Raw genomic sequence first — 72089 nt, forward strand, 5'->3', positions numbered from 1 at the left:
TTCAAACAAATCTTCCACTGTTAAATGAACAACAGAAGTATGTATTTGAAACTCTTATGAAAGTAACAAATGATGAAACTGGAGGGATTTATTTCTTAGATGCACCTGGTGGTACAGGAAAAACTTTTTTTATTTCATTAATATTAGCAACAATTCGCTCACAAAATAAAATTGCACTTGCACTCGCTTCGTCGGGAATCGCAGCAACTTTGCTTGAAGGTGGTCGAACAGCCCATTCAGCACTAAAATTGCCATTAAATATGCAAAGCAATGAAACTCCAACCTGCAACGTTTCGAAGAACTCTGCAATGGCAAAGGTTTTGCAGCAATGTAAATTGATTGTTTGGGATGAATGCACGATGGCACATAAAAAATCTTTGGAGGCTTTAGACAGAACCTTAAAAGATCTACGTAGCAATAATAACCGATTTGGTGGTGCAATGATTTTATTAGCAGGAGATTTTCGTCAAACATTGCCAGTGATTCCACGATCAACGCCAGCTGATGAACTCAATGCATGTCTAAAGTCCTCCAATTTGTGGAAACATGTTAAAGTACTTCATTTAAGCAAGAATATGCGTGTCGAGTTGCAAAATGACCAATCTGGAAACATATTCTCTAAACAACTCATTGACATTGGTAATGGCAAATTTCCTATAGACATGTTGACGGCTTGCTTTTGCTATGACTATAAACAAGTCCCAGGGGCAATCATTAAGTGTTTGTGGTATTAATCTAGAAAACCCATGTTTCTCACATGGTCAATTGTATGTTGCCTGTTCCCGTGTTGGAAAACCATCAGATTTGTTTATCTATGCGCCAGGTAATCAAACAAAAAACATCGTATACCACAAAGCAATATAATGATAATAATAATAATAATTATGATTCACATGATTAACAATAAAGCGATTACTTACTTTTCAATCCTTATATATGTTTTATTTAATTATTTTTTATTCACAACGCCCTATCACCAGGGTGATGGTTCTGTTCAGGAGAATTTTTTAAAATACGTAGGCACAAAAACTGCCACATTACAAATCTTTTTGACAGGACGAAGTCTGTCGGGTCAGCTAGTCTTATATATAAAAATGAATCGCAAAATATGTTCCTAAGCGCATAACTCAACAACGCCTGGACCAATTTGGCCAAATCTTTTTTTAAAATGTTCGTTGAAGTTCAGGGATGGTTTTTACGGCGAGAAAAATTAGAATTATTGCTGGAAAAACCCTAAAAATAGCCATTTTTGTTTGAATTTGTTTCGTGTATCAGTTGACAATTCATCTGTCATCTGTCAAAAGTCATCTGTAACAGACAACTTTTTTTTTTTTAAATTTGATATGACTTGAACTCAAATCCTTTTAATCCGTACGAATTGTTTTATTTATTTAAAATTTTTTATTTGTTTAAAATTTAATTCAAATTTTAAATAAATAAAACAATTCGTACGGCTTAAAAGGATTTGAGTTGAAGTCATACCAAATTTAAAAAAAAAAAGTTGTCTGTTACAGATGACTTTTGACAGATGACAGATGAATTGTCAAGTGATACACGAAACAAATTCGTATATCGTGTTTTGTGCAGAGTGTTTAGTTAGTTAGTGTTTGTTTAGTTCGTGATTAGTGAAAAAATAATTTATATTTGATATGCCTCCTATAAGACGAAGCAATTTAGGTAGAAGAACCAGAAATGCTATAAACCAAGCTAATTACCGATCTAATCGTACTGCACAAGAACGTGACGACGGAAATGAACGTGAAAGAATTCGGATATCACAAACGCGTGAAGCGCGAGCGCGAAATTCAACTAATAATCGCGCAAGTTTGAATCCAGCTGCTTTCAGTTACGATGTGTCAATTGACTACAGTAACTACCAATGTGTTGTTATTGGTTCTATGAACTTGGTTTGCTCACACTGTAAGGCATTAAAATACAAAAACGAAGCCAATGGATTGTGTTGCGCAAATGGTAAAGTGAAATTGATACAATTGGATCCACCACCAGAACCATTGTACTCATTGGTTTCAGGAATAGGAACAGATTCTATACACTTTTTGACACATATTCAACAATATAACAATTGCTTTCAAATGACTTCATTTGGGGCAACAAATGCAGTTCGGGAAAATTTTATGCCAACTTTCAAGGTATGTATTATAGCAGTTACTCATAATTATTTTAGCGAACAAAATTTTCTGTCACCAAAGTTAAGATGTGTTACTAATCTTCAATTTCTTAATCATTACGAAATATATCACTTAGTCATCATATTATATGGTGATTCAGTTTCAGTGACACTTTTATTATATTTTATATTTGATAGATATTAGTTAAAACTAAATATATACTTTTTAAGATCAAATATTATTTAAGTTTGATCATTGACAATCCATTAATTTATACCACACCATAATATTTTTTTTATTTACAGATACAAGGGCAAATATATCACAGAGCAGGTTCACTGTTACCAGTGTCAGATAGCGACAACAAATTCCTGCAAATTTATTTGAGAGTGTATTTTACAGCACAGAACGCAGTACAAAGAGCTGCTCAGCCACCATCTACTACATTAACCAGTTTTTTTGAGACATGCCAAAACGATGATTTCGCACAAACATTGCTATATTCTGAAATGCCAGAATATTATACCTGGAATCAATCCTCAAGGAGATTTATACGACGGAAACAAGGAAAACCAGTTCCAGGATATACAGATGTATATTCCACCGATGCGATTGGCCGGATTTATTCAGTACATCCAAGCAATGATGAATGTTTTTATTTACGACTGCTATTAGTCAATGTACGTGGCCCAACATCATTCCAACAGTTACGAACTGTTGATGGTGAATTGTGTGGATCCTACAGAGAAGCCTGTCAACGTTTGCAATTGCTTGAAAATGACGCTCATTGGGATCAAACTCTCAATGATGCTGTAATATCATCACACACTCATCAAATACGAACATTGTTTTCTATAATCATATCTACATGCTTCCCATCAAACCCAATTGATTTGTGGATGAAGTACAAATATTATATGTGTGATGATATTTTGTATCAAATACGGAATAGAATGGGAAATCCAAATATACAAATCAGTGAAGAAATTTACAATGAAGCATTGATTTCAATTGAGGACATGTGCTTGATAATGTCAAACAAACTATTAATTCAATTAGGCCTGACCGCGCCCAATCGTCCAATGCATGACGCTTTTAACCAAGAGTTGCATCGAGAAAGACTGTATGATCTCAACGCTTTGAAAGAATAAATTCAAACAAATCTTCCACTGTTAAATGAACAACAGAAGTATGTATTTGAAACTCTTATGAAAGTAACAAATGATGAAACTGGAGGGATTTATTTCTTAGATGCACCTGGTGGTACAGGAAAAACTTTTTTTATTTCATTAATATTAGCAACAATTCGCTCACAAAATAAAATTGCACTTGCACTCGCTTCGTCGGGAATCGCAGCAACTTTGCTTGAAGGTGGTCGAACAGCCCATTCAGCACTAAAATTGCCATTAAATATGCAAAGCAATGAAACTCCAACCTGCAACGTTTCGAAGAACTCTGCAATGGCAAAGGTTTTGCAGCAATGTAAATTGATTGTTTGGGATGAATGCACGATGGCACATAAAAAATCTTTGGAGGCTTTAGACAGAACCTTAAAAGATCTACGTAGCAATAATAACCGATTTGGTGGTGCAATGATTTTATTAGCAGGAGATTTTCGTCAAACATTGCCAGTGATTCCACGATCAACGCCAGCTGATGAACTCAATGCATGTCTAAAGTCCTCCAATTTGTGGAAACATGTTAAAGTACTTCATTTAAGCAAGAATATGCGTGTCGAGTTGCAAAATGACCAATCTGGAAACATATTCTCTAAACAACTCATTGACATTGGTAATGGCAAATTTCCTATAGACATGTTGACGGCTTGCTTTTGCTATGACTATAAACAAGTCCCAGGGGCAATCATTAAGTGTTTGTGGTATTAATCTAGAAAACCCATGTTTCTCACATGGTCAATTGTATGTTGCCTGTTCCCGTGTTGGAAAACCATCAGATTTGTTTATCTATGCGCCAGGTAATCAAACAAAAAACATCGTATACCACAAAGCAATATAATGATAATAATAATAATAATTATGATTCACATGATTAACAATAAAGCGATTACTTACTTTTCAATCCTTATATATGTTTTATTTAATTATTTTTTATTCACAACGCCCTATCACCAGGGTGATGGTTCTGTTCAGGAGAATTTTTTAAAATACGTAGGCACAAAAACTGCCACATTACAAATCTTTTTGACAGGACGAAATCTGTCGGGTCAGCTAGTAATTAAATAATTTAAAAAATTGTTAATATTTTTTAATATGTGAGCATATAGTACTTTAATTAATATTATATATCATATATAATTCTGATCCTAGGCTGTTTTAGTTTCTTTCTCACCAGTCAGTGAAGAACCGCAAGTTGTCCATCCCTTTTAACCCTCGTTAAATCACTAAAACGAAAACGAGATCTAAAAATCGGTTGGTACTCGAAACGTATTTCCTCCGGATACGAACTATGTCATTATCCAACCGTCTTCGACGTCTCCCGATAAGGGAACGAGACACCATCGTCATAGTCTACTTGATTTCAATGGATACTTGCAGGTCCCGCTTGAAAATAAACGTTTTTTTTTTGGGCTCGTTTTGCATGAAACCGTTTGCTTTTTTGTGAATTGAATTTTAACGGAATGTGTTCTCATTCATACTAATAACGTAATTTTCGGTCAATACTTTCCTTGTCCGTTGATTTAACTTTGTTGAAAGGGTTAAATTAATTCATATATGAGCCACTCTGAATCGTAGGCCTTTTGTAATAAACTCTTGAGGAATCAAAAATTTACTAACTTATGATTAACAATTGCTAAATTAAAAAGTATGCGCGGAAGCACTATTAATATCTGAGATCTAATTGCTCATTCGCTGAATCATGCTCATCTAGATGAAATTTCCTCAAATATATGTCTGGTGGTTTGACATTACTCGCAACTAAATGCTTTATCCATTGCCTATCATATAAAACTAGAACCTGAACAGTACAAAAATAGATAATATTGAAATACTTAACTCCTTATGTAAAATAAATGAATATAAACTGTATATTCGAATTCTTAACCTTATTTATAAATGAAAAATTAATTAATAAACCCGATGAATGGAAATCGACAATATGGAAACTAACAAACAAATATGAAAGAAAATATAAACAATAGCTTGAAATTCTAAAGAAACAAGACAATGATATTAGACATTTGAGCAGTTTCAGAGCCAAAACAAATATGGCTGATTGGATTCTACCTTTCTATCGCTTGTAAATGGCAACGCTGCAAAACGATGCGCAGATTGTCGAAGATTACCGAATGAAGGTTGATTGTTTCCCAAAGTAGCCACTATTGAATACAATGAAAGTCTAAAGTGTACGATGACGTGGAATTGAATATTGAAATCTATTCAAATTAGATTTTCATGGGAAAAAATATTAAACCATCCTTCAGCATTCACCTATTTTGTATATACGTTATCAAGATGTTTAATGTATTGCCTGCCGCAATTTGCAAATTGGTTTTAGAATCCGACAATATTTTCCTTCTCATGTAATTCTAGTTAAAAAGAGACACAATGCTGTCTGATAAGTTCGAACGTGTAACCGAAATAACCTGCCAAAGTCGTCTGATTGTTAAACGTATGAAACAATAGTGATAAGAGGTTATAAACCGGCAAACTTATTATTACTCTGATTGAAAATTGGGAAGCCAGACCGAACATAATGCTTCTCTAATCAGTTACGTTGAACAGGAACAAGATAATGGAGGTCCCTCTTGCCACTAAAACTCGTTAAAGAGGTAAATGATAGTATGGACAAGGTCACTGAAATGTTTCAAAAATTAAAAAATGTAATTATGAATTCACCAAAAAAAAAACCGTCCTCATAAGAGTCGGGTGACCAATCAAGATCAGCTTGATGTTAGCTCTATGAGAGATAATAATTAACATAATTCAATTAAATTATTTTAACGGAAAGTGTTAAAGCATCGAAGAGGTCTAATGGAACTTCTGGATATTGCTCTTAAAAGAATACAATTTTCAAAAGCCATATAATAAAATTAAGGAAGATGTATTATTTCAATTTATGTATTTAGATAAGATATGGATATTTCAGAAAGGGACCTATATACTCAATGGTCACTCACGGCAAGTTCATAATTAAAATAGTGCTATGACAACAAAAGTTAAACGTTGCTATAACAAATGATTACGTTTTATTAGTCATAGCATTTATTAATAATTTTTTGGAGATATATTGTACCCCATGCTAGAAACAGGAATGGTTAATAACACCTTCGGTTTGGATGAACTCAATCAGAATGATGATGCATGATTCAAGCCATTCTGCCAATTTCTAAGGCAGGGTGATGAGAACGGAAACAAGTGAAGGTGCGTATATAATTAACATATGATAACTGTAGGAAATGTTATTCTAGAGTGTAAAAATTTTATGTGCACAGATAAGTTTGTAATTGTTCAGAATATACATGAAAATTTGGTTAAAATGTGTCAGGAGAGAACGACTAGTAACTGTTTTGTAGATATGGCAAATGCGTTAAGGAGAATGCAGTGATTAAATCTAGTTTTATCAAGAATGATGTATACAGGTATTAACAGAACAAACGAAGGAGAAATACAGTGATATCAGAAATTTACAAGGAAACATTGTACCGAAACACACAAGAACTAAGCTTAATAGGTAAATATGCTCTCCAATGAAAGTAAAATATATTACTTGGATATACAATTGTTAAATAGGTGGATTAGGCCTCCAGGTGATACAACTACAAAATCGCCTAATTTAATGTAAATATAATCAAACATCACCCCAACCTACAAACTATTATAACTGTGTACTTAATTGTAGTTAAGTGCCTGTTCATAATATCTGCATTAGATTTAATATAACGTTAAAATAAATTATATTTGATGACATTATATTTGTTTAATTATTTTATTGAGATTGGAATTTTATTGTAAGTCAAAGCCAAACTGAACTAAAACTCAGAGTTGATACAGCAACATTGCAACGTTTCGACGTCACAACTTAGATTACGAATGTACAAAACTTCTTTGGACAGACTATGTGTAATATAGTTATAAATTGAAGCTATATAGTTATAGTTATTTAATTAAAAACAATATATGCTAAATATTATAAATAACTTTAATCATATCAAAGTCAATAAATATCAGTGAAAGAAACACCACTAGAAAGTTCCGCGTCGACCGTAACACGGTGCCAAATTAAAAAATACGATTTGATTCATCAACAACGCACATCCCACAAATAGAGGAAAGGAACAGGTGAAACTTTTAATAACTTATCCGGGCTTAATGGCAATAAAAATGGGCGCTTAATGCACGTTGCTACACCGTTTACGTATGTATATAATTACAATAACTATTGTAAACGTAGAAATAATTAATTTGGAAACAAAAGAAATGCAAATTACTCGCTTCATGGATGGAAATAAATGTTACGGACGAATTTCTAAATTGATCATTTGTATGATAATTCTTTTTAATGGTTTTTAAGTCGTTCTACCGTATTGTTATTCGTTATATCGTCATCGTTTAAAATATATGCTATATATATTGAATATTTTTTCAAATTTGTTATATTCGTACCTGTTTATTTCGCGTGCCTTGTAGTTTTTCAAATAGATTGATTAATTCAGTTTTAGAATGGCCTTTTGATACTATTTAAATTGATACCCCAAATGTGTTTTTTTAGAGACTCGTCATAACAGAGAATGGTGATAACTCTATAGCTAACTTATGCGCGTGCGTACATCCTAATTTCTGCAAAAACAAAGTTCGTCTATTAATTATCAATGCTTAAGTAATCCAAGATTTTGCTTTGAAATATAAAGTAAAGTTACTGAATCACAGCAGCTTGGAATCAACACTTCTGCTAGACATCGCGCGGAAAATCAGAAGAATGAAGCGAATCAAACCGCAGGGATTTATATAGTGTATACGTGTTGTAATACCAATGAGTATTTTTTCAGTTCCAGATAGAGATATTGAAGCGCGCTAAACAAATTGACGGACTTTTGATACTGTAAGGACGTAATAAAATTACAACATATAAAAAAACATAACAGATGAGAAACTATAAAAATAACCATAAAATAACATGATAAAAATTGAAATCAAAATCGAAAACGATATGAAAATAATAGTTAAAGTGTAGTAACAACTAACATTGATTGCAATAATGTGAATATTTCTTGCTTCACATTTTTCCTCAAAATTTACAGTCTAATAACAGTTTCTAAAACTATGCCCTTTCATTTTGACAACTTGGCGATAAAGAGCCGAAAGGTGGATGTTGGTTTGGCAGACATCCAATTATAGGTCCATTTTCGCTGCTCTTCGTGATTTCGAAACCATCAGCCACATGCTGCATAGATGTGAATACCTCCTACTGAAAAAAAAAATGACATAATTATCAAGAAAATGGAAAAATTTATTCTTTCAGAGTATTGTCCATTTGATTCTACTCATCTTGTCCACCTTTCAAGCAATTTACCGATGATAGCGTAAAAATTGTTTGTCATTTGAGTAAGCCATTCATCGAACCATTTTCTAATTTGCGGAGCGAAATTGGCGGGGTGCTGTTCTGCAATCGCATGTTCCATTGATGTGAAAAGCCGATAGCCGGACGGGGCAAGGTCTGGAGAGTAAGGCCGTTGCGATAATATATCATATCCAAGTACTTTCTACACTTCATTGAGCGGTTTTGATTTACGAGACGATGCGTTATCTTATTATCAATATTATGGATCATTATGGACTTTTATAGATCAATTCGTGGTTCAAATTGATCCTTTGGTGTCGGTAGCGGTACTATTACCTATTTAAACAAGTTTCAACAGTCCGTGAGACACCACGCCACTCTGGTCCTACCAAACTGAGAGCATTGTCTGGCGACCAAAACAATTTGGCCTTGGAGTCGATCGGCCAGCTTCGCCAGGTCATAACCATAACCATTCTTGCGAAAAATTAGCAGAATACATATTAGCACCTAATAGTATCCTTTTTTGGATGAAAATTTGTTAACTTATATTATAATTTTATATTAATATAATATTTTGAGTTTATCTTACAAAATTACAGTCCATATATAAATTATTTTACTTTAATTGGCTCTTAAAAATATGACCAATTCTCCTGGCCATATTAATGGGTTGGGAAAAAAGAAATTTCGGTTGTTTTGTATGTTATTCAAAACGAATTCATTTCAGTATATAATTCAATAATGTAAATAAATCAATCATATATGATTCATTTACTGTAGAATCTGAGGAAAAAAGTGAAGCGAGCAGTATACATATTATTGTAGTATATCTACACAAAACCGTAAAGAAGATCCACAAATGGACCAGAGACTGGAAGATACAGCTTATGAGCTCCAAATCTGTCCATGTTAATTTTGCGTTGCGGCGAACTGACAAAAACCTAAATATATTATGACAGAATGCACCAATAGTGATCACGTATCCATCTCTATTATGTCCTGATAAAACCGTTTCCACTCCTTCCCTGCTGGTACTATGGATAAGAAATACAATTGAGAGATTTGAACTTTCCTATAATATAAATATAAGTTTATAGACAGAGGTTTCCAAATAGTATAAAAACTTAGTCGAAGCATCTTTATGTTATATCCAAGCCTGATTTTTTATTCTATTCATCGATGCTTCGAAGTTTGAATCGAACACCAATCAATCAATTGAAATCTTGATAAATGCGAACATTTCCTACCCAAATATTTAGAATCCAACTTTATATGTAGTTGTGGTGGAAAAATCTTTTTGGGGTCTACTAAATTTTTATGGAATATTTCATGTACAAGGGTTAGTTAAGTTTATTAAAACATTGTTAATTGCAATCCAATAAGCAATGCTCTTATTATTGTGGTTTATCTACACAATGCGGTCAACAACATCCACAAATAGACCAGAGACTGGAAGATACAGATTATTAGCTCCAAATCTGTCCATGTTAATTTTGCGTTGCGGCGAACTGACAAAAACCTAATTATATTATGTCAGAATGCACCAATAGTGATTACCTATTATTTTGGTACACCATTATTATTACTATTGTTTCTCTATCTCTATTATGTCCTGATAAAACCATTTTCACTCCTTTCTCTGCTGGTTGTATGGATAAGAAATACAATTAAGATATTTGAACTTGCCTGTACACTAGATATAAGTTTATAGTTAGGGGTTTCCACATAGTATAAAAACTTAGTCGAAGCATCTTTACGTTATATCCATGCCTCACTTTTTATTTTATTTATAGAAGTTTGGAAGTTTGAATAGAACACCAATCAATCAATTGAAATTTTGATAAATACGAACATTTCCTACCCAAATATTTAGAATCCAACTTTATATATAGTTGTGGTGGAAAAATCTTTTTGGGGTCTACTAAATTTTTATGGAATATTTCATGTACAAGGGTTAGTTAAGTTTATTAAAACATTGTTAATTGCAATCCAATAAGCAATGCTCTTATTATTGTGGTTTATCTACACAATGCGGTCAACAAGATTCACAAATGGACCAGAGACTGGAAGATACAGCTTATTAGCTACAAATCTGTCCATGTTAATTTTGCGTTGCGGCGAACTGACAAAAACCTAAATATATTATGACAGAATGCACCAATAGCGATCACGTATTATTTTGGTACACCATTATTATTACTATTGTTTCTTCATCTCTATTATGTCCTGATAAAACCGTTTTCACTCCTTTCTCTGCTGGTTGTATGGATAAGAAATACAATTAAGATATTTGAACTTGCCTGTACACTAGATATAAGTTTATAGTTAGGGGTTTCCACATAGTATAAAAACTTAGTCGAAGCATCTTTATGTTATATCCAAGCCTCATTTTTTATTCTATTCATCGATGCTTCGAAGTTTGAATCGAACACCAATCAATCAATTGAAATTTTGATAAATGCGAACATTTCCTTTCTAAATATTTAATCCAACTTTATATGTAGTTGTGGTGGAAAAATCTTTTTGGGGTCTACTAAATTTTTATGGAAAATTTCATGTACAAGGGTTAGTTAAGTTTATTAAAACATTGTTAATTGCAATCCAACAAGCAATGCTCTTATTATTGTGGTTTATCTACACAATGCGGTCAACAAGATTCACAAATGGACCAGAGACTGGAAGATACAGCTTATTAGCTCCAAATCTGTCCATGTTAATTTTGCGTTGCGGCGAACTGACAAAAACCTAAATATATTATGACAGAATGCACCAATAGTGATCACGTATTATTTTGGTACACCATTATTATTACTATTGTTTCTCCATCTCTATTATGTCCTGATAAAACCGTTTCCACTCCTTCCCTGCTGGTACTATGGATAAGAAATACAATTGAGGGATTTGAACTTTCCTATAATATAAATAAAAGTTTATAGATAGAGGTTTCCACATAGTATAAAAACTTAGTCGAAGCATCTTTACGTTATATCCAAGCCTCATTTTTTATTCTATTCATAGAAGCTTCGAAGTTTGAATCGAACACCAATCAATCAATTGAAATCTTGATAAATGCGAACATTTCCTACCCAAATATTTAGAATCCAACTTTATATGTAGTTGTGGTGGAAAAATCTTTTTGGGGTCTACTAAATTTTTATGGAATATTTCATGTACAAGGGTTACTTAAGTTTATTAAAACATTGTTAATTGCAATCCAATAAGCAATGCTCTTATTATTGTGGTTTATCTACACAATGTGGTCAACAAGATCCACAAATAGACCAGAGACTGGAAGATACAGCTTATTAGCTCCAAATCTGTCCATGTTAATTTTGCGTTGCGGCGAACTGACAAAAACCTAAATATATTATGACAGAATGCACCAATAGTGATCACGTATTATTTTGGTACACCATTATTATTACTATTGTTTCTCCATCTCTATTATGTCCTGATAAAATTGTTTCCACTCCTTCCTCTGCTGGTTGTATGGATAAGAAATACAATTAAGATATTTGAACTTGTCTATACACTAGATATAAGTTTATAGTTAGGGGTTTCCACATAGTATAAAAACTTAGTCGAAGCATCTTTATGTTATATCCAAGCTTAATTTCTTATTCTATTCATGGATGCCATCCAACTTTATATGTAGTTGTGGTGGAAAAATCTTTTTAGAGTCTACTAAATTTTTATGGAGTATTTCATGTACAAGGGTTAGTTAAGTTTATTAAAACAATGTTAATTGCAATCTAATAAGCAATATTCTTATTATTGTGGTTTATCTACACAATGCGGTTACCAAGATCCACAAATAGACCAGAGACTGGAAAATACAGCTTAATTGCTTAAAATATGTACATTTTAATTTTGCGTTATGGCGAAATAACAAAACTCTAATTATATCACTTAACGAATGTCCGATTCCTTAATCACAATCAGCTAAATAAATACCTCGGAATATATCTCGATGTTAGTTAAATTGGAAACATCACGTTAGACAAACAGCAGATGAGAATATATATAAAGTCAAGAAGCAGTACTGGTTAATCGAAGGATACTCTCAACTTGACCTAATATTAAAGGGATTTATAAATATAAAGGATTAATTATAAAGCCAATTTCGATCTATGGGGGCAAATATGGGATTGCGCTAAAACATCAAACCAACTAGGAATCTAAAGCGCCCAAAACAAAGTTCTACGATTAATTAGCAATGCTTATCGCTACGTAAAAAACGAAGAGTTACACGATGGCCTCGAAATCAAATAGATACACGAAGTGATCCAGAATTTCACCTTAAAACATGAAATAAGGTTGCTAAATCACAACAACGTGGAAGCAATACGGTTTCTGGACAATACGAAGGAAATTAGAAGATTGAAGCGAACCGCACGACACAAACTTGTTTAGTGTATACGTTTACTTTTAATTTTAGCTTAAGTAGATTAGTTTTATTTTACTTCTCAACAGAACAATAGTAATGAATTAATTTGTAAATTAAGATTGTACTAAGCGTGTCTAAGTCCTGTCATATTAAAGTTATCTATACAATAGTCACCTTTCATCGCTTATGAATTCGATTCAAGAGAATGACTCGATATCTATGCTGTTTTGATAGAAAAAAGTGGACTTATTATCAGTAAGATTGCCAACATTATTACGTCCATCGATTCCAATAAGTTTTTGGTGAAGTTGAATCGGCATCGAACCACACACTAATCAATTCACCATGCCGCCCGACCTTCCAATAAAAGAATTGTATCAGAAAGAGGACTGATGTATGGGGTACGGCGGGTGGGCCCCTCGCCGTGATCGACACCGACTAATTCGGGAGGTGAAGGAGGCAGATTGGAAGCGGCCGCGTCCCACGGCGTCCCGTATTGTTGCCCTTGACGTTTTTATGTCATCCTCGCCGATTCCGAATGATTGAAACGGGTGGTTTCGGAATTGGTAATCGTTGGACGTATTAATAAAATATGAAATTATTGTCTATCTTGACGTGGGATCTCGATCAGGTGCAGCGTGAAAATAGGCCTCGTTCGAGTTGATTGGAAGACATTTTTCTCGAGATCTTCGGAAAGGTAAGATGTAGAACTACCGACCGACCGTTTGATTCTCCGTATTAATTTTAAATCTGTTCTTTCCTTAAAGTTAGTTTCTCAAAGTTATAATATTATTGAAATAAGTTTTATATTTATTATTAGTTATTTAGTATTAGCTGTTATAATTTTTAATGAGAATAATTCTAAGTTACACATGCAAGCTGGCTCATCGCCGAATATTTGTGAATTATTTTAATATCGTAATGGACACATTGTCCAGCAAAAAATAAATTGAAGAATTTGAACGAATGTACGAATTCATGTATGTTTGACTGCTGATCGTTTTCTTTAAAAAAAATTAAAATTTTAAATTTATTTAGAATATTTGCTGTTGTTTTTGTTGTATTTCTTTTCCTTTTTTCTGTAAAGCTTCTGGTATATATATATTCGAACTTCCTTATTATATAATCTATAATAAGTGAATACTCGGGGACTTCCATGTTTCATAAGAACGTCGTCGCGGCTTCTTCAAATAACCTCCACATCTCATTTAGCTTTGTATTCACCGCTGCATCGAAGTTGGAATTGAACGCCAATACATTCAAATATTTCAGTTTTTTTTCTGATATATGGGTAAAAATTTTTCTCAAATATTTAGGTTGAGAGTTGTTCAGTGTTTTTAGCATCATTGTTTATCTATTTGGATACTGTCTCGCTCACATGCAAAACTTTATAAATCGATTTTGCCGACGAGAAGCAAGATGTAAGAAGACAACTTTTAAATCTCCAGACGGTATCCAACCATAAGTTGTATAGTAAATTTTCTGTAGAATTATATTTACATTTTCTTGAGCTGCTTTCATACTTTTCATGTATATATATATATATATATATATATATATATATAAATTTGAACGAATGTACGAATTAATGTATGTTTGAATGTTGACCGTTTTCTTTAAAAAAATTTAAAAATTTTAAATTTATTTAGAATATTTGCTGTTGTTTTTGTTGTATTTCTTTTCCTTTTCTCTGTAAAGCTTCTGGTATATATATTCGAACTTCCTTATTATATAATCTATAATAAGTTAATACTCGGGGACTTACCATGTTTCATAATAACGTCGTCGCGGCTTCTTCAAATAACCTCCACATCTCATTTAGCTTTGTATTCACCGCTGCATCGAAGTTGGAATTGAACGCCAATACATTCAAATATTTCAGTTTTTTTTCTGATATATGGGTAAAAATTTTTCTCAAATATTTAGGTTGAGAGTTGTTCAGTGTTTTTAGCATCATTGTTTATCTATTTGGATACTGTCTCGCTCACATGCAAAACTTTATAAATCGATTTTGCCGACGAGAAGCAAGATGTAAGAAGACAACTTTTAAATCTCCAGACGGTATCCAACCATAAGTTGTATAGTAAATTTTCTGTAGAATTATATTTAGATTTTCTTGAGCTGCTTTCATATTTTTCATGTATATATATATATATATATATATATATATATATATATATATATATATATCGAAAATTCTCAAAATTCTATCTTCTACCTCTGACAGAAAATAACTTTGATGTAAGAGATAGAAGACAGAAAATACATTTTAAGTATTTTCATTGATATATTGAAGCTGTTTGTTGTAAATTTAGTGAAAATGTTAAAATATATGTTTGTCATATATAGTGTACAATCTATATTAAACGTATATCACCGCCTAATAATTTTTCTAATGTATTTTCTCAAGGGCTGTACTTCTTTGAACAATAGTTTGCCCCTTAATACTGTGAAAAATTGTGGTTTTCATCCCCTGTATTTACCTGATTTATCATTAAACTTCCGTGTGCACCCAAACTTGAAGCAATCTATTTCTTGTTTTTATGTTTTTAGAGCCGCACAGTATCTTGAAATTCTCTCTTAACTTATCCTTAAGTTTATGTAGACAAACAATATAATTATTTAACTGAAAATCACTGTTTGATTACATTGTCAAGCGGATAACTTACCTCCCTTTGGTATGCTACTGATGATTCATATTTATATTAAATGAAATTTAATCAAGTGCTATCCGTTATTATTTATGAGAATGACTAATTATGTATAACTCAATTTTGTTTAAATATTGAATAATTTCCTAGAATAAAACAATCGCAGTGATGTAGAGTGTTACATTCAGTACATTACAGAGGTCAGTGCGCTGGCTCGAGTATTATATCTCCAGTATATTTCTTACTGCTTGCCAATGTTACCATAGAGGAGGCTAAAAAATATACCTTATTAAAATTCAATTGTGTTTGAAAACATTTCCTGTTCCCCAGGGCGGATGATCTTAAATATCTTTTAGCGTGAATCTAGACCGACGTCTTTCAAGAAACACATATTTGCCAAAGCAAAACAACTTGGTTTTAAACTAAATCAAATTTATTGGTTTGTCGAACGCATACCGAAGGTATCCTTAGGTAATAAGATATTGCTGTACAAACAAATAATTGGGCTCATCATTCAGCGATTCCAAAACAGATTGTTTAAAATTTCCTTGCTAATCATTTAAATGGGACTGATGTGTGAATGTGTTATGAATGAAGATATCTGTTAAAGTAGTGAACAGAGTTGTTAATTGATGCGTAATCTCTATGCTAGCTTCATGAATCCTAACTACGTCAAGTCCTCTTCTAACATCCTGCCTTCAGCAGTTCAACAGATTTTCTAGGTTTAAAAGATGAAAGAAAAAAATGGGAAATTTTAAAAATTATGAAAATTTTGATTCGATTGAACAGAGATTTATATATATATATATATATATATATATATATATATATATATATATATATATATATATATATATGTATGTATTAAAGTCTCCTTTTACCAACTATGGGTTTATTCGGACTGGGCCTAAAGTTTGACGAGGGCTACGAACCACGGTCCTCAGTATTAAGCCTACCGATTAGCGAGTGACCAACTTCCTTTCCTTGTCGGATTTTACAATCTTGCCTAGAACATTCACAAATTTTAAATTCGAACCCGCGGCTATCGCAACAGTAGGACGACCGTCCCTTCGCCTTTACCAGTGCGCTACCAAGCCGGCTTCAACAGATATTTGACAAGCTATTTGATATCAGCGAACTTTTATTTTCTTTTATATTCGCTGTAAATCCATTAGAAGCCTCAAAGCTACAAATTAAAGTATTGGTGCAAGTTCCGAAACGATATCCAGTGCTTCATAAATCTGTGACAGGAGAAACATTATATGATGACTTGATGCTATGCTGGATCTTCATCAACATGGGCTTGAACTTCATTAAGATAACAATGATGGTGAATGCTGTAGGGTTGAAGTGTTTCGCCGTAAAAACGCTGATTGGGCGAAAAATTTTTGTAAATATAGGTACTTTAGTATGGTAACGAGGGAAAGAATTAAGACATTGGGCGGTACCGTCAAGTTTAACCCATCAAGCAAAATGCGTGCAAGAAGAATATGGAAAAAATATAACGTTATAATTTATAACATTACACTTTATTCCATATTATGAAAAGATAAAAAATAAGTATTATTTAAACGGTTGAGGCTTGTTTGAATTCGTAAAATAATTTTGAGGAGAATTTGTTGGGAATTAGCAAATTTTTCTGTCCAACTTGGAGAATTGGACTTACAACTTGGCATTATTGGAGAATATGATAAATTGGCATCGTCAACCCTGATAGTGAAGTTCATACGTTCGTCACTAAAATCTTTACTGCCATCCAATTTGATTAATGGACATTGATTTATTGAGATGATCTTCTACATGTTATGTATAGCATATAATAAATAATAATTCATAAAAAATATATACATCATAAGAAATATTTATTTATATATATTTATAAAGCAAAATTTGATTAAAAAAATTGTGATACAATATTTTACCATTAAATCAGACTAAAAAAAGATTATTTTAATCTACTTTCAATGATTAATATTTAAAAAAACAAACCGTATGACTTCAATACAACGAGAATTACAGGTTTTACTACAAAAGAACGTTAAATAAAAAATCGAACAATGCAATTTGGGGCAGTAGTGGCTGCGGCGACGGGCCGGGTCCCGGCCGCGGCACCGTTTTCACCCCCCGAACGGTTTTTCACCCCAATTTTTAGGGGGAGCAACAGCAACAGGTGAGGTATTGATATCAGTTTATTGGAAAATGGGGTGTTTTACAAGCTGATTCCGGGGTATCCGGCTTGTCAGGTCGACCGTCGATGGAGCTTTACGGCGACGAGGGAGGAGGAAAAATGAGAAAAACACCATCGCTTTCCCCGATGGAAATTGCGACGATAGGCTGGGGATTTTCGAGTCGCGACACGAAACCCACATCCATTGTTGCATTATAATTTCTGTTTGCATATACAATGTATTTTTTTAAAGTTCTTTGTTCTCATCAAATACCAATTAATATTGATAATAAAGAGGTTATTCATGTTAATTGAATTATAAATTTTTATTGATTTTTCTTTGATAATTTGATACTAATACTATGTAACATTTTTTTTTGTTCTACAACATTTAATAAAATGACTATTTTTGTGAAATTGTACCCGAACACAAAGTCTTAAACTGATTTTTTGTAACTGGTACCATTTTAAACTTATGATAAATTAAATTGCTATAAATAAATATACATATAAAAATTTTAAGCCATATTTATTTACTTATATTTTACTTTTATAAAAAATAGTAATATATATTTACAGATAAATAATGAACGGAAATAGCTCAGGTTTAAGTGGTCAATAGAAAATGTGAGTGCCGGCTTGGTGGCGCAGTGATAAAGGCGATGGGACGGTCCTCCTACTGGTGCGATAGCCGCGGGTTCGAATCCTGCTGAGGCATGGTCGTACATTTATGTTTGTGTTTGTTTATAATTTGTGAATGTTCTAGGCAAGAGTGTAAAATCCGACAAGGAAAATGATCCCAGTCACGCCAGTAACCAGGCTGGGTAAGACCGGATATCATCTGGGATGATTTCTAAAGTTGGCCACTCGCCAGTCGGTAGGCTTAATGTTGAGGACCGTGGTTCGGAGCCCAAGTTAAACTTTAGGCCCAGTCCAGATAAGCCCAGAGTTGGTAAAAGTAGACATATAAAATATATAGAGATATATAAAAAAGAAAAAGCGAGCCATATATTCTGAAAGAAAGTGACGAACTATTAACTTTTTCGAGTCGTGATACGAAACCCACATCCAATGAGATATTATAATTTCTGTATGTTCTTATCAAATACCAATTAATATCGATAATTGATACACTATTTATGAAAATTGAAGTACATATTTTTTATGGATTTTCTTTGGATATTTTGATACTAACACTGTGTAACATTTTTTTGTTCTATAACATTAAATGAAACGGCATTTTTTATTTCAAATTGTACCTGCTAAACCAAAAACATAAATGGATTTTTTGTAACGTGTATCATTTTAAAGTTATTGTAAATTAAAGTTCTATAAATAAATAAAGATAGTATGAAAATTTTAAATCATATTTATTTATTTGTTTTAATAATTTAGTTAAAAAAGTAATAGATATTTACAAATAAGCAATGAATTGAAATAGCTCAGGTTTAAGTGACCAATAAAAAAGGTGAGCCATATATTCTGAAAGAAAATGAGGAAATATTAACTTTTTCGAGTCGTGCTACGAAACCTACACCCAATGAGGTATTATAATTTCGGTTTGTTTTTATCAAATACCATTTAATATCGATAATAGACACATTATTTATGAAAATTGAAGTACACATTTTCTATGGATTTTCTTTGGATATTTTGATACTAACACTGTGTAACATTTTTTGTTCTATAACATTAAATGAAACGGCTTTTTTATTTCAAATTGTACCTGCTAAACCAAAAACTTAGATGGATTTTTTGTAACGTGTACCATTTTAAAGTTATTATAAATTAAAGTTCTATAAATAAATAAAGATAGTATGAAAATTTTAAATCATATTTATTTATTTGTTTTAATAATTTAGTTAAAAAAATAGCAATAGATATTTACAAATAAGCAATGAATTGAAATAGCTCAGGTTTAAGTGACCAATAAAAAAGGTGATCCATATATTCTGAAAGAAAATGAGGAAATATTAACTTTTTCGAGTCGTGATATGAAACCCACACCCAATGAGCTATTATAATTTCTGTTTGTTTTTATCAAATACCATCTAATATCGATAATAGATACACTATTTATGAAAATTTAAGTACACATTTTTGATGGATTTTCTTTGGATATTTTGATACTAACACTGTGTAATATTTTTTTGTTCTATAACATTAAATGAAACGGCTTTTTTATTTCAAATTGTACCTGTTAAACCAAAATACATAAATGGATTTCTTGTAACATGTACCATTTTAAAGTTATGATAAATTAAAGTTCTATACATATATAAAGAAGGTATGAAAATTTCAAATCGTATTTATTTATTTGTTTTATTACTTTTATAAAAAAAAATAGTAATATATATTTACATATAAACATTTTTATGGATTTTTTTTGATATTTTGATACATGAATACTGCATGACAAATGTTTTGTCATCTAACATTACGTAAAACGTTTTTTTGTCAAATTGAACCTGCTGAACACAAGGACTTAAACTGATTTTTTGTAACTCGTACCATTTTAATGTTATGATAAATTAAAGTATTATAAATAAATAAAGACAATATGAAATTTTTAAATCATTTTAATCTATTTACATTATTAATATCAATGAATGAAAATGAATCAAACTAGCTCAGGTTTAAGCGGCCAACAGAAGAAAGCGCCATATATTCTGAGAGAAAATGACGGAATATTAGCTTTTCCTCTTATTTTTTTAATGAATCTCTTAGAACTTCAACAATCTGCCAGTGGTCAGTACGTATTATCATATAATTTCCGTTATATGATATAACTCTCCCGACATGTAGACGATCGCTTCAGTAAGTAATCTGCTGTACAAGTTATAATCTAAATCTGATTCTAGATACTATTTTTATTAAAAAGTATATCCTAACTAATTCTAAAGATTATTCAAATTTATTCTAGAGATTATAAAATCTCACTCTAGGTGTCCATTAATCAGTTCGTATAGCAGTTTGCGTTTGAGCTTACGCACTTCACTGTCACTGCGCACATTTAACTGCTTGGCGGATACATCGGGATGCACTTACAGCCTTTCAGAGTACTTCGCACTATCACTTCGAATTACACTCGTTATGAGTTCTAAGGAGATATCGCGCTGAATCAGTTTGTTGGAGACGTAATCGACGATGACTCGCAACACTTTATTCTGGAACCTCTGGAGTATATCTAAGTTAGATTTGCTAGTAGTACCACACAGTTTAACACCATAAGTCCAAATTTGCCTAAGTATTGACTTATACAGCAAAACCTTGTTATCTAATGTTAAAGAGGATTTACGCCCTATCAACCAATATATTTGGTTTAATTTAAGCTCAAGCTGTTTGTGTTCTGTAACTATATATTTTTCCATGTCAAACGTCCATCAAACTGCATTTCCAGCTATTTAAAGATATCTGCTTGCGGACAAGTTCTTATACAAAGGGTAAAAGTCACTTGGGTAGAATTTATCTCATTTTCTTTGATACGCCACGTTTTCAACAACAATTCGGCTTTGTTAAGATGAAGTTGGAGGTTTCTTGTGGCTAAACCAGCAGTAATCTGCTAACATTTTATCATTTTATCTTCCGTGATAACAATCTTCTGTCTTTTTTATATCCTGTTGAAAACGTACACCTGGTCAGTCACCATTCCAAGATTAGGGAGAAAGATCGAAATGGAAAGGGGCCAGAAATTTACTTTTAAAGACATTCGCCACCCCATCATTTTATATTCTGATTAAAATTTAAAAAATTCATTAATCAACTTTGAGTTTTAGTTCATTTTGGCTTTGACGTATAACAAAATTCTAATCTAAATAAAATACTTAAACAAAAATACTGTTATCAAGAATAATTTATCTTAACATTATAGTAAATCTAAAAACTACAGTTAATTATACAGGTACAATAGTTTGTAGGTTAAGGTTTTGTTTTATTATATTTCCATTTTCTACACCACCTATGAGTTAGTGTTTTTTTCACGTAGTGGTATCCCCTGGAGGTTTAATCCACCTACATCTTGATGACGTGAGTTCACTGTTATCTTGAATAGAATATAGGTTAAAAGCTACATGGATCGGATCTCAAATAATGTTTCGTTTGATTCTAACATCGACCTCCCTTAGTGGAAAATCTCATACTGTCCAGAGTTAGAAATTTAACACATCCAGTGGAAATGACCCTATTTTCAGGGAACAGCAGAAAGCGATCTTCACTGTTTATTATCATGATTCTATATCAACCTATTTTTATCGCACAGCAAGAACTCCCCCGTTCATCCCCCGCAGCACACGGCTTTCGGGGGCGGCAGCTGAAATGAGCGCATTCCATATGTAATAGGGCGACATTCTTATAAGGGCCGGAACGGAATCAGGACGGTCAGTCGGTCCGAATTTATTGTAAATTGGGCCGCAAAGGGTCAGCGCGGAGACCGTTTTCCGTCGAGTCTTCTTATTTAAATTGTGAACCGAATGGCTGGCCGGTATTTTAACTGCATAGTGAAATATTCGGAAAATTAGATTCGGGAGCGTGGGGGGTGGCGGGGGCGAATAGCGCGCACCGTAAGGGCTGAGGCGCGGGGGTTAGTTAAAAGTCACCGAGCGGGAAGTTATCCAAAATCAGTTATTTGTGTAATCCAAAAATCATACTCATTCCATGACGTACAACTTGTTAGATTCAAAAAGTAATTAACATGATTTTCTCGCTTCAATAGTAATTTATTTTTAACAAATGATATTAAGTAGCGTTGGGAACTACTGACTGAAAAGGAGTATCGACTGTTTTCAATCGCTATTTTCGGTCCGACTGATCTTGTTACTATTTACTATCGACTGTTCAGATCTTTAGTTTTCAGGTTTTGTTTAAGTTATACTGTATTATCTATATTTATTATAGTATATTATTTAAAATTAGCAATTAAAATGCGTTAAAATATTTGGGGAGTATTATTCCAATCCATAGAAAAATTCCATTAATTTTTACAGACCCACAGAACATTCAAATATAAAAGTAATTTCACTTTGTTTAAAATGAAATAATTAGTTGCATGTTAATAGTATTCATTAATTATTTTTTCCTTTTCTTTTTTAAAGTTAGTACCCTAAGGAATATGTACATCCCCGTCTCGCTTGAACTACCGTTGGAAAATATAAGCACATACAAAATTAACAGTGGCTAGTTTTTTGGCTCTCGACTATTTCGACTGTTTTGCGACTATCGACTGTTTCGACTGTTTTCAGTCGATAGTTCCCAACGCCAATATTAAGAATATAACTTCATTATTTTAGATGTTCAAGCAACCGCGAAAATATATTTATGTGGTGCATAATTTTAAAGTTAGACGAAATATCTGTTAAAGCTCAGAGAGTGGCTCGAGAAAAGAATTTTTCCTCAGTTCTTTTTCTCTGGCAATATAGCTAAACGGCACCAAAAGAACAATGTGGATGTACTCATTTTAATACTCCTTCCGGCTTCAAATAGACCATACTACATCGATCTGAACAAGCAACAATCACAAGTCGCAAAATATATTCATACGCTCCTAAGGGTTAGAATATCCTATTCAAATTATAATAGTTTGTATTTTCAAACTTTCTTGACGAAGTCTTAATTCACTACAAATTACTTAGCTGATTTCGAAGTTTTCATTCAAGTTCAAGTCTTGTGTTCTTTGTCACTAATATATAGATGACTAGTGATACTAGAATATTATGTAGTAACATCACCAAAATCACGACAAGTGTCTAGTGAGATTTGACAGTGAATTTCTTTAACTTAAATATGAACGTATGAAATATAAAAGAGTAATGAAAGTAGAAATCACAGTTACAAAGCGTGCAAATTTATATATCATCAGGCAAAATGTTACTCATAATAGGCATGTGGACATGTGGTTTCAGTAAGATGGGGCCACAGCACACACAGCTCGTCCAACAATTCAATTAGTGAATGACGTTTTCCTGAAAGAGTAATTTCGCGAAGTGGCGATTTAGCATGACTAGCCAGATCTCCGGATTTAACAGCACCAGATTTTTTCTTTTTTTACTTTTTAAAATCAAAAGTTTATGGGAATAAGCCCCAAACGATTAAACATCTTGGAGTTAATATTCGTCAGGAAATTGAAGAAATTCAGCTTCAGATGTTGCAGGATGTCATAAAAATTCCTCAGAAAGAAGCCGAAAGTTGCATAGCGAATCGCGGTCACCATTTAGTCGATATACTTTTTCAATTTTAACGAAAAAAAGATGTAGAGACCAAATAAACTTTTGATGAAAACCAAACTTACTCATCTTTTTTTTTGGGCAAAGTTATACTTATATATATAAGGGTTACTATTTTATTTTATGGAAAAAAGAAACAATATAAAACTGAAACAAAATTGAATGTTGATACAAAAAGAGACTGAGGGTTTTTATCTGTTAAAAATCTAACATATGTCTTTTTAGGATATTTTAGAATCATTTATACCATATTTTTAGACTGAGACTGAGAGGGACTGTCCTTGACTATCATGACTACCAAGTGGATGATATTAAGAAGAGCTTGTAATATTCAGTATTAATATAATTAGTAAATTCTTAGTATGTTTACAAGAATTGTAATCTTCATTACCTCTTTTTTTTTATAAACCCATTTAATTTCAAATTAACACTGCTTTAGAAACAATAGCTAGAAAATATGAAGCTATGTGGATTTTCGTGAATCATCACCACCATTGCATGTTGCCCTATAATTGGTGTTCTGTCGTTTCCAGGGTAGAAGCGCGAAAACAATCCCCTCCCCACCGGAGCTATCCGAAAACCCGCAAAATTTATTTATTTGTGTTCGGGAATATGTTTTGCGCTACCGGCAAAACTTTCAATTATATATATATATTTCCTGCTGGACGTTTCAATTAGGAGATGTCGACTGTTCGCGTGAGTTTCGTGGTGCGGATATCGGCTGGTAATTTCGGAGAAAATGGCGAAAATTAGGTGTCAAAAGGTATGGTGAAGTTTCTGCAAACAATAATTGTTATGACGCAGCTCAGTTCCAATTAATCGAACAGTGGTTTGAAGAATGTTGATGGTTAAGTTTGAGATGCATAAATAAATATGTATCACCAATATTGTGTAGAACTTTTATTTGATTCCCTTAATTTAAAGGAATACGAGGGTCACTATTTATATTTCGGGAATTTGCAGCACTGTTGTCATCTGACGGTTCCACCGGAAAGTTTGACATTTTTGACGACGTACTCGACGTATTTTGTCGCATGGATGCTATCGGTTTATTTTCGGCAAAAAATGGAACTGAATCGTGAACATTTTCATGTGTTGACTTTTTACGATTTTCCACGTCGATTATCACAACAAGAGTGCATCCATAAACTTAATTTGACTTTTGGCGATAAGCTCCAATAAAAACCACCGTGTATCGCTGGTTGAATGAATTCAATCGTGATCATAGTTCACTGTACGACGAGTTTCGTGAAGGTCGTTCAAAATCGGCTGTTGTGCCAGAAAACATTGATGCTGTGTGCGAAATGATTAAGCAAGATCGTCATGTCACTTATTGTGAGATTAATATGCGATTTTACATGAACAGTTAGCTGTGCGAAAGTTATGTGCTCGTTGGATCCCACACAATTTGACAATGGCTCAAAAAAAAGGCTCGTGTCGATTATTGCAAAGAAATGCTTAAAAAATTCAATCGCGGTGCTTCGAAAGACGTTAATAAAATCGTGACACGTGAAGAATCATGGATATATTCGTATGGGCCCGAAAGTAAGCAGCAGTCGACTGTATGAATGTTCCAAGATGAACCAAACCCAACAAAAATTGTTCTCGCACGAAGCATTTCAAAGAAAATGGTGGCCTGTTTCTTCGGGAAAACTGGTCATATTGCAACAGTGCCTCTAGAGGATCGTATAATAGTAAATTCTGATTCGTACAGAACGATCTGTTTGCCAGAAGTTTTCGGTGAAATAAGGAAAACAAACAAGAGGCGCCGGATTGTTCTTCATCATGACAATGCGAGCTCTCATACAGCAGCTCAAACAAGAAACTATTTGAGCATTCAAAACATCGAATTTATGGGTCATCCGCCGTACAGCCCTGATTTGGCACTCAATGACTTCTTTTTGTTCCCATCCGTGAAGAATAAACTGCCTGGTCAACGATTTCATCGGCCGAAGGAGCTATTCAAGCGTTTAAAAATCATGTTTTGAAGATACCTCATTCGGAATGGAATAAATGCTTTGAAAATTGGTTTAAGCGTTTGCAAAAGTGTATCCATCATCGTGGCAAGTACTTTGAAAAACAATAAAAACATATTCCCAGCTTAACTATTTGTTTTTTCCTATTCCCGTATACTATAAATAGTGACCCTCGTATGCTTGCATAGTCGCTTTTTGTACCAGACATTAATCTATCTAATTATAATTATCTGAGAAGCACTTCACAGAAATAAAGAATCCAATAAATAATTTTCAAATATAAAGTATTCCGGGAAATGCAAACGTAGAGACAAGCTTCTCTATTATATTATTCTCTGTATATTTTATGTTAAATTCAGTAATTTCTCTTTCGCAAAATGTTCCCTTCATTACCGGATTACTAAATATATGTCGAGGTCTTCAGAAGCAATTGTTTATAAAGAATCATCCACATTTTTAAAAATTAATCTAATTTAAATTATCTCTATTAATTAATAAACATTGAATGTACATATATATCTAATATCTCTCTAAGACAGTGTCTTTTTGAAATTATTTATACAATACTTTTGCAGCTGATGATCATTTGATTGTAAAAATTATTTGTTATATATTTTATATATTATTATTGTATTATATTCTGCCAGATTTGCCAATATGAATTGCCTTAAGGTATATATAGTAATGAAATCATGATATATAGGCAGTAGAACAACAATAATGTAAGCCGGATTGGTTGGGGCAGTGGTAAAAGCAACAGGATGGTCCACATACTATTGCGATAGTCGCGGGATCGTATCCTACTGCAGCATGATCGTAAAGTTTTGTTTGTGATCGTCCTAGCCAAGACTGGAAAAAATTCAAATCCTAGTAAAATCCGATAAGGAAAATGATTACCGTCACCCCACTAACTAAGCTGGGTAAGACCGAGGGTCTTCTGGGATGATTTCTAAGTTGGTCACTCGCCATTCGGTAGGATTACTTCCGTGGACCTTGGTTCGGAGCCCACGATAAACTGTAGGTCCAGTCCAGATAAACCCTCGTTGGTAAAAAGGAAACCTTATAATATTAAAAAAAACAATACTACAAATCGCGCGTTTTGACGGACAACGAATGAATAGGAAGAAACGTCACAAAACTGACAAATGATGCTGCAATGAGAATACTGTGTTGCCCCTTGAAAAAAAAAATAAAATCATACCATTACTTATTTAAGACCTACTTAATCTTTTAAAAACAGCATATTTTGTTGCAACAAATATTATAAACTATAATTATACTAGCGACCCGCCCCGGCTTCGCACGGGTGCAATGCTGATACTAAATTAAATACACTACAGAAAAAATATGAACGTTGTATATAAAAACATAGCGGCCCGCTCCGACTTTGCACGGGCATAAAATATATATGCCTATGTCACTCAATGAAAACATGATTAAAATCGATCCAGTATTTTTGGTTCATTCATTACTGCCCTTGGCCTGCACGCATTAAATTTGGAGTAAAACAATTCCTCTTCCCCTATACTTACTATGAAGATTTCCTGCTATCTTTGGAATATCTAAATTCATACAATTTTTATTGCATTACACATTTTTAAACGCAAATTTTAAATTAATATCTCCGAAAATATTTGTTTAATTTACATGCTGTAAGGAACCATATTGATCTATATTAATTGCACACTGTATTTAAGGTACTTAATTCGATAAGGATTAATGCCGTATTGCTTAAAATAGCTTCGTAAATAAGCCATTTTCTCACGTAAAAAGTAAACAATAAAAATGGTTAATGTGAGTTATCCCTAAAAGATAAACATATACCATCGCGGACTTTTTTGTAGACCTTTTTATGGTGTACAATACTGTAGTACATTAATTTGATCTAACTCGTAGGGTTAGGCAGCGTTTTTGCTAATTGCTAAATAAGCCTAAAAAAATAGGTTAATTTACGATATCACGTTAGAAACCTCTAAAATTAGCAATGTTGCCTTAGTATATTATGCATGTATTATACATATAAACTTTCCTCTTGAATCACTCTATCTATTGAAAAAAACCGCATCAAAATCCGTTGCGTAGTTTTAAAGATTTAAGCGCACATAGGGATATAGGGACAGAAAAGGCGACTTTGTTTTATAATATGTAGTGATAAATACGAGTACTGTCCCTAGTAATTTGGCCACCTATTTTGTATTCTATGCAATAAAACAGTCAATGCACGTCATTTAATGTTTTGATAAATTTTTAAGTCATTTGAGAACAGAACCCAATAGTACGAACACAAACAGAATTGTATCTTTTTAACTAAGAGTTTAAAAGTTCGGTCGGAGTTTAAAAGGAAGTTTAAAACGTAATTGTAAGTATATTAAATATATTTAAAATCAGAGATATTGTCACTCAGGTTATTTGTCCGAAAATTTGGAATTATTTTTTCTTTAAACGTACCCCAAATATAATCTTGTTTACATCGAAAACAACCTTTGTTTCCTCCTCACTAATCAGCACAGCCATCAATACGGCACCGTTCAATACCACCCGAGTCCGATGGGCCCCCTCCGGCCCCATAGCCATTCATCCGTCCTCGGTGGGTGAAAAATACAAATTCATTAATTTTTCAAAAGAATCCCAATTACTTTTGATTCGCGGGAATCGCACCAAAAACAAATCAACAATATTAAATTTTTAATCAAAGTCGGCGGCGGCGGCGGCGGTGGAACGAAGCTCGACAAAAGCCGAACGAAAGAAACAAAATATTAAATATTCGCAGGGCTTAATTAATTTTTTTTCAGTGATTTGTTGGTGGACGCGGCCAGCATGAAAGGAGGCCGCCGATTTTTCCGGTAGTGGGTACGTTCGGGAAAACCAAATCGTATTTGTAAAAGTTTTTAATTGGGTAGAATGAAGGGAGGGGGTGGTGAGGTGACGTGGACCAGAAGTGCATAATGAATCTATTGATGAAACTCAATTAATATATTTAGGTCAGTGTTTCTGTGGAACTACTTACAGTTAATAAAGTCGATATAATCAACATATTTCCAGTTACTCAAGTTTCTTCCATTTTTCCATTTTTTGACTTTGCAACATCGAGTTACCATCATTGGAGCAATATCACCTTATCTATAATCAAAGCTTATTGACCAATTTCATTGTCAACAGTAATATCCAAAGTATTTGAAAAACTCCCGTTAAAAAGATTAACACCATAGATAGAAAAAATCCAATACCCGCATATCAGTATAGTTTTATGAGCAAACATTTAACAACTTACCAGGTACACAGTTTCACAAACCTTATTGAAAAAGCTTAACAGAACAATTGAAAAGTCCCCGGCTTTAGGACACATAGATGGCGCTACTAGAATTAAATCCATATGTTTTTTAGTTAGCCCTAAACGTCAAAAGATGCGTCTATAAATATGACAGCTGTCGGATCATTAGTTTGTGAATTATAACATTTTGAGTGAAGCAACTTTTGTTATTGTGAAAAAAATGGATAAAAAGGAATATCGCGTATTGCAGACACTCCAAAAATATCAATTGAACGTGTACATCAAATCACTCACGAATATTTGGTATGAGAAAGCTCTGTGTAAAGTGGGTGCCGCGCCAGCTCACGTTTGACCAAAAACAACGATGAGTAAATGATTCGGAGCAGTGTTTAAAAATGATCAAGCGTAATAGAGCCGAGATTTTGCGTCGATATGTGATAATAAATGAAACACAGCTCCATTATTTCACTCCGAAGCCCAATCGACAGACATGCGAGTGGACACTCAAACAGACGACTAGCAAGGTTATGGCGTCTGTATTTTAGGATGCGCATGGAATAATTTTTATTGACTTCCTTGCAAAAGGGAGGACTATCAATAGCGTTATTGGACCATTAGAAGGAGGAAACGGCCGAAAAACGGCCGCATTTGAAGAAAAATAAAGTGTTGCTTCACCAAGACAATGCGCCGTGTCATAAATCCATGAATTGGGCTATGAATTGCTTCCTCATCCACTGTATTCTCCAGACCTGGCAACCAGCAACTATTTTCTTCTCTCAGATCTCAAAATAATGCCCGCTGGGAAGAAATTTTCGTGGAATGAATAGGTGATCACCGAAAAGAAGGTCTATTTTGAAGCAACAGACAAATCGTACTACAAAAATGGTATTGAGAAGTTGGAGTGCTGCTACAATCAGTGTATAACACTTGAAAAGAATTCTGAAAAAAATTTGTTTTACAATGGTAGGCCGGAGGCTTTTCAATTGACCTGTTACAAAGAGAAAAAAAATGGTTTAACTATATTCTTGGACGTAACGCAAGCTTTCAATAAAGCCAGGCATAAGGGACTCATTAAAAAGCAATAATTGAACTCTTAAACCCTTATATCTCAGCCAGCATTCTTAGAGTTAAACTAGAAGAATCTTACTCAAGAACGAAAGAAACAACAGGAGGTGAACCGCAGGGCTGTGTTTTCGGTCCTATGTTTTTACCCACTCTATATAAGAAATAAAAAATATTACCATAACTACATTGGATGATGATATTTGCTATTGAAGACAATAATGGAGAAGCAACAAGCAACCCAGACATCCGTGCATACTGAATTCAACAACAACCAAATTGTTGATATACCAATAAATATGAATAATACTGTTGTCCCAAACACTAACAATGACGGTCACTATAAGTACCTTGGGATGAATTTTAACGCAATAGTTTTGCAGCAATTTTGTACATACGTTATCTAAATTTGTGACGTCAAATCGTCGCAATGTTGTCGCATCAATTTTGAGTTTTGGTTCAATTGGGCTTTGATATACAACAAAATTCTAATCTAAATAAAATAATTGCAGAAAAATTTTGTTAAATATAATTTATTTTAACATTATAGTACATCTAAAGACTGCAGTTAATTATATAGCCAGAGTAGTTTATAAGTTAAAGTTATAACCTCTTATAACTATTGAGTTCAAGAATTTTATATACGTCTGACAACCGGACGACTTTGACAGGTGTATTCTTTTACGTATTCGAACTAATCAGACAGCATTTTGTCTCTTTTAACTAGAATAAAATAGGAAGGAAAATATTGTCTGATTCTGAAACGAATGTACAAATTGCGGCAGGCAATAGATTAAACATATTGATGTACGAAAAAACTTTAAATAAACTATAAGTCGTTGCTGTACAAACAAATATTAAAACCTATATGATCCTAATTCAGTTATGTGGATCTTTTGCGAGAAGTAATATCAACATAATTTAAGTATTTCAAAATAAAATGCTGAGAATTATTGTGATATCGCAGGAATAATTACTTACAGCGAGATCTTCGGATTCAAGTTCTCTTAGACGAAATTGAGAGATTCGCAACGAGACATGAGCAAAGACTCCCTCCCACAACCCTTAGGAGCTCATTTCGGAAATCTTCAAGCCGTTTCCCCTGGTTGAATGTAACCTCTTGGTGTAGATTATTGCCCAGAACTTTAGAAGAACATGAAGAATAATCTGAAATAAATTAATTTTTCTCCAACCCGTTATTCGATGTAAAAATTATTACTATATATAGCAACAATTGTTATTTAATTTTTAATATATGTAGTATTAATTGTATATTAAACAAAATAATACCATATTACATATTTCCCAACATTATATATCTGAACTTTTTACTTTTCGAATAATTTAGATCAAAACGTAATAATATAGACTCGACTGTTGAGCGAAATTCTTTTTCATATGACTATTGGTTCATTAGACCGTATTTCCCACGGATTTGTACAGTTTAAACAGAGAAAAAAAATGGTCATGAAATGCCCATAAGCGTCAAACAAACCCACCAAAGCGGAACTTCGTATTCAACGACTTCCTTTTTAAATCAAGATCGTCTTGTGTGTATTAGTTCGCGTGGTGATTTTTTGTTGTTTAACGTATAAGAAAATGGTGAGTTTATTGACATCATTGTCGCGCTTTATATGGAAGTCACCGAATGTAAATGATTATTCTGTCACTACCTAATGGAGTAACCATTAAATATATGTATTTCGGTTCTTTTTGGTAATTAGTGAGGTTCTGATGTATTCTTGATTGTGTCATTTAAAGTATTGAGGTGCGGGTATCTATGTATTCATTCTAGATACATTTTTAGAAATAGAAATAACTTCTACAACATTTCCTTTGTAGAATCCTCTGTTCTTCTAATATATTAATAAAATTTGATGATTATTATTTATAATTTCTTAGGAAAAAGTATTTTTAACAATCTGCAAAATTGTTCAGTAGATTTCCAGCATTTTCTGGGGGATTGTTGTGATGTTGAACATTGGCTTTAGCCCCTGTAGGGCCGGTTTGGTTGATGCAGTGGTAAAGGCGACAGGACGGTCTACTTACTGTTGCGATAGTTGCGTGTTCTAATCCTGCTGGCGCATGATCGTAAATTTATGTTTGTTATTATTTAAAATTTGTGATTGCTCTAGGCAAGCGTGTAAAATCCGTCAAGGAAAATGATTCCAGTCACGCCAGTAACCAGACTGGGTAAGGACTCCTGAAGAAAACTAAATCTCAAAAAATAAAATACAATATAACCTTGAATTCACTAAAAACAAACAGTCTTTATGCGAAATAGGTTACGAATCAAGATCAGCTTGTTGTTATCAGAGATCAAATATGCGAAATGTATAAAAGCAGTAAGTAGTTTTTTCAATCGAAACATAATTTAGTACAATTATTTCAGAGAAAATTGTTTGTCTTGAAAGTGCCCATAAAAAGCTGAAAGATATGCAGCAATTTGGGGGATGTTGAACACCCCTTCATACAGTGTTGGGTAATATAGGATTTAAGTGGTGTAAAGATAATCATAGTACACTGGTGGAGAAGATCCCAACAATTGCATCAACAAAGACTGCAATTAAGGAATGGCTTAAAGCACATAAAATAAGTTTTGAAGAAACCATGTTAAAGAACTATTTCGAATTGTTTCTTGGTTTCTAAATATAAATGAAACGTTTGATTGCGTTTTTTGAAATGTACTTTTCTTTAGAAATAAGCCCGAAAAAAGATCTAAAGTAGATGAGATGGCTGAACAATATGGTCACGTAGTATTACGACTACTCCTCCCTATCACTCCCAATCATTCAATCCAATCGAGTTGATATGGGGGGTAGCAAAGACTTATTATAATAGACATACTGTTCGAGAAAGATATTCCATCAATAACTGTTTGGATATGTAGAAGGAAGCATTATCGATCATAACACCTTCGGTTTGGATGACTCTATAAGACATACAGAGGAGGTAATTGACAAACGATGGAATCGTGAACATGTCTTAGACAGATTGGAAATTAACAGTTTAGTGATCGGCTCGGAATGTGAAAATGACTCAAGGAAACTCAAGGAAACCAGGATATGTGATAATGTTGTGCATTCCTGAGTGATGAGAGTGGAAACAACTAAAGGTATGTACATAATTAATAGAATATAACCGTAGAAAATGGTATTGTAGGAGCGTGAAAGAAGAAGCGTATGAGGAGATAATGAATACCAACTGTTTTGTACATGTGGTAAATGCATTAAGCAGAATTCAGTGATTAATTTTATCAAGAATAGTGTACACATGTAGTAGCAAAAGAAATAAGAAATACAGTGATATCGAGATGACTTGACAAGTAAACACAACAGCGAAGGAAATAAGTACTAAACGTAAAAAGGTAAATATGCTCTCGAATGAAAGTAAAATGCATTACTTTGATATATAATTGTTAACTAGGTAGATTAGGCCTCCAGGGGGATGCCACTACATAAAATACGCGCCTAGATCTCTACTTCATGGGTGGTGTGGAAAAGAGTCCTATGTAAATATAACAAAACAGCTCTAACCTACGAACTATTATACCTGTGTTCTTAATTGTAGTTTTAACTCCTTCGATAATAATCATTGGATGTAGTATAATGTTAAAATAAACTATATATATTTGATAACATTTTTGTTTCATTATTTTATTTAAACTAGAATTTTGTTGTACGTCAAAGCTAAACTGAACTAAAAAACTATATCAAGGATATATTCGTTAGACTTTCTATATACATATCGTACAAGAGAGCGATCTGATGTTAATCATGCGATGCTCCCATCCACAAACCAGTTTAATAACAATTTGGAACAAAAGGAGGCAATTTCGCCGGGGGGTTTCCGCTGGAAAACCGTTTCGATTTTCCGGATTTTCCGCGACGGTTGAAAATGCTCAAAAACGTATTAAAACCAAATCGAGTTTGGGTATTCAAAGACAATTATTACTAAAGCAATTAGTTCGGAAAATATAAAGTCAGTGGCGGCTCTGATCATTCACATCATCGATGATCAAGAGGCCTTTTGTTTTTATCTTATTTACTCAGAATATTTCGGCTTATAAAGTAGTTTTAAAGGTTTTTTTATGCTCATGAAGTCTTGCTGTGCATATGGTGGGATAAACAAAGTACAAAATGCTGAAAGCAACTAAAATCGTTACTACGGATGTTAATTTAACACATTAAATGACGTATTGTTGCAAAAAAAGCACCAATAATAGCGCAAGTCATTCAACTCTTACACGACAGCGCTCGATAAATGGTGGCAAAATTTCTGATGGTTAAAATGTTGAAGCACCAACGGGAAGTATTACCGCATTTAGCACACTCACCCGACATTGCGCCTTCTGATTACTATTGGTTCGGATTGATGCAGTATGGCTTGACTAACATGGTTTCGAAATGTTGAAGTGCGAAAAAATTGATGATTATCCATGCCTCTTCTTGGCTAAGAAATTCGCTCTTTCCTTTTCAATGATCCCAGAGTGAGAAGAAAGCCACATGATAGTTTTACCGCTCCTTTCCATTAACGTATATGTTACTTAATCAATTATATTTATCAATATTAAATTTATTACTCATTGTAAGCTACTTTTTGACAAATACAAATACGTTCAGTGGTGGATAAGCTGAAAAGGATACCGGACCCAGTGCGCCTGTACATTACATCCCCCTATATCTTTTCAACCGAAAACAGTCGAAACAGTCGATAGTGAAAAAACTAGTAATTACTATTTTCTGTCAAATGCACTATCCGATTGTTTTATTCAATTCCTGATGTCAGACGAAGATATACGAACCATTTCCTGTATAAATCGTGAGAGAGGAAAGGACGGAGATAATTGTTAATTTAAAATGTGCTAATATTTTCCAATAATAATCCAAAAATAATTACTGAATGCTATTAACGTGCAATTAATAATTTCGTTATAAACGAACTAAAATTACTTTTATATTTGAATGTTCTGTGGATTTATAAAAAGAATGGACTTTTTCTATGGAATGAAATAATGTCCCACAAATGTTTTATCGTGTTTTAATATGTTTTAATTACTATTTTTAAATAATATATTATAAGAAATATAATAATAACAATAACAATACAAAGAACTTAAACAAATCCTAAACACTAAAGACGTACAATAATCGTATTTATCATAAATAAAAATTAAACATATATGTATATGTATATGTATATATATATAAATCGAAAAGTATACCGGACCCAGTGCGCCTGTACATTACATCCCTCTACATATTTTCAATGTCGATCAATTTTTTTTTGTCGACCGAAAACAATTGAAACAGTCGATAGTCGCAAAACAGTCAAAAGAGTCAATAGTCAAAAAACTAGCGACTGTTCGACTGTTTTATTCATTTCCTGATGTCAGACGAAGATGTACGAACCATTTCCTGTATAAATCGTGAGAGAGGAAAAGACGAAGATAATTATTAATTTAAAATGTGCTTATATTTTCCAATAATAATCCAAAAATAATTACTGAATGCTATTAACGTGCAATTAATAATTTCATTATAAACGAACTAAAATTACTTTTATATTTGAATGTTTTGTGGATCTATAAAAAGAATGGAATTTTTCTATGGAATGGATAAATACCCAATAAATGCTTTATCGTATTTTAATGTTCTAATTGTTATTTCCAAATAATATATTATAATAAATATAATAATAACAATAACAATACAAAAGGACTTAAACAAAACCTAAACACTAAAGACTAAAGTAATCGTATTTATCATAAATAAAAATTAAACATATAACTACTAGAGTTTTTTAAATAAAGAAAATGCTTTATTCATTGTTATTGAAAGAAAATATTTTTAACAAATATCGAGAGAGTAATCGAAATATTACCTTTTATTGCCATAAAAACAGTCAAAAGTATTTTACTATTTATTATTCACAATTTTAAACTTTCAACAAGAGTAACTAAAACTACACGACTGAAACAGTCGATAGTCGATTTAAGTCGACAGTTCCCAACACTAGTTTAAATGTATAGAATTTTGGCGAGAAACTTTGAAATCTCATAGATTGTGCGCTTGTTCGATTTTTTAAACTATGGCATCGGCAAACAATTGAAGATCATCGTTCGGCTTATAATGATTTCCAATTCCCTGAGATGCTGGCAAAAGAATCCACGCGACGCTGCTGACTGCAACGAATCCGCGGTAGTTCATCTAATAAAGACCATTAGAGCGGAAAAATCGTTTGTGTCCGCTACCACAAAGAAAATTCGGGAAAATTGTTTCAGCGCTTTTCAGCCTTCTGGAAAAATTAAACTACTTATATTCAATACGTATGCAGCAGCTTTGCCGGCCGATGCTCCAGCATATGAGCGCCTGTTTCTTTTTTTCATCGTTTTTATTTCCATATAGAAGTAGACGGGCGGGCGAAGTTTCCTTTGTTATTCACCAGCTGGCCTGAGTAATAGATCATTAGATAATAAATAAAATTTATTTTATTTGTTATATTAAGCGATATCATTGGTAGAAATGCGAAATATTAATGTAAATGTTATACAACTTAACCTAACTGTTAAATTCAATGATTTTGATATTTATCTACACAAAAGATCAGTTTTTCATTTAGTACTTTTTAATTATTTAATATATATAGATGCTAATCGCGGAATTCTCAAAGCTGAATATCAAAATTCATCATTTTTGTTATTTAACATGAGGAAACCTGCTTTTAAAGCTCATCATATACAATTTGCAATTCACAGTGATGTTATCCCATCATATCTCAATTATCTTATAGGCCTATTTCACTGCCACCTGCAATATCAAAACTATTTGAGAAACTAATATTTGAACGTGTTAAAAATTTTGTAATAATACCAGATTTCCAATTTGCTTTTCGAAATCACCATTCAAGAATCGATCAAGTGCCCAAAAAAGCACATTTTGGCATCAAATTACGGCTATACGATGAAAGAAGAAATTTTCTTATACTTAGGATTTTTTTAAAAATAGTAGAAATCCAAAATTTATTATAATTTTCTTCTTTATGGTAGGAGATTGTACACATTACATTACACCAAATATTAACTAAACTGGTATAATAAAACAGGTCAATTGAAAAGTTCCCGGCCTGACACATATATAGCGCTACTAGAATTAAATCCATATGTTTTTTGGTTAGCCCTAACCCTCAAAAGAAGCATGTATAAATTTGACAGCTTTCGGATCATTAGTTTGTGAATTATAGCATTTTCATTAAGGCATATTACCTTTGTTATTTTGAAAAAAAACATGCATAAAAAGAAATTTGGCGTTTTGATAAAATATTGGTTTTTGAGGGGAAAAAATACAGGTGAAGCAAATACGTCTAGACGTCGTAAAGTGAGCACCGAAGACGGTGAACGCAGTGGACGCCCAAAACGGGCTGTTAGCGACGAAAACATTTAAAAAATCCGCTAAATGATTTTGTATGACCGTAAGTTGAAATTGAATGAAATAGCAGACACTCTAAAGATATCAACTGAACGTGTATATCATATCATTCACAAGTATTTGGGTATGAGAAAGCTCTGTGCAAAGTGGGTGCCGCGCGAGCTCACTTTTAACCAAAACCAACGACGAGCTGATAATTAGGAGTAGCGTTTGAAGATGATCAAGCATAATAAACCCGAGTTTCGTCGATACGTGACCATGGATGAAACATGGCTCCACCATTTCACTCCGAAGTCCAATCGACAGTAATCCGAGTGGACTGCACAAGATGAATCAAAGCATAGCATGGGAAAACGCAACAGTCGGTTGGCAAGATTATGGCGTCTCTATTTTAGGATACGCATGGAATAAGTTTTACTGACTACCTTGAAAAAGGAAGGATTACCAACAGCGACTATTACATAGCGCTATTGGACGGTTTGAAGGACGAAATTGCCGAAGAGCGGTCGTATTTGAAGAAAAAGAAAGTGCAGCTTCACCAATACAATGCATCGTGTCACAAGTCCGTGAAAACGATAACAAAAATCTATGAATGCTTCGAATTGCTTCCTCATCCACCGTATCTTTCAGATCTGGCCTCCAGCGACTATTTCCTGTTCTGAGATCTCGAAAGAATGCTCGCTGGGAAGAAATTTTCGTCGAACGAAGAGGTGATCGTCGAGACTGAAGCCTATTTTGAAGCAAAGGACAAATCGTACTACAAAAATGGTGTCGGAATGTTGGAGGGTCGCTATAATCAGTGTATCACCTTTGAAGCGAATTATGCTGAGTAAAAAAACTAATTTTGCCAAGGAAATGTGTTTTAATGTGGTAGACCGGGGACTTTTCAATTGACGTGTTAACTAACGTATGGTATAAAATGTTTCGGAAAATTATGTTTAAAGTTTTTTGTTAAAAGTCGCTTCACTAAGATAGCTATATGTCGGAAATATCCTTCAATAATTTCAATCGATGATCAACATGATAAATACTTCTGATTAATGAAGTATGATATATATCATACGATCAACTGCAGAAAAAAGAAAAATTAAAAATTGTCTGGTGGTTTTATTTTATTGATGGATATAATTTCAAGAGATAGTTTACATATATAAATGTATTTAAAAAATCCAACACAGAAAGCACGTTAATTATGAGTTTTATTTCAATCCATTGACTGATTTTATTTCTGATACGAAATGAACGCGGCCCTGTCTCCGAACACAAACACGCATGATATAATACAATTGAATTTTGCTGCGGTCACTGTAGGAGCACAAGTTGGCACCGCTCATTCGTAAAAAGAGATCTGGCTCACTATTTTGAGTTTAACATTAAATTATTACGTTGTTGCCACTGTTCGTTTGTGATCAGCTAATTAAATATTAATTATATTTTTTTCATTTTTAATATTCGCTTCGTCGTCGTATTCGTGTAATTTTAGTAAATAAATTATGAGCCGTATTTGTTAATTGCTTCATCAACATAATGAGTTATTGCCAATAAATAACAGAATGGATTTCTTGTTAATCGAGTGACAACTTGTTTTCTTTGTAAATTTAAGCTTTTGGCTTTCAAAACATTGCCTATATGTAGGTATTATTTTTTCCTTTACTTTAGGTAACATTTGGATGTCATGACATGAAGAACAAAGAAGAGAACTAACATGAATTACTACATTATTTGTTCGAGATATATTATGTACTAGCGACCCGCCCCGGCTTCGCACGGGTGCAATGCTGATACTAAATTAAATACACTACAGAAAAAATATGAACGTTGTATATAAAAACATAGCGGCCCGCTCCGACTTTGCACGGGCATAAAATATATATGCCTATGTCACTCAATAAAAACATGATTAAAATCGATCCAGTATTTTGGTTCATTCATTACTGCCCTTGGCCTGCACGCATTAAATTTGGAGTAAAACAATTCCTCTTCCCCTATACTTACTATGAAGATTTCCTGCTATCTTTCGAATATCTAAATTCATACAATTTTTATTACATTACATATTTTTAAACGCAAATTTTAAATTTGTAATATCTCCGAAAATATTTGTTTAATTTACATGCTGTAAGGAACCATATTGATCTATATTAATTGCACACTGTATTTAAGGTACTTAATTCGATAAGGATTAATGCCGTATTGCTTAAAATAGCTTCGTAAATAAGCCATTTTCTCACGTAAAAAGTAAACAATAAAAATGGTTAATGTGGGTTATCCCTAAAAGATAAACATATACCATCGCGGACTTTTTTGTAGACCTTTTTATGGTGTACAATACTGTAGTACATTAATTTGATCTAACTCGTAGGGTTAGGCAGCGTTTTTGCTAATTGCTAAATAAGCCTAAAAAAATAGGTTAATTTACGACATCACGTTAGAAACCTCTAAAATTAGCAATGTTGCCTTAGTATATTATGCATGTATTATACATATAAACTTTCCTCTTGAATCAATCTATCTATTGAAAAAAACCGCATCAAAATCCGTTGCGTAGTTTTAAAGATTTAAGCGCATATAGGGATATAGGGACAGAAAAGGCGACTTTGTTTCATACTATGTAGTGATTACTCATAAGTTCTGTGGATTTTTAATTTAAACTAAAATGTAAATTATGTAGTATCCATAATAAATTATCAATTGCAACGATTCTTGTTACTAAACAACATTAAAAGGAATAAAGGGTTTAAGATGGTGAAATGTCAGTTCGGAATGACTGTATGTTCACTGTATGTGTCTTTCAAGCACTTCAAAGCAAATGATTGCTTGTTTCTTCGGAATAACTGGACATCTGGCCACCTTAACTCTACAGCAACGTAGACGATGAATTCTGAAAGAACACAACCTTTTATTTAACCAAAAGTGTTTCGTGTAATACTAAAAAAACGGCGAGAGCATTATTCATCATGGAAAGGCAAGTTCTCACACGTTGGTTGAAACAATTACCTATTTAACTGACGAAGAGGTCGACTTGATGAGTCATCCTCCGTCTAGTACTGATTTGCCTTCAAATAACTATCTTCAACATTTTATTCCAATAAAAGTACGTCATAGATGACGTCATATATACTGTGAGATTCAACAAAAGTTGGTAAAAAAGGCAAAAGTTATAGTTACGTTTGATTAAGGTTTGCTAGTCATATATTTTTTAACAATTCATTGCAAATATATTTTTCTTCTTGTTGGAACCATGAATAGTTCTATTCATGTTAATATAAGTCCAATTATCATGGAGATAATAACCATAACATGCTTTTACTCTGGTTTGAATAACAGCTCTTAAAGAACATGGAGGAATATTCATTTATTTTTATTGCACCATGCAAAAGCGCAATGGTGGAAAAGATCCCAACAAGTGAATCGAAAAAGGCAGTAATTAATGAATGTAATTTAGCTTGCAAGGCATAAATTAAGTTTTGAATGTGCCATTTTAAAGGATGAACTATTTCAAATTGTTAGTCGGATTGTAATTGTTATAATTTAAATGATTAATTGCTTATATGTAATTTACTCTTTTAAAAATGGTCTTGAATAAATATAATAGTATAGACAAACAGTAGATTGGATGGTTGAACATTATGGCTACAAAGTTATTATATATTCCTCTATTACATTTGTTATATACATTGTTAATTAGGTAAATTAAGTCTGCAGGGATTCTACTACATAAGAGAAGCGTCTAAAAGACAAGCTTATACGAGGGTTACTATTTATATTCCGGTAATAGGAAAAAAAATAGTTAAGCTGCGAATATATTTTTCAAAGTACACGTGACGATGATCGATACACTTTTGCATACGCTTAAACCAATTTTCAAAGCATTTATTCCATTCCGAATGAGGTATCTTCGAAACATGATTTTGTGTTGCCAATTCTCGAAATATAAATAGTGACCCTCGTGGATAGCGTGGAAAATAGTTCAATGTAAATATAATAAACAACTCTAACCTACAAACTTTATAATGTATAAGTAAACTGTATAATTAAGTGTAGTTCGATGATATATGCATTAGATAAACTATAAAGTTAAAATAAATTATATTTGATCAGATTTTTGTTTTTATTATAAATATATATTTCTATTATAAACTAAAAGTCAAATTTGATACGGTAATATTGGGACGCGGTGACGATATAAATTTAGTGACGTGAATTGGTTGTTTTATTAGATAGACTATAAGTTTCCTGGGCAATACACTTTTTTAGGTGCAAAATTTGAAGAAATTCTGAACTATTTCTGACAGGTAGAGTCATTTATTGTTAAATAGCGAGAACTTCCATTAATATATATTAATTACCGATGATATTCAGTAACAATTTTTCCGCAGATGTAATTATGTATTTTCTATTGATGCATCGTTATATTCAACATTTTTTAATTAGCATTCTCCGATCGTCACCAGCTCAACTCCAGATTTAAATCGAACAATTCGACGCCTCGCATCGCGCCCGGCCGGACTTGGCAACATCGATGCAACCTCCCCGGACCCCCTGAATAATATATAACATTACTCTCTCTCCGTGTATTTATCTAGGTGGCCAGGAAATTTTAATTAATATTGTTAATTGGAAACGTCTAGATGGACAAAATAATAACCGACTATTCGCCGGGGAATTCTCAAATATATATGCGTGTACGGACGCGAGATAGAAAAGGAGAAGAAAGAAACGGACCGTGGAACGATGCGAGGCGACGGGCGCGACAGAGACGGCGATACACGTGACGGGCATTAAATAGTTCAGATGCAGGAACTGTACGGTGTTGTCGGGGGGGCCGTGGAGGAGGACGGGGAGCCGAAGGTGGGTGGTAGTTGTCTAGTGTGGCAGGAGGAGAAGAGGGGGGGGGGACTCGCGCGGTGCAGGAATTTATCGAATAATCATTTGCATAATCCAATCTGGCTGCGTTTGTTTTCTATTAGCGGAGATGGGTCTTTCGAACGGTTAACTATGTTAAATTGCTACTTGTACATTTGAACTACTCGTATCTTTTTTGAAGTATGCAATTAGCTATGTATTTGCAGAAAATTCGAGATATTCGCTGTATTCTGACATAATTCGTTATAGCGTCATCGGTCAACTGTAGACCCATTCGGTATAACGACAGCAAGGTCTCCATAGGTTCTATACTGACCCTTTTATGTTCTATCTCAGTTCAGGTGTGTCTGCGGGTCAGTTATTATTGGGAAGCTCATTTTAAACTCATAGAGAGTAAATAGGGTTTTTCGTATATTACCCGTCCCATTCAGTTGTAAATAGAAAGGCGAGAAGTGAGTATCTAAATATATAGAGTCTTTGTTTAAGTAGTTTAAAATTATTTAAGATGGAATCTATTGAACAGTGTAAAAATAGAACCTTTTGAGTTTTTCTGAACGGACTTCTGAACCATAACAATCAGTGATAGTCTGAACAGATGCCTTCAACAAAGAGCCCAGACAATCTATTTTCATTGTTTGTCTTTTAGTTATAAAATTCTATTAAATGAAGTGTAGCAATCATCTAGCAATAGCCTACAATATATCCTAAAATATGATTTTAGAATATATTTTTATTTTAAAATCATGTTACAGCAACTAACGGTCACGCTGATTTGTTTGGACCTACCTCCATTCATGGACTCATAGTCCCCAAAGAAGTAAAAAAGTTCGTTTTAGCTGTATTCTTGACATATAGGAGGGTAATAGTATGAACTACCTTATAAATGACAGTATTTTTAAGGCACTGGTAACAGATCAATTGAAAAGTCCGCGGCCTAACATAGTTTTTTGTTAAACATAATTCCCTTCAAGGGTGATACGCTGATTATAGTAACCCTCCAACTTTTCGATACCATTTTTGTAGTTCGATTTGTCCTTTGCTTCAAAATATGACTCAGTTTTGGCTATCACCCCTTTATTCGACGAAATATTCTTCCCAGCGAGAATACTTTTTTAAGATCTGAGAACAGGAAAAAGTCACTGGTGGCCAGATTTGGAGGATTCGGTGGTTGAAGAAGCAGTTCAAAGCCCAATTCATGGATTTTGCCATCGTTTTAACTGACTTGTGTTTGTGTTTTTCGGATTCAAACGGTACAATAACGCTATGTAATGCGCTGTTGATTGTCCTTTCTTTTTCAAGGTACTCAATGAAAACTATTCCATACGTATCCCAAAATAAAGATGCCATAACCTTGCCAGCCGACTGTTGATTTTTCCCACGCTTTGGAGCGGGTTTATCGTGTGCAGTCCACTCGGATGACTGTCGATTGGACTTCGTAGTGAAATGATGGAGTCACATTTCATCCATTGTCACATATCGATGCAAAATGTCGGGTTTATTACGTTTGATCACCTTCAAACATCATCGACTCGTCGTTGTTTTGGTCATAAGTGAGCTCGCGAGGCACCCACTTTGCACAGAGCTTTCTCGTACCCAAATATTCGTGAATGATATGATGTAGATGTTCAGTTGATATCTTTAGAATGTCTGCTGTTTCATTCAATTTCAATTTACGGTCATTCAAAATCATTGAATGTGAATTTTTGTAATGTTTTCGTCGGTAACAACTTCTTTTGGGCGTCCACTGCACACTTCACGCTGCTGGGCTGAACACTGCACGCCTTTGGTGCTCATTTCACCATGTCTAAAGTTAGCATACCAATCCTTGATGGTTGATTTTCCTGGAGCAGTGTCCGTAAACTCGGCATCAAGCGAAGCTGCATTTTTTCCCTTTAAAAAAGCAATATTTTTCAACACTTAAAATTCCTTTTTATCCATTTTTTCACAATAACAAAAGTTGCTTCACTCAAAATGCTATAATTCACAAACTAATAATCCGACAGCTGTCAAATTAATACACGCATCTTTTGATAGTTCGGGCTATCTAAAAAACATATGCATTTAATTCTAATAGCTCCATCTATACGTCAGGCCGGGGACTTTTCAATTGATATAATATATTTTCCATATTCATAACTTTTCAATTTATCTGTTAGAAAGAATAAAACTGAAGAAGATATACTTAATCCAGTATACTTAAAACAAAATATCAAGAAATTTGTTCTCAATAAAAAGGCTTTATTTCATGTGGTAGGCGAAAATATAGGCGACACCTACATATATTAAACCTGGCATATATCATTCTTGTTTCGAACGCATCAACTGCCTCGCAGGAGATGTTTAACAGTTGCTATTACCGTATTTTGGTAGTATCAGCCCTTAGAGGAACCTGAACACTCATAGCAGAACATCTTGAGCATTTTAAGCATCTCGATATACTGAGGTCTTGCGACTAGAATACATTAAATTGATTTCTACCTGTTGGTTTATTTTTAGTTACTCCATTAAAGATAACTTAGACTTGAAAATGTTTTGAAACTTTTTCTGCTCTTATATAAAATAGTAGAACTTTCTGGTATCACAATGTTAGTGTCAAACTAGCAGCATATTGTCAATTATTTTTGGCTTTATAGCATGAATTTCTCTGTATAAAAATAATATGCTTCTTTGTAGTTGTTTCAAATTACTTACCAGATTCACATTCCTTTAGTTCTAAAAAATTTTCTTCTTTCCAGTGAGGCTAACCTTTGAAATCTGGTAGGTCTTTTTGAGGCTTCTAACAATAGTCTGCTATCATTGAGACTCCATTTCCTTTAACATATTTTCATTTAATGTCTTACGGAAATCTCTCAACTTGCTCTTGATTCACGTCTTTCAAATTTTCCGGAGGAAAATCGAGATGGAAATGAAGAAAATATACTTTTAAATTCACTAAGCAATTTGAAATGTTTTCAGCACTCTTTTGGCGATTTGTTTATATTCGGGGTCCTTATGATTGCCAAAATATAATGCTATAACTTCCTTAAAAGCACTTTTCCCAAAATAGAAGATCCCACATAGTTGTAATGAATTGTGGTTGAATCATAAGATCTCTAATGTCTGACTCGACAAAAACACCTTCATTTACTCTTTGCTTTTGAGAGACCTGGAAATTTTGCAACAATATTTAAAGCAATCCCAAATTTTCCGGAAGTGGTTTTGCAAAATGATTCATGAACCCCCACTTTGTGGGCAGCGGTGGTAAAAGAACATTATATGGAGGTACCAATGTTGCTTGGAGGACATTATTTTCATCAACTTTAAATCTTCTCAGCGATTAACTTATTGTCTTCTCGGTCTCGTTTTTGTAGGTATGGAAATTAACACATAAAAACCGTTGTTGTAAAGCAGAATTTCTTTAAGGCTTCTTTTGATGATTCAATGAGAAGACGCTATTATTCTATATCGTATTGGAGCTCAAAAGCATCCGTCAAACCTTCAATATTGGTGTAACAACTCTTTTGTCGAAGTGAATTTTTTATAACGACATATAAACCAGGATGAAGACTCCTGGCACAAGTAACTTCCATATTATTTTATTTATAGGCATACCAAAATGCCTATAAATTAGCTTTTTTGTTGTAGACACGTGTAATTTCTTATAAATAAGTTGCTATTAAAGATATGATAGAGGTTTCTTGGTGTTCATTACTTCGATGCCTTATTTTTCCGAGATATTCTAAAGATTCCCCCGGGACATTCTTTGACGACATGCCGGAACCGAAAGCGTCCGGATCGAAACCCGGTTTTTTATCGCAAGCCTTTTCGGACTCGACATCGACCACCAGACTATTTATTACCCTCGGGGTTCGACTAGCACCGCATCCCCGCCACCGCCCTGCGCGATCTGATTAGATCTCCGAAGCTGAAGCGGTCAAAGCGAACCTATTAACACTCCCGTATGGGTCCCCATCTTTCATGTTTTCTTTCCGAGGATGGAACGTAACGCGTCTCTCTATACGTGTATCTTTTCCACACGAGTGGAAAATTATAAAGGTCGCATATACGTCGCGTCTCTTTTAATATATTCATGAGTTATGGTCGTCAGATCTGGACGCGGAAATAGAGACCTCCAGCGTGACGGAGGGCGGTCTTTGGGAACGTTAATATCGATGCTGACACCGATGTGGTTCGTTAACATATTAGATCGATCGATGTTCGTTGAAGTTGGTAAAGACTGAATCTCTCTTATCTTTCCATAGGACCTAGTTTTTAGGATATGACCTTAAATTTTAAACATTTTCAGATTTTTTAAAATTATTCAGTAATATAAATAAGTAGGGACAAGAAGAGTAGGCATTTCAACCATTCTTGGTTACTGGCCAAGAACTCACAGCCGGAATAAAAGAATACTTTAAATCATCTAGACATGTAAATGTGTCTACCGTTGATCCTAACAAGGTTCTGAGGGAAACAAGAATTCCCAAGGCAGGAAAAGTATCACGCTAAAATCTTGTCTCTTTTGAAATATATACCACACAAGGGAATCATAAGTAAAGTCGAAAATTGCCAAATAGTAAAGGATCTATAAGCTCCTAACCAGTAATTGGTAAACTAATGGAAAAATAATTCTAAATTAAATGAATTACCGCCTGAACAACATTATTTAGACTCTGAAAGGATTATGGAACAACCGAACAACTAAATTGCACTGTAGACGTCATCACTAGCTGAGTGGAAACTGGACTGTACTGCTCTGCTCCTTTTTGGACATGAGTTAAGCCTTTAACAAAGTCTGGCATAATGAACTAGTATACAAACTAAAGAAAATGCTTTTACATACATATTATTACATGCTCTCAATGCTTACCGCAATTGAGGGAGCTTCATGATTAAGTATGATGATGACATTCCACTTTGCACGAACTACATTCGGGTATCCCATAGGGTAGCGTACTGGGACCGGTGTTGTACCTGACATACACTGCGGACCATCCAACTAGTGAGAACACAATAACTTCGACCTACGCTGACGACTCAAAAACTGCATCGTTGCAATGTTAATATCATCTAAATATAATGGAAAAATGGTTTAACCACTGGTCAACAAAGGCAGACCAACTCAAGTCCACTCAAGAGAAACCTACCCATCGGTAAAATTATATAACGAAAACATTCCACAAGAGGAACCTGAAAAATATATGGACCTTTATTTGGATCGTAGACACATCTGAACCAAGAGTAAACAACTAGACAGCAAGCTTCAAAGTGTTAATTAGTTAACTGGTCGTCACTCCAATTTAAGCGATGAGAACAAAATGGTAAACATAAATTCATCATCAAGCTAATTAGAAAATACAACGTTCAACTATGGGACAGATCTAGAACCATCAATATTGAGAAGTTGGAAAGGTCCCAGAGAAAGGTTTTTATGAACATGCTCAATATTCCTCAAGCGTCAGTTTCATCATGAGTATTATATTTATCAGTATCAGTATAATCAGTATAGCATAAAGTATCAGAGGAGACTTATCATATACAGATGCGTAGGTCCAGTTCGTTCAGATAAAGCGCTAGTTGGTAAAAGGATAATTTAATATATATATATATATATATATATATATATATATATAAATGAAATGAAAATTTTTTAATTCTTTTGAGTAACTTTTTAGTGAATATGGGGGGCTTTATCAACGCAGATAATTGTTAGAGTATGTAACACCCGAAGAATAAGACAGTTGGGATAGAAATTTATTGCGCTTGGATTTTGTATTTTGTTTTGTTTTCTTCTGTTGTAGCTATTGCTACAATTTTATATCCCAATTTCGATTCTTTGTTCACTTTTGACTTCACTCATTATTTCTAGATTCCACTTACGATGCATTGTTTCAATAACAATAGTTTCAGCTTCAGATGGTGACAAAAATTACGTTTTTAACCAAAATCTGTATCAAAGGATAACGTTATATTTCATATATCATGTTGTTTTTTGATGTATCCATAGGAACATCGCTCTTAAAAAGAGCGTTTAAGTAGACCGTTTGAATAGAATACACAATAATCCTACTAAAAACGGCTAGTTAGTTAAGTTGGTTTTCAAAGAGATAAATATAAATTCATTATATAAGATTTTACCTAATGTTAAAAAAACTTTTCAATTGACATTCTTAAAAGATTGATTTATCAGTCAATAGTAAAGCCAATTTGGACTTATGGGTTTACGATTAAGTTCTACGATTCATTACCAATGCTTATTGCTACGTAACCAACGAAAAGCTGCACGATGGCCTCGGTATCACATGGTTATTCGAAGCGACATAAGATTTCAACTTAAAACATGAAATAAGGTTGCTAAATTACAGTAACGTGGAAACATCACAGCTACTATAGGATTGAAGCGAACCGAACCACAGGAACTTGATTAGTGTAGTCCTAACTTTAGCTTAAGTAATTTAGTTTTATTTTTTAGGGTTTCGGTGAATGGAGGTTTGTTGAAGTAATATAAAAAACGTGAAAATACAAGTGGTAAAAAAAGGCTGGCAGGGGTGTTACCTGGTCGCGAGACTTGGGCAGTAAGTTAATAATCCAAAGTGGCCTTCAATAACATCCCAGATAAAAGTCTCGGGGTTGCCAGCTATTCCTTATCGTATTCTAGTTGGCGCTGCTGGCACCCCGCCCGTATTCAACGTCTGAGATTATATTTCTAGGTATTTTGTAGACCGTATTGACCATATCTAATGAAAGATGTAATTAATTAAAAAAATGACATTCTGATACTATAATACAATAACAAATGTTGACCGGCGAAATTCCTTTCTGCGGGCGTTGAATCGGCGATAGTTCTCTAATATATCCGCGATGATAAACGTGGAAGACGTACGCAGACGAGAGATATATGGACGTCATCTAAGGGGCAATGAAAGGGTATAAATAAGGGACGGCGGGGGTAAGAATCGGACCAAAAAGGGTTTAGGTGATTAATAACCAAAAATAAACGTGAGAAGGGTGGACAATAAATTACATTAGAGAAGATCAAACATTGACGTCGTCCGATGCGGAAGCTCTGTTTTTGTGCGCTCTGGCCGGGATATTAGGACGAGGGATTGACGGCGGGGAAACGGTGGGCGTTTGTTTCTGGAGAAAGAAAAAAGGGTTTTAACTTATATGCCAGCTTAAAAATCGATTCTTTTCGTTTCTGTATAAAGAAAATTTTTATGTAATTTTTTTTTGATTCATCATTTTTAAGTAGAATCAGTATAACTATTAAGGAACTGATGTGATATTTAGGTCTAGAGACATAGATTTTGAAAGTTTTGTCGACATACTTCTTTTATTTCAGTAACTGCTTTTAACTACCGATGGTTAATCTGGAGTGAAGTAACGTGGGCTCCGACCCACGGTCCCTAATTATAAATAGCATCATAATTAGCCTACCGACTGTCCAATGACCATGTCAGACGACATTCGCTCTTAGCCAGTCCGGTAGCTAGCATATCTGGGATGGTTGTTTCTGGTCGGATTTTATACTGTTGCCTAAAAACATGTACAGTTACAATCACAGACAGAAATTACATTGGATCAATTGGACGCAGAACAAATATATTAAACATTTACTTTTTTATTTACACATTATGAAAAGATGAAAAAAAAAATTATATTACCAGTGATTTTTATTAGGACGCAGTTTTTTTTTGAAGTGGTAACTGAAAATAGGGCCTTTTAAAAAATTCAAATAATTTATTTCTTTCTAACTTGTAACAGTAGAATAATCATTTTGATTGTCTGTGGGCTGCTGCTTCAATGACAAAAATTATGAGAGATATTTGTGCTGGATTGTCGTTAGTGATTAAGAAGAACCACCGGTAAAAGTTGATTTAATATGGTAATTAACTGAGAAAACCAAATGGAACTGTTAATGAAGATGTCTATCGATATCAATTTGAAATAAATTGAACGACGTCTTGTTGCAAAAAAATACCAGCAATACTGAACAGGTGTGAAGTCAATCTTTTACACAACAAGGCATGGTCAAGGTGCAGCTCGAGCAAAGCCTCCTGTATCACTTGTTCAGATTGATGCAATATGGCTTCCTTGACACACGGAAAAGAAGAGTGCAAATGGATCGATGATGGGACCGCGCCATACCACCTTTCTTCTTTCAATAATTCAATTGTTGAACGCGCTGTTTGTGCTGTGGTCTCATTTTGCTGAAACCATGTGTCCTCTAATCCTTGCTCTTCCATTTCAGGCGTAAGAAATACCGTTCAGCAGTAACAGTAACTGCAACACTTTGGGACATGAATGACAGCATGAATACCACACTCTACAGTTATTTTTAGTGGATGCAATGAAGCTTCTCGAATCAATTGAGGATTCTTTGTTCCCCAAAACCGACTATTCTGTTTATTGACGTGGCCACTGAGAAGATAATGGGCTTCATCGCTCAGTATCAGTTTAGATTACAAATCTTCAATTTCACCAGACAACCTTAGGATTGCATTAATGTACTCAACTCGTCGATCAGGATCTCTCGGTTGTAATTTTTGGACTAAATGAATATTGTACGGGAAAATTTTTGAATCAGTTTTCAAAATTCGGCTTGAACTGCGCTCAGAAATGTGTAACTGGAACCAAGTCTCCGAATAGATGTCTCTGCTCTGTAGTGTTTCTCAATATGGTACTGGTAGTAATTATGTGAGACATTTTTAAATGGAAGGTATTATTGAGTGTTATTGGCATAGGAACATAAATTTTATTTTAGCTTACATATATATATATATATATATATATATATATATATATCAAGTAAGATCTCTTATAAGATCTCTCGTAAGATTTCTGCTGCATTGGTTGAGTAATAAATTAATATTATTAAGCAAAATCTTCATAGAGAGAAAAAAAACCTAATACTAACACACCAGTTTAGATTTATTAACATGCTCTCAACAATTGACAGGTCCACAGACTAACAAATGTTATTGAAAAAGCCTACGAAAATAAAAAAGTATGCTCAGCTATATTCTTATATGTACCACAAGGCTTCGAGAAGGGTTAGCATGAAGGCCTTGTTCATAAACTACAGAAAATATTACCAAAACAACACACCGAACTATTAAAATCGTACATTACAACCAGAATGTTTAGAATTAAACAAGAAGAAGCTTACTCTTCATTAAAAGAAGTTAAATCAGGTGTACCACAAAGAAGTGTACTGGGAGCAATGCTTTATCTACTCTACACTTGTGATAAACAACAAATGGAGAATATTACGATGGCTACATTTGCTGATGATACTACAATTATACCCGTCGGGGACAATAGTGAAGAAGCCTCACTAAAATTACAACAGGCAAGTCACAATAAAAATAATTGGACACAAGCTTGGAAAATCAGAATTAATGAAAGTAAATCTGTACATGTGCAGTACACCTATAAACAGACCGTACAAGAACCAATAATATTAAATAATACTATCATTACATATACCAACAACGCTAAATATCTCTGAATGAATCTTGATGCAAAACTTCGCTGAAAGGGACATATAAAGAAGAAAGGAAAAGAACTGGAATTGAAATATAGGAAAATATACTGGCTAATTGGAAGAAAATCACAATTATCAGTACATAATAAATTGTTATTATATAAGCAAATAGTGAAACCTATATGGACATACGGAGTTCAATTATGGGGATGTTCTGCAAAGAGTAACATAAACAAAATACAATTTTTTCAGAACAAAGTCCTGAGAATTATTGTGGGCGCACCCGAATACTACAGGACTGACTACCTACATCGAGACCTTCAGATACCCACGGTCAGTCAAGAAATCAAGATAATTTCAAAGGGGTATAAGGAAAGATTCCATTCTCATGAGAATATTGAAGTATTGCAGCTTTTGGATACCACCAGAACAGGACACAGACTCAAAATAATCAAACCGTCTGATCTTGTGTAGTGTTGTGTAGTGAGGTGCATATAATAAAAAATGCAGCAGTGACATGTATAAACATTATTTCACCAGAGTCTGAGATAGGGCCGATGGGTCCTTCTAGTTATATACCTAGATTATGTTATCATAAAGACAAATTGTAGGTTAGACGGAAACGACTAGTAACAATGTAATAAATATTAAAAAAATTAACCAATATTCCGATGGCGATCATTTTCATTTCTCGACAGGAACAAACAGCGTGGCGTATTTTTAGGCGGGATGGCATTTTCAGCGTGGTCTCCGCGCCGACGATCAGTTTATAAGGAAAGGCGCGATAAATATCAACTTATGATCGAAAAACGAGAAATGAGAATGGTATTCGAATATCCGAAACGCTAATTCGGGGTCACAAAGATGCTATTTAATTACCACCGGGGTATTAAGCAGCTCTTTTTTATTTGGACAATATGGAAGGCCACTTGCCAATTCCACTAAAGCTTTCGGTTATTTAATTTTATTATCCAAATTAGTTTAGAATAGTTATAATATTATCTGACCGGTTGGTTAAAGATGCAATCAAATCTGTTCTAATCTAACTATTCTCATTAATAGATTATGAGATAAATGATTGATCAGAACCTGAATTGGGCCTGTTAAAGAAAAGTAACAAGCTTTGACCCATCAACGTTTGCTATCTCTCTAAAAAGGACCTTATATTGGACCCTATTTATTTATTCCTGCTTTCCTTATGGATGCCTCCATTTTAGGATCAAGAATATATAGCCTGAATAATAAAAACAGCGTCATCACAATGTATGCATCAGTATGTCCAAGATTGTCGCATCCATTTTGACTTTTCGCTTACAACACTTATTTATTTTGGCTAATATTTTGAAGAATTTTGTAGACATTTGGCAACATATCCCAACATCAAACAGCGTCATCAGAATGTATGGCATCAGTATGTCTCAATATTGCCGCATCCATTTTTACCTTTGGCTTACGACATCTATTTATTTTGACTAATATTTTGAAGAATTTTGCAGACATTTGGCAACATATCACAACATCAAACAGCGTCGTCAGAACGTATGGCATCAGTATGTCTCAATATTGTCGCATCCATTTTGACTTTTCGCTTACAACACCTATTTATTTTGACTAATATTTTGAAGAATTTTGTAGACATTTGGCAACATATCACAACATCAAACAGCGTCATCAGAATGTATGGCATCAGTATGTCTCAATATTGTCGCATCCATTTTGACTTTTCGCTTACAACACCTATTTATTTTGACTAATATTTTGAAGAATTTTGTAGACATTTGGCAACATATCACAACGTCAAACAGAGTCGTCAGAATGTATGGCATCAGTATGTCTCAATATTGTCGCATCCATTTTGACCTTTGGCTTACAACATCTATTTATTTTGACTAATATTTTGAAGAATTTTGCAGACATTTGGCAACTTACCACAATATCAAACTCCAATTTTATAACTTAATTTAATATTATACCAGAGTCCCTATTTATATTTCGGGAATTGGCAACACTGTTGTCATGTGAGTCCATCTGACGGTTCCATTGTAAAGTTTGACATTTTTGACGATATACGTACGTTTATATTTTGAACGATTTTCGACGTGGATTATGACAACAAGAGTGCATCAATCGCTGTATCGCTGATTTAGTGAATTCAATCGTGGTCGTGGTTCGCTATCCGACGAATTTCGTGAAGCTCGTCCAAAATCGGCTGTTTTGCCAGAATACATAGATGCTGTATGTGATATGATTAAGCAAGATCGTCATGTCAGCTATTGTGAGATTGAGGCAGCCCTAAGCATTAGTTCCACTAGCACATATGCGATTTTACGTGTTCATGTAAAAGTTCTGCGAAAGTTATATTCGCACTGGATCCCACACAATTTGACAATCGCTCAGAAAAAGGCTCGTGCCAAATGGTGCAAAGAAATGCTTAAGAGATTCAATCGCGGTGCTTCGAAAGACATTTATTAAAACGTGACAGGTGACGAATCATAGATATATTTGTATGAGCCCGAAAGTAAGCAGCATTCGACTATATGGGTGTTCCAAGATGAACCAAATCCAACAAAAATTGTTCGCGCACGAAGCACTTCAAAGAAAATGGTGGCCTGTTTCTTCGGCACAACTGGTCATAATACAACAGTGCCTCTAAAGAATCGTAGAGCAGTAAATTCTGATTAGTACACAATCATTTGTCTGCCAGAAGTCTTCGGTGAAATAAGGAAAACAAACAAGAGACGCCGGATTGTTCTTCATCATGACAATGCGGGCTCTCCCACATCGGCTCAAACAAGATACTACTTGAGCACTCAAAGTATCGAATTGATGGGTCGTCCGCCGTACAGCCCTGATTTGGCACCCAAGGACTTCTTTTTGTTTCCATCTGTGAATAATAAACTATGTGGTCAATGATTTTCATCGCCCGAAGAAGCTATTGAAGCGTTCAAAAATCATGTTTTGAAGATACCTCATTTGGAATGGAAAAAATGCTTTGAAAATTGGTTTAAGTGTATGCAAAAGTGTATCGATCATCGTGGCGAGTACTTTGAAAAATAATTAAAGTGTATTCGTAGCTTAACTATTTATTTTTTTCCTATTCATGAAATATAAATAGTGTAATATCGGTTGAAGTGATTTTATAGAAGATTTATAATAAGATATAAAACCTAGGGAGGTAGTAACTCGAGATGTAATAAGGCACGAATAGGCGCAGTTGATCGGATACCACTCGGTAAAATCGAACCCATACCCCATACTAACCAATCATCTGTAACGCATAAACATTCATAAAAACGGCCATTACATTCATAAAGTACCATCATTCTTGAATTAATGGTCGGGCCGGTCACATTATCATCTCATTATATGGGATGCGTTTTCGAAAAAAGGAGCATTATGGGTAAGTTGGACGCTTATGGAAACATCCTTTGCAGCTGTAAAACCGACTAAAATATTGAAGCTTATTGTTTCTTTTTTCTCTGTTTTGGTGAAAAAAGACAATGACCGAGCTGGTTCCGATGCCATTAACTTGGCTGGCGATCACAGATATCTATTTACGATGGTCCGTGCTCTATGAACATTAATGGTATGCGGCACACCTACGATTATATGAAACAACTTCATAGTATCCACTGTGCTCTATTTGATGTGTTTCCTCGTTGGCATTGTAGGCAGTTTTATATTAAATAATGATAACTATGATATTGGATAATTTTTATTACAGTTTAGAAAAATTTCTTTTTGTGAAAAAAAAAATTCCGAAGATCTACCCATTATTCAAAGAAGGCACAAATTCTTTATCACCATTTTGCTGCTATTGCAATACTTTTATAATTCTTATATAATATATGTCAGGTTTATTGAATTATCACAATATAAAATAAATGAGCCTCTAGTTCAGCCTCCTTGATCTGTTAATATCATTAAGTTGAGTTAAAATATAAATTGAAATTAAAATAAAATATTGTAAAACATTGTGGCCTTCTTTCAGATCTTCGCCAACATAATGTTATAAGCCAAATCATACAGTAAGTTAGGAGGACTTACCAAAGGAAATTTCACGAGCATCACGAAGTAAAACAATAGAATATTAATGGCAAGAAATGTATTAAGGGAAAAATAATCTCGATAAGCCATTTGATTGGTTTAATTAGCACAACCTCACAGCTGAATTCCTATGAGCTTCGAAAGGGCCTCAATATCTGCTGATAAAAATGGGCTTGTTTGTAAGTTGATAGCTGTGAGTTTCGGCCAAGCAACCAACAAATTCTCCTGAAATTGATATTGACTTGTGTTTCTCTTTTATATGCTCGTTCCATGTGAGATTGGCATCTGGAGTTTTTGCTGTGTTGGTATATGGAATTTGTATGCAGTTAATAAAGGCAAGCTGTGGTGTGATCATTTCATTTGTCAATTCGATTTGCCATTTGTTAGTAAAGATAGTAACTTTGTCAAGATGATTGGAATTTTCCGCAATCCCTGCTATTGTTAATATTTCTGTATCATTATAAAAGGTAGTAGTTGTGTTATATAATGTGGCGATGGGAGATCACTGATGTAAAGGGGAAAAAGCACTGGCTCTAACAAATTACCAGAGGCTCTTCCTCAGAGATCAAAGTATCTTCATTCATGTTTAACACGGAAGTATCCATTAATCAAATAAAAATAGCAGGTGGAAATGCTTAGGGATCAGTGATTATTTAAAATATAGAAGGTCTTCATGCCGTACCCTGTTAAAAAACTGTGCAAGGCTGAGAAAGATAATAGAGCATACAACTTTATTTTCTAGAGATTTTTCAATTAAATCTGTTATTCGACATACTTGGTCAATTGTTGGGCGGCCATTTCTAAAACCAAACTGGTGAGATGATATCAGCTTTCTTTTCTCGAGATGGGTTGAGGTCAAAATCAATTTCTCAAAGATTATAGTCATAATAGACAAAAAGAAATAGGGCGGTATGATTCAAGTTCAATTAGATTGTTACCAGGTTTTGGTATCATTATGACTTCAACAGTTTTCCTTCCATCCGGTTCACAGCTTAACCGAAAGCAAGCATTAAACAATTTTGTTAATTTAACCAAGAGCTTTCTATGGGGTCTTCTAAGAATATCTGCCATAATGAATAAAATATAGTGAAATTAAAAATACAAAACTGGAATATTCTGTAAACGCACTCACTTGTTCTTCTTCTACTCACTCACTTCCGCAAACAGACAATGTTAAATATCTGTTAATGCGTTTGTTCGATGTTTAACATTGAAAAAAGTATATAGTGACAAAACGCAAACAGCTTAATCCAGATATATTGGCTGATATAAATCATATATACTTATCCTTCAGAGGTTCCTGAATAAAGAGTTGCAAGCCATCGTTGATGCCAATTATTATGCCCCCAACAAAGTGATTCAGGGTAGTGTAGTGCGTAGGCTCAAACACATACTACCATACGAACTGCTTAATAGATACATAGAGTGAGATATAATAATCTCTAGAATAAGTATGAATAGTCTTTAGAATAAATTAAGATAGACTTTAGAATAAGTTAGAACAGTTTGTAGATTAAAATTTAGATTATAAGTTTGTACAGCAGATCAGTTATCTGTATATTGTATAACGGAAAGTATAGAAAAATACTTATTCCTCAGTGGCAGATTGTTGAAGTCGGTATTATAGTATTTTATCTGTTAGTAATTATTATGGGTACATTAAAAAATAATGTATATAATATAATATATTTTCATCTTGTAATATTTGATATCCCCCTAATTTTTTCCAATTATTATTTCAGTATTGAAGTGTTTTCTCCAACATATCATGTACTCGTATACATCAATTTTTATCGCACATCACTCCTGTTATAAAACCATCTACAAGCTTCCGCCCAATCCAATGTACATTCGTAGTCATTTCCTCCCCCCATTCGGAAATCTTTTTTCTCGGCTCTCGATGTCATAAACTGTCGCAATAACCATATCCGGACGGTGAAGCGATGCGCGGGGGGGAAATCGATAATCCCCAAGACCATTGAATGGGGAGTCTAAGAAAGGAAACTTTTTAATTTCCGAACCGTGCCCATAACCGTTACTGGCTACGATTATTCTCTTTGAGTCCTCAATACAGGCGCGGCCATTAATATCCGCAAAAGGGAAGAGTATCTTCCACTTTCGCGCGATACCGAAAGGCCCATTCCGCCATTCAATTCTAATAAATTTATTAATATTGCCTCGTTTCTCGCCTTGTGTCTTTTCCTCGGCTCGGCGGTCCAACTCTCGTCTCTTACCGGGGCTGATCCGTAACTTGTGATTGTTTTTTTTTGTCTCCCCTCAAATATATTCTTTTTGTTTAGAGAAACTATAACGAAAATTACGCTACTAAAATTGACTTTTCTATATTACTAAGTCTCTTTATGAAGTCATAGATCATACAACTCTATCAAATTACATTTAATCGATGATAGAAGGTAATGGTCATTGTGGTTATGAAGTTAGGGTGGGTTTTCGAAAACGTATTTAATTACCGGGTATACCGGAAAGTCATTCCGGTTTTTCTTACAGATAATTTTAGGCTTAATTATGCAATGTTATGATTTGAAACATATGCCATTTTATTCTATTGACATCAAGCTTCAAAGCTATACACGTAATTTTTGCGAAGGTATCATCGTCATAGATTTATAACTCTTTGAAAATGTCTGAAAACGTGCATTTGATGCAATAACAAAAGTTCCTTCACTCGAAATGGTATAATTCAAACAGCTCTCAAATTTACACACGCATCTTTCGAGGGTTAGGGTATCTAAAAAACATGTGGATATAATTCTAGTAGCGCCATCTATTTGTCAGACAATTTCATTGACCTGTTAGTTGAAGTTTTAAAGTATATCATCGTAAATGTTATGCTTTTCAAATATTTAACAGTGTACCATCCAAACCCATACTACAGAGAATGTAATTGAGCATTTAACATAAACAGTATATAAACATATAAAGACATATATAAACTATGCATAAAATATATATAAACTATATATAAACTATTTATAAACTATATATAAACTATATATAAACTATATATAAACTATATATAAACTATATATAAACTATATATAAACTATATATAAACTATATATAAACTATATATAAACTATACATTAACTATATATAAACTGTATACAAGCAGTAAACATATGGTACTGCGTCTGATGAGTATGCTGGGTGCTGAAGAATATCCTATTAGATTGAAACACTCTATGCTTCACAATTGTTGTCGGTGCGCGCGGCGGAGGGCTGTCAAGCAAGAGGATTACTTTGCGCTTGCTGCATGATATTGCTGGTTTTTTTTATAACAATACGTTGATACATTTATACAGTTGATGGTGGTAGACATCTACAGCAATATTTCATTGAGTTTTAGGAGCCGATAAAACACTACATCTTGCCAATTCCACTATATGCACCGCAAGATATAGCAATTAATATCCCGCCTCGGTGTTGGCTTTGGTGGATGGATCTCCTAGACTGACTCATTACTTCTTGCATTCCCTTTTTATTGCAAGCTAAAATATGCCATACGAAACACTATTTTTGCTTGCCCATCAACTAATATACCATGCTGATATGGTTAGAAATTAGATTTTCATGCAATTCTGAGTGGTAACCCTTTTACCGTCATTTGAATCTTTCTGGTCGCACGTAAATGTACAGAAAGGACAGATTCGTGAAATGCTAAGTTGCCTGAAAGTTGGAAATTTGGAGTTGGGTTTCTTGGTATGAAATCTTGCATTTGATTGTCACAGAACTTTTTTGGTTCTCTAGGCACTCTTTAACATTAACCTTAAAATGACCACTTTTAAATAGTTGAAATCGAATTCACCAATTGGAAGATAACGAAGCCACAGCAATACATGTTCCTAAAAGTACTTAATGAGCAGATCATTGAAAAATAATAATGTATTACTATGATCAAAAAATACGTATAAAGCCATGTTTTCATTATAAATTACTTCTTCACAGCTACAGAGACGTTTCTCATAGATCATTACAAAGCAACTTGATTTTCAGTCATTTTAAAAGGCAATTTTAAAATCGAATTCAACAACTATTTCGAAAATAATCTTGTCTCAATTTTGTCGAGAAAATTTTTCATTTATTTAAGATGCGACAATCATAGTTGAAAGAAAAAATCTGAAAGACTATATTTCGGATATATGTCAAATTAGAGGTTAACGAATTTATTACATAATTCTATAACGAAAAGACACACCCACAAAGACACATATCTAGATAATAATAAGCGACTTAAAAAATAAGAGACTAACATTGGCCGAGGGCAGAACTAATTGTGATAATGCAATATTCGCCAATTGTGGCGAAATTTTGCTAAGAAGTCTGTGACATCAAAATCATATAAACGTATAAAATGAGGAGTAGACACTCTTCTCGAATACCAGCTATGGATTCATGGTGACACTGGGCCCTAGTATGGTTTATATATGTATATCAACCATTCACAATATTATAAATTGATTTTAAACAATTTTGTTTGTAGATTTTCTCCAAATTGTTGAAGTGCAATTACTACTCTAACCTTTTGCACTATCCATTTAACAGATTTTGATAACAGATCCAATTTACCAGAAATACCAACCAACTGAATTCGTCTCATAACACAGCTAAAATCAATGAATCAAATTACGAATTCATATTATTCGCCAGATTTAGGATTTTATGAATTTTAGCTTTTTTCAAGTTTCAAAAAATATTTTGTGGAAGGCGTTACCAGAAGACTAGAAGGATAATTATATGAAAAAAGTTATAATATACCGAGTATATGATTTTTTGTTGTGTTTTGTGATTATTTTCACTGTCCTTGTTGGATTTTGTATTCTTGCCTTACGGATAATCACATACATAAATATACGACAATGCTACAGTAGGATTCGACACTAGTAGGACACGCAACCATTAGAACAGTAGGAGGACCGTCCTGTCGCCTTGACGATTGTACCAATCAAGTCGGTAGTCGAAATATCCCTGATTATCTGATCCTATTGTAAGATTAATTTAAAAACCATATTAATAGTATTCTGAAAACCACTGAACTTATAATAAAATTGCCAAAATAATATTATTTCGTAAATTTTCATTTAAAATTACCCGTTGATAGGGTCATATTTCCCGTTATATCTAACGAGTGGCCCCCGTAGAAGAAAATAATCTCGATTCTGCCGCTGAATATACCTTTAATGTGGAAATATTGCCGGCGGCTTCCGCCTCTTTCGCGGATTCCTAAGGTCTGGCCCGTAAACCGAACAAAAACGCATAAAAAGGCACGAAAATAACCTCTAATAGCCGATTTCTTATTGTATGGGTGATTTATTTTTATCACCCTCCTCGTATAACAGATAAAAATATATGTGGTGGCGTCCGTGGCCGGGGCGCGAGGGGACGCTGGAAACGGGCGAGGTTTGATTTTATTTTATTGATGTATCTCGGTGAGATATGGCCCATTTATTTGTGCGAAATGGACTCGGAAGGAAATTTTATGGGCGGCCACCGGTGCCACTACTTCGCAGAGGTGCTGATGGTAAGTTACGTGTTGCTTATTAGTGTCTAATTAACTGCCTGGGCAATGATTCATAATTTGAATTATAACTTTGTGATTTTTATTTGTAAGTAGAAAAATTATACCTAAAAATATTTGGAACTATGTTTGTATAGCATATTTAAAACAACAGTAAACTTATCATCAAGATGTTTAATATATTGCCTATCGCTGTATTGCTTGATCACTTACGGAAGTGATCTACTATATGTGAGGATAGTTATATTATATAACTAAAATCATATAATAAAACTTATTGCCGACGAACAGATTGTTGACCTTCTAGGAGATTAATAAAAATGTTTGATGTTCTATCAGAGATAAAATTTTTGAAATACATAAGAAAAGTTAGTGGTTTTTTCAATATAAACATAATTTAACACAATTATTTCAGAGGAAAGTGTTAGTCTGGAAAGTATGCATGGAATACTTAGAGATATGTAGCTGAGGGATATAGAAGTCCCTTCAGTGGACGGAGTAAAGATAGCTTACGAGGGGGTCTAATCGATATGTGTGTAATTAGTCAGAAAATACATAAGCATTTGGTTAAAATGTATGAGGAGAGAAAGAATATTAACTGTTTTGCAGATATGGCAAATGTATTATGGTGAACGCAGTGATTAAATCTGATTTTATCAAGAAAGATATACACAGATTGTAGCGGAAGAAACTAAAGAGAACTGTGATATGTTTTAACAAGGAAACACTGCAACGAAGGAAGCAAGAACCAAACGTAAAATGTAAATGTGCTATCTAATGAAAGTAAAATACATTACATGGAGATACAATTGATAACTGGATAGATTAGGCTTCCAGGGGATACCTTACGCTACATTAAAAACACTCTTAAAACAATCATTTTATAAGTAGTGTGGAAAACAGTTCAATTTAAAAATAATAAAATATAATCCTAACCTACAAGTATTTATGGCTGTATAATTAACACTAGTTTAAGTCTTCGATAACATATGTATCAGATGCCAAAGATATGCATCAGCAATTAAAATAAATTATATTTGATAACATTATTTTTGTTTCATTATTTTGTTTAGACTAAAATTTTAATTGTTTGTCTAAGCCAAAGTGAACTAAAACTCAAAGTAGATGCAGCAACATTGCGACGTTTTCATATCATAAATTTAAATGATGTGAGATCACTGTTTTATTGAACACGTTATAAATTCTTCAGAAACACCAGAAAATCGGAGGCATAAAAGGCTACGCAGAACGCAGACGGTATTAAATTTAAACAGAGATCTTTGGTGCCATTAGTTCTTTTTGTATATATTTTATGACATATTAATTTAGTTGATTACGATTGATTTTGCACCTTTTACTGAGTTATTGCTGAAATGAAAATATACCAAGTGTTTTTGTAGGAAGTATGTTTTTTAGGAACTAACAGTTTGTTTTATCATGACAGTTTTGTAGCAGATACTTTTAAAATTATATCTTTAAGTGTAAACACAAAACAAAGATTCCAGGCTGTTACAGGTTCCAATAGGATACACATGTTTCCAAAGGATCCTGCTCTATGCTAGATAAGACTTAAATCTCAACAATAACAAATTGAAGAGTGTTCAGTGCATTCCAGGCTGCCTGCTTCCTCCATCAGACTATAAACTCTGATGGAAGAAGAATCACCAGATGTTTTTTTTTCATATTAAGATATTCAAAATAAAATTAATAATAATCCAATTAATAATTCAATTGTGTGGTAACAAATACACCTGCAAATTCGGACAGATGAGGTGCTCGTAGTGCAACACCAAAAATATCAAGAGGTTGGTTGAATTGTGTTTTTAAAGTAAATTGTGAGATTTTAATTGAAATGAAATGTTTATTGCCAGCAAGTGGTGACAGTTTTTAAATAATTAATTGTGTAGACAATTCTGAAGAAGGTTCTTATAAGAAAAACAATAATTACAAGTTGCTTGTTTCCCAAGGACCAAAATGTAAATAAATCTGAATTGTGAAATATTAATATATGGACTTACTGCAGGGGCTATATATATTGCAACTTCTATTAGTTTTGATTATATTATATTTAATATTACAGTAAGGATATTTCAATATCTATCGATTCTTGCAAGGTGTTTGTTTAATATAACAGTCACTTAACTCACAAAAATATAAGAAATCCAAACAGATATAGCCCCTTAATTAGCAACTTCAGATCAAAAGCACTGACAGAAATGTGACGAAAAATATGAAAAAAAGGATAGTACTGACCGTTACTTGCATACTTTGAAAAACATGATTCGGAACATCGAACGAATCTCACCGATACGACTGAAATTCCTGATATTCGAAAATTTATGGAGTCCTAAACCAGGCCGTGATGGAAACCGAACGGTTTCAAGGCCAACGTCGACGTCTGGCTCCAGTTTTATGGACCCCATAACTTAATCGTTGTGTATCAACTAACGTTCGGCCACAACAGTATAAGTCAAAAATCATCAGACGCCAATAAATTACACATCAGACTCGATCGAAGACCGAGAAACAAAAACTCGTAAACAATGGGGATTTTAGGAGATATCGGCGCCGATTTTTATGGCACGTATGAATTTCGACGTTGTAAACTGCAGCCGTTGAAAAAAACGTCTCTCTCCGATGACGACCTATAAAAACGGGGCGTGTTATGGTCGACGGCGATGCTGCTGCGTGTGTGAGTGTGTTTGTGTGTGTGTATCGTCGTGGCAACGGTAGATACTCACTAATTAAACCGTAAAGATATCGGGATTAAAAGGCGCCTCAATCTATAAATCGTTAGGAGATAAATTCGAATGAAATGCGTCGAATATTTCTCTTTTATTTATCGAGATGTGTTGTTTTTAATGATAAGAAAACTTGCTATAAAATCGTGTTTAAATCAGATATATGGGGGTAATTAGATATGGATTAGATTTGTAGAACTGAATTTGATAAAAAACATTAATTTAATTATTACATTGTTACTAGTCGTTTCCGACTAACCTACAATTTGTCTTTATGACAACTTAAAACTAGATATATAACTAGGAGGACCATCGGCCCTATCTCACTCCCTGGTGAAATAATGTTTATAGATGTCACTGCTGTATTTTTTATTATATGCACCTCACTACACAACACTACACAAGATCAGATGATTTGATTATTATGAGTCTGTGTCCTGTTCTGGTGGTATCCAAAAGCTGTAATACTTCAATATTCTCATGAGAATGGAGTCTTTCCTCATGCCCCTTTGCATTTCCCTTGACTTCTTGACTTATTGTGGATATCTGAAGGTCTCGATGTAGGTAATCAGTCCTATAGTATTCAGGTGCGCCCACAATACCTCTCAGGACTTTGTTCTGAAAAATTTGTATTTTATTAATGTTACTCTTTGCATTACATCCCCATAGTTGAACTCCGTATGTCCATATAGGTTTCAGTATTTGCTTATATATAAACAATTTATTATTTTTTGATAATCGTGATTTTCTTCCAATTACCCAGCACATTCTTCTATATTTCACTTCCAGTTTTTGTCTTTTCTTCTTTATATGTTCCTTCCAGCGAAGTTTTGCATCAAGATTCATTCCGAGATATTTAGCATTTTTGCTATATTGAATGATTATTTAATGTTATAGGTGCTTGTACGGTCTGATTGTAGGTGAACTGCATATGCACAGATTTACTTTCGTTAATTTTTATTTTCCAAGCTCGTGTCAAATTATATATATTGTCACTTGCCTGTTGTAATTTTCGTGGGGCTTCTTCACTATTGTCTCCGACAGCTATAATCGCAGTATCATTAGCAAATCTACCCATCGTAATATTCTCCATTTGTGGTATATCACAAGTGTAGAGTAGAAAAAACATTGGCCCCAGTACACTTCCTTGTGGTACACCTGCTTTAACTTCTTTTATTGTAGAGTAAACTTCTTCTTGTTTGACTCTAAACATTCAGGTTGTAATGTACGATTTTAGTAGTTCGATGCATTGCTTTGGTAATATTTTCTGTAGCTTATGAACAAGGCCTTCATGTCAAACCTTACCGAGGGCTTGTGCGACATGTATGAATAAAGCTGAGCAAACTTTTTTACTTTCGTCGGCTTTTTCAATAACAGCTGTTATTTTGTGGACCTGGTCAATTGTTGAATGCTTGTTAAGCAAAAGAAAACTGGTGTATTGTTTTTTTTTCTCTTTATGATCGGCTTTATTCTTTTCAACATGAGTTCTTCAAAAACCTTAGATATTACTGGCAACCTTCATATCCTACAGCAAATCCTTTCCAGTCTATTCTCTTGTTTTTTAACGTTGGATTTCTTTCTTTTCTTATAATATTTTCGCTCAATGTCAAAATCACTGAACTTAGCTCAAAATTTTCTTCGACTTTTATATAGATGGATGTTATATTTCTTACTCTGAAGAAATCTAACAAGTCTGGGATTTGATTAAAATATCTATATGGAACAAGGATTGAGATACCAGTTAGTTTAATAAGAAACTGAAAGAATTTGTTAAATACCAGTAGTCAGATACAGTCTATTCAAAATAGCCGCGAACTCACTTCATCGAAACGTACAATCTATTGCCTATTGCAATGTTATGTTAAATGTTATTTTGTTTTTAATCACGTCAAACTCTTGGGTTTTTTAGTGACTGGACATACAGCTAAACGTGGGCAGCTAAACGTGGGCCTACCGACTGGCGAGAGATCAATATTAGAAGCAATCCCAGGAAACATCCAGTCTTACCCAACCAGGTTACTGGCGTGACTGGGATCATTTTCCTTGTCGGATTTTACACTCTGGGCTAGGACAATCAAAAATATTAAACCATCACAAATTGACATAATACAAAATATTATAAAACATTCAGCTGTTCCAGTAAATTTTAAAAAAATATTGTAATATTTTATTTTAAAATTTAAAATAATAAATAGATATAATTAAATACTGTATATGGTAAAGATGAGGTATAATAATTAATATTAAATATGAATCATGAGATAAAATACAGAATATTGTTGCAGTCACATAAATTTCTTTTGATTTGAGCATTCTAGTAAATATTAACTATTTAACATTTCTGCATTAACATTAACAGTTCTGTATTTAACAGTAATCTCAATAATCCTATACCTATTACAATATCTTCTTCTTTGAATGTTAACGTATCACATCTGCGACAGTTTGTATCTCTCTCCGTCTTGCACTGTGTGTAGGATTTGTGCTCTGTTTTAGTTTAAGTCCATCCATGATGTCAACCAGATCCTCGTGTTTCTTCTATTCTTCTTCAAAATGTGATTCATAACAAGTGGTATTTGTTTTTTGTCTTGCTCCATGTCTGAACTTGTAACAAGTATAAGTAGATGAAGATATTGTTTATATATCAGACAAATAAATGTGTGTTGTGTGAATTTTATTGTGTTTTAATTTTTGATATCAATAAAATCAAGTAAAATATTCTCGATGAAATTCAGGTTGGAGGGGAAATATTTAAACATGTTATAGTTGATTTAAATGTAATCATTTTTACATGTAACTGATTCACAATTTTCATTCAAGATTATTTTTTTCCTCCGGTATCCTTTCCGGTGGATATGTGTGGGAAGTTTTGATTGCTTGAATAACATTGATATTGATTTGATTGAAAGTCTACCTAATGATATTCCAATATTATTTTTATCTACAGTGATTCATCATTATATTTTCAACGACATAGAAGCGATTTTTAGCGGAACAACTACTTTTTATGCACAAGCCGTCGTAGGAAACTGTAATTACCGCCTACTCGAGACAATATGCTAATTGACCAAGTAATTATCCAGTTCGACAGCGTACCAATCTTCCGTACCAACCCTTTCCGCGTAAGACCGGGAAGAACAAAAAATGTAGGGGACACGAAATTGAAGGGTGGATTGGCAATAAAAATGCAAGATAAATAAGACTTCTGCTCAATTTGTTGATCTGGTTTCGGCCCCAACCCTTCTCTACTCGGTTACAAATCAAATTATTAGAAATTCCGACGTAATTCACGGACTAAAGAGGTATAAAATATTGCGGCGATGCCACATCTCCGTCTTTTGACCGATCAACGTTAGAAGAAACGAGGAAACTTATAGTTTCTGTGCGTTTAAGTCGTGAGTCATTTGAAGTACGCCCTCAGCTATTAAATACGGACACTTTCGGGATTTATATTGACTTTAAAATGACGATCGGTATTGACATGGCAACGTCGCGTTCATTTCGCCCGTCGAGCGCGTCGAAACGTCTAATTAAAAAAATAATATCGGCTACAAATTGAATTATGGTCGGTAATTTCAAGTTTAAATAAAGGGTTGAAAAGTTTTCCGTTTTTTTTAGGGGGGTGGAAGCAGTGGCCCGAGGTATAAATCACAAATTAAGTGGTTTTTTTCCTGTTACAGGACCCTACAAAGGTAAAGATAAAGAACCGGGGAATGCTGCAGGATGAATAAGAAATAGTCAGCGGGCGGATGGTGAAAAGTTGTTCCCGATTGACAGAAAATTAGGACCACAAAAGAGTGCCACCATTCGGCAAGATTAAATTTCTGTCATTAATACAACGTGAGGCAAAAGTCCCGCTACCATTTTGATTGTCTATAACTTTTTGTTAAAGAAAATTTTTGGACTTTTATATGGAAAAATTATATCGGCTAAATGGTCACCGCGATTTGTTATGCAACTTTGAACTCTTTTTAAGGCATTCTTTAAGACATCCTGCAAGTTGAATTTCTCCAATTTCGTTAAAAAAATTATTAAATGTTGAATCCTGTCTTGGTACCGTTCAGCAGTAACAATAACTGCAACACTTTGGTCATTTTCAAAAAAAATAGGGATAAATAACTTTCCAGCATGAATACCACACCATACAGTTGTTTTTAGTGGATGCAATGATGTTTCACGAATTAATTGAGGATTCTCTGTACCTCAAAAATTCGCATGTAAATGACAAATGGTAGTTTTGTGAGTCACTGGAGGATTAGGTTAATTTTTTACGCAACTTCCGCTGAATGGCAATAATGGAACGATTATTTTCAATAAATATTGTCACCATTTCGGCTCGTTCTTGAGGCGTATATTTATTCATAATAATACCAAAATTATTCATAATACAAAACTACCGCGACAAAAGTGATAACCGAAATCAACACTCAATCACTGTTTCGAGAAATACAGTACCGGTGGAGCTCTAGAACGTTACCATTCATAGGCTGTGTCGAAATTCTTTATAGAGGAAGAACGAACGAAATGGTTCAACGATTAAAAAACATGAACAGCTGATGATTAGCAAAATATGGTATAGTCTGATGAATCATTGTTTACATTTTTAGGGTAAATGATCTGGCTCGGTGAATGGAGGTAAAACGAAATTAAACAGTGGTGTTTACATTATGTGACCGTTATTTATTGGCAATATAAGCAAATGTGAAAAATACAAATAATAAAACGGATGGCAGCTGAGTTACCTGGAGACGAGGCTTGGGCAGTCGATGGTGGCACGTCTAAACCAAACGAGGGTTGAGCACTGAATGACCGAAATACCCTTCAATAACATCCCAGATAAACGTCTCAGGGTTGCCGCCAGCTATTCGTTGTCGGGTTCTAGTTGGCGCTGCTGGCACCCTGCCCCGTGTTCAACATATGGGATTATATTTCTGGGTATTTTGTAGACCGTTATTCCACGATGTAAAATTCGACATGCCTCAAGGTCGCTACACATTGTTTCCTATAAATGACTGGCCTTATTTATGAACTGGTTTATTTAGTCTCAAAGGAAGCCTAGTATCCAGACTGCTTACTTCTTACAGTCAAGCACGAAGGACGCTCCGTTATGATTTAGACGGAAATGTCGTAGTACTCAGCTTATAGGGTTTCATTCATATCAATTTTTCGACATCCTCAATGATGGAGATCTTACTATGACTATTGCTGCTAAACACTGTCATATCTCAGGATGATAACGCACCCATAACACAGAGTAAACAAGATTGAGTTTTAGTTTAATGAGCACCAAAAGGTCATCAAAAATTTTTCACGGTAGCGCAATCGCCAGACCTCAACATAATTATATCTTTACGGGGAGTCTTAGATCGGAGAATGGCTAGTAAATTTTCATATCCAATATCATAGAATAAATGCTTTAGTACAAGGAATATTTGTGTATATGGTGCATATTTGTGCGTACAAGGCAAGTGTTCTTGCTATTTTCTCCATTCCGTGTATTTTCTCTTTCTCTATTTGATTGCAGAGCAGAGTTGAGCATCATTTTCAGAACACTTTAACTTTAGTTGTTTGATTTGAAGGAATCTGTAACTTGATTTATGAAGCGTATGGTAACGGAACTGATTTGTAGAAGTTTATTACAGCTAAATAATCATATTCATAGACTGAAAATGTTCGAAATAGGAAAACTGAAAGCTCAAACCGAATTAGGGTTTGAGGTTTGAGGGTATGAGTCAAGCATTGAAGAGTAATCTGTTTTTGCAGAGGTACAAGACTTTTGTCTTTAAGATTATAAACTGTTTTAATCGATAGCGAACGATCTGCCTGAAGGTAGTTCATATAAGAATAAAAATACTAAAAATTGGGTGAATAAGTTTAAAACATGAAACATTCTTTCGTGTGCCTTACAAAACTAAATGTAGTTCTTTCACAATAAATGTGAAAATGTTGATAAAAGATGGATCGAAAATATTTGTAAGAATCCAATAACCCAAATTAAATAACTCACCAGACAAGAACAAAAACAAAAACATAAACAAAATATAAATGTTTCAGAACAAAGTCCTGAGAAGTATTGTGGGCGTACCCAAATACTACAGGACTAACATCGAGACCTTCAGATACCCACAGTCAGTCAAGAAATCAAGAGAATTGCAAGGGGGCATGAGGAAAGGCTCCATTCTCATGAGCATATAGAATTATTGCGACTTTTTTATACCACCAGAACAGGACATAGAAGTAAAAGTCTCAAACCATCTGATCTTGTGCAGTGTTGCGTAGTGAGGTGCATATAATAAAAAATACAGCAGTGACATGTATAAACATGATTTCACCAGAGACTAAGATAGGGCCGATGGGTCTTCCTAGTTATATACCTAGATTTAAATTGTCATAAAGAAAAATTGTGAGCGCAAAAGGCAATTGAAGCAATGCGAGTGTGGGATTAATACTTCAGTATGTATTTCCCAACAAAACTTCCTGTCAAAAACTCTTTTGGATATTAAATAAACGATACTAGTGCTCAATGTTTGACTACTAAAAATAATATATTCAAATTAAAAATCCCAAAAATGTTTAGAAAGTAATGACCAGTTGGGCGAGGAAAATATCCTCTTTATATAGTTATATTTCAAGGAATAAAACATATTTTATATCAGATTATGATTTTAAACGAAAACCATAAAACAATTTCATGATAATTCATCAGATTACTGTGCACAAATAACAAGTAAATATTTATCTGAAACTACAACGCTTATTGTGTTCATGGTTTACCATTGCATAACAATAAACTAAGAAATGATTTTAATACATTTTAATGGCACCGAATGTCTAGAACATAGATCAAAACATAGAACTCAACGTTATTTTGCATTTTACGACTGTATCACTAAATTTCATATAGTTTAAAGTCGCAGTTGTTATCTCTGATAATTGTTTTATAGGTTACGATATACTAATTTTGGTAATCACTAATTTTAATTAGGAAATAATATTTTGCAATAATCCCGAAGTATATGGAATTCGTTTAATTTTTAACTGTTATTATGGTCATAAAGATTGTCTGTCACTATAAATACACATAATGTCACAATACATTTTATTAGATCTTAAAAATAAATACAATACCACTTACATTTTTATTCTTAAACTTCACATGCCTACTGAACAAGTGATTAGTGAAATGTTTTGCATCTGATCGAATATGTTTTCTTTTGTTTCTTTAATACTCGATAATTGCTGGTGTAGACTTTCTTTTTTAGATATTTGTTGGGATTTTTAACCGGGTTTAACCCCCTTTCGGTTCACCAAATGTTAAACTATATTCTTAACTGTTTTTGGGCTTCATTCACCAACTTTAATTATTATTCTTACTATGGTAGACGACTTATTCCTACCTGTACATGCTCCTTTTTTAACACACTTCTCAATTATACCAACTTAACTTCTTCCTTATACATGTCAAACCTTACAAATAGGGCAATTTGAACTATCTGAATCAAGGGCACCTGAACTATCTTAAAACCATGGAGATCTGCTCATCTACGTCTATATCATAAAAATATAGTCTTTATCCGAAGACGCAACAATATTCATCCAGGAAAATTCTACTGGAAACAAATCCGA

At 33.7% G+C, this 72089-nt stretch overlaps 2 protein-coding genes across 2 annotated transcripts in view; both read left to right on the plus strand.

The window, feature by feature from the left end:
• LOC143193622 (uncharacterized) overlaps positions 1 to 927 on the plus strand; it is a 14906-nt gene extending 13979 nt beyond the window's left edge. Inside the window, exon 10 of the mRNA XM_076399947.1 lies at positions 1 to 927. This exon is cut by the window's left edge and continues 1946 nt beyond it. The gene's annotated coding sequence lies outside the window, so the exon portion shown is untranslated.
• A 933-nt stretch (positions 928 to 1860) lies between these two features.
• LOC143193623 (uncharacterized) lies at positions 1861 to 8193 on the plus strand. The gene is made up of 4 exons (XM_076399948.1): positions 1861 to 2150; positions 2435 to 2542; positions 7860 to 7940; positions 8137 to 8193. Exons 1-4 carry the CDS (start codon positions 1899 to 1901, stop codon positions 8191 to 8193), a joined length of 498 nt encoding a protein of 165 aa, XP_076256063.1. The 5' UTR covers positions 1861 to 1898.
• Positions 8194 to 72089: the final 63896 nt, after the last annotated feature.

This window comes from Rhynchophorus ferrugineus, unplaced genomic scaffold, assembly GCF_030347505.1.
Source record: "Rhynchophorus ferrugineus isolate W39M unplaced genomic scaffold, kcgeb_rfMv2 rfM3, whole genome shotgun sequence".
Taxonomy (NCBI): domain Eukaryota; kingdom Metazoa; phylum Arthropoda; class Insecta; order Coleoptera; family Curculionidae; genus Rhynchophorus; species Rhynchophorus ferrugineus.

Excerpts from the sequence above, each read along its gene's own strand:
- LOC143193623 (XM_076399948.1), top strand. The coding sequence starts at position 1,899 with ATGAACTTGGTTTGCTCACACTGTAAGGCATTAAAATACAAAAACGAA. Across the intron at positions 2,151-2,434 it reads ATTTTATGCCAACTTTCAAG|ATACAAGGGCAAATATATCA; the intron begins GTATGTATTATA and ends TTTTATTTACAG. Across the intron at positions 7,941-8,136 it reads CTAATTTCTGCAAAAACAAA|TTCCAGATAGAGATATTGAA; the intron begins GTTCGTCTATTA and ends GTATTTTTTCAG.